This window comes from Eleutherodactylus coqui, chromosome 1 (assembly GCF_035609145.1).
Source record: "Eleutherodactylus coqui strain aEleCoq1 chromosome 1, aEleCoq1.hap1, whole genome shotgun sequence".
NCBI lineage: Eukaryota > Metazoa > Chordata > Amphibia > Anura > Eleutherodactylidae > Eleutherodactylus > Eleutherodactylus coqui.
This window is the reverse complement of record NC_089837.1, coordinates 66,682,559-66,738,140: the sequence shown is the minus strand read 5'-3', so window position 1 is coordinate 66,738,140 and position 55,582 is coordinate 66,682,559. Positions and strand designations below refer to the sequence as shown.

Genomic DNA, 55,582 nt, shown 5'->3' with positions numbered 1-55,582 from the left:
CTGAACCGTGCGCAAAAACACTCGTCTTCAGGAGCTCTTAGTGCGTGTAATTACGCAGCGTATTTAGGCACGCAGAGGGGCCCATTGTTTTGATGCGCAAATACACCGCTGCATCTTTGCGCTGGCCCATTCACTTCTATGGCCTATTTCGGTGTGTAATTCGCACAAAAATACAACGTGCCGCGTAAGGTTTCACGTAATGGAAAGTCACCTGAGAAATACACATATGTGAATTAACCTATTCAAATCAATGTGTTCTATTCACTGTGTAACACACGTGGTAAATACGGTGGTTTGAATGTGCGCTAATAGTGATGAGGGCGAGGAAACAGCTATCTCTTTGGATGACTAGTCTAGGATTCTCTCCTGCAGTTACTCATGGCCGCCTTTACTACGACCTGATCTGATAGGGCTCCTCCCAGCTAATGGCGGACAACTAAGAGGGAGGGAGACGTGGGGCCCTTCAAGTGCTGCCGCCTCAGCTGGGGCCTGTGGGGTGAGAAGAAGGACTCCGCCTCCAGGCTAGAGTGTAGTTGCTCCTGGCAGATGTGACATCACAGGATGGGCGGGGCTTCCCAGAGCGTAGTGGCTAAAGAGAGGCCTGTGAGGAGAAACTCCATTCTAGATAAAACTAAAGCTTCAGGGGCGGCGGGGGCTCAGCTGTCTGTGGGAGGGAAGAGCGGGTTATAATAGGGCCAGTATTGGTGGCCGTGGGCTGGAGCCGGGGGCCGTCACCGCTATTATAATCCGCCATTGCCTGCTCCCCCACCTCCTTAGTCATACAGTAGAACGCCATCCTCCGTCTGACTGACTTCTTCCCTCACGCTGCGCCCCTCAGCCCCGCTGTGTATAGACTCCTCCCCTCTCGCTGTGAGAACGTATACACAGCATATACACAATGAGGGGCCGCAGTCCCAGCGTGAGGGAAGAAGATGGAGGATCAGGGCCGGGATTATACAGCAGCCCACCGGCCCCAGCAGCCCACATACAATAGTATCCCCTCCATACTGAAGAATATTGTCCATGTGGGTCTCAGTAGCCAATCCTTGGTGACACAGGACCTCACCGGGGAGCAAGTACTGCCACACAGCGCCAAATATCACCATGTAGCAGCCATATTACCCCCAGCAGAGCCAAACAAATGTCACCATGCAGCGCACATACTGCTGGCCCCTGGCTGTATCACCGCCAGATACCACAAGGCAGCGCAAAATAACACCGCCAGATACCACAAGGCAACGAAAAAATAACACTGCCAGATACCAAAAGGCAGCGCAAAACACCAGCAGCAGATACCACAAGGCAGCGCAAAATAACGCTGCCGGATACCAAAAGGCAGCACAAAATACCAGCGGCAGATATTACAAGGCAGCGCAAAATAACACTGCCAGATATCACAAGGCAGCACAAAATACCAGAGTCAGATATTACAAGGCAGCACATAAAAACACTGCCAGATGCCACAAGGTAGCGCAAAATATGAGCGCCACATACCAGAAGGCAGCGCAAAATACCAGCACCAGATACGACAATGAAGCGCAGAATAACACTGCCACGTACCACAAGGCAGCGCAAAATAACACCGCCAGATACCAAAAGTCAGCGCAAAATAACTCTGCCATGTACCACAAGGAAGCGCAAAATAATACCGCCAGATAACACAAGGCAGCACAAAATACCAGCGGCAGATATCGCAATGCAGCGCAAAATAACACCGCCAGACATTAGAAGGCAGCACAAAATACCAGAGACAAATATTACGAGGCAGCGCAAAAAAACACCGCCAAATACCACAAGGCAGCGCAAAATACGAGCTCCAGATGCCAGAAGGCAGCACAAAATACCAGGACCAGATACGACAAGGCAATGCAAAATAAAACCGCCAGATACCACAAGTCAGCGCAAAATAACACCGCCAGATACCACAAGGCAGCGCAAATTAACACGCAAGATACCACAAAGCAATTCAAAATAACACTGCCAGATACCACAAGGCAACGCAAAATAACACGCCAGATACCACAAAGCAACGCAAAATAACACCGCCAGATACCACATGGCAGCGCAAAATACCAGCGCCAGATACAACAAGGCAACGCAAAATAAAACCGCCAGATACCACAAGTCAGCGCAAAACAGTGCAACAGTGCCACATTCCACTGTGCTACACGAGATAACACCGCAACAGCGCCAAATAGCACTGTGCAGCACCAAATATCACCCCGACAGTGGCAAATATGATGGCGCAGCACCAAATAACACCGAAACAGCATCAAATACCACGGTGCAGCACAAAATAACTGCCTAACCATCTTAGGCCTCATTCACACATGCGTATTTTCACCATGTATTACATACGCGTATGTTGCGTGCGTAATATGCAATAATAGACTCAATGAAAGTAGATGGATTTTCATTGATCCATTCACACTTGCATATAGTCATTGCGTATGTTACGCGCCTAAGAAAAATCGCAGCATGCTCTATTTTGTCGTGTATTACGCATTTTGCTGGAATGAATTTAAACATACAGAAAGAATATCACTCCAGGCCGTCTTTCCTGCTTGCATTTTTTTTTGCTCGTGTGACATACGCAGTACATATGCAGGTATAGGCATGCAAATAAACCGTATCCGCGATCATACGCAGTACATACGCAGGTATCGGCATGCAAATAAACCGTATCCGCGATCATACGCAGTACATATGCAGGTATAGGCATGCAAATAAACCGTATCCACGATCATACGCAGGGATAGTTGAACAATACGCAATTCAAACGCTGCGATGTTTACACGGTGTTTTACGCATACGCCCGTGTGAATGAGCCCTCGGGGCCGGGGAATTATCACTTTTATATCTTCGCTTTTTCGTCCCCATCTTCCAGGATTCGTACATTTTCAATTATGACGGTGGCATCTAAACATTTATCTGCCGCCATCAGAGCTAACTGTAATCGTGGCCGTTAAAAGCGGTTGTGTCTGATAGCTGCCGAGTATACAGCAGACGCGGCTTCCAAACCGTCTCCATACACACTTCAAGACCGTAGGATGTTTATAGTCGTCCGGATGTACTGAAGGGGTTAAACTGCGAGCTGTACTGAGATTCATTACCACAGATAACAGGGGGACAGATTAATCATCACTGTCTAACAGTAAAATCGTCTCCGTTGCCCATAGCAACCAATCACAGTGCAGCTTTATTTTACCTCAGCAGTATAAGAAATGAAAGCTGCGCAGTGATTGGTTGCTACGGGCAACGGAGAGAGGTTTACTGTTAGAGACTGCTTTAATAAATGAGGCGCAAGTCCTGTTTTTCTTGGAGACCAAGAAATGGTGTATACATCCCCAATGCTGGATGTATACACACATTTTAGCGTATACCCCCACCGCTGTGTGTATACACATATAATACCGGATATCCCCACCTCGACTGTGTATACACATAGTATACTGTATATCTCCACCGCTGGGTGTATGCACATATTATACTGTATATCCCCACCGCTGTGTGTATGCGCATATTATACCGGATATCCCCACCTCCGCTGTGTATACACATATAATACCGGATATCCCCACCTCCGCTGTGTATACACATATAATACCGGATATCCCCACCTCCGCTGTGTATACACATATAATACCGGATATCCCCACCTCCGCTGTGTATACACATAATATACTATATATCCCCACTGCTGGGTGTATGCACATATTATACCGTATATCCCCATTGCTGTGTATACACATATTATACTGTATATCCCCACTGCTGTGTATACACATAGTATACTATATATCCCCAGCGCTGGGTGTATGCACATATTATACTGTATATCCTCAGCACTGGGTGTATGCACACATTATACTGTATATCCCCACTGCTGTGTATACACATAGTATAATATATTCCCACCGCTGGGTGTATGCACGTATTATACTGTATATCCTCACCGCTGGGTGTATGCACACATTATACTGTATATCCCCACTGCTGTGTATACACATAGTATACTCTATATATCCCCACCGCTGGGTGTATGCACATAGTATACTGTATATCCCCAACACTGTGTATACACATATTATACTGTATATCCCCACCGCTGGGTGTATGCACATATTATACTGTATATCCCCAGCCCTGTGTGTATACACATGATAATTGTTACCACCTAGTGGCGGGGATATACATGATATATGTCCCCATGGCTACTTTCTCAACATGATTTTCTCTTCAGCGGTGGCTCTGTCTCAGGTTTCCATCTTTTATGCAGAAAAGCAGAGATGGAAACCAGGATGGAACTGCAGGGGGATTCATCGTACCTCTTTGTGTAAAAAAAAAATGTGAAAATTTGATGCTTGCGCAAAAATTTGGCATTTTATTTTTTTATTCTATTTTTTTGTTATCTACATTGTTATATGCCACTTTCCTGAAATGGGAGGGATAGCTTCTCTTACAGGGTGTGGCGGCCCCGGCCCAACCCATTTGTCTATAACTAGGAGATTAACCCGCATGCTGCAGAGCAATTTTATGGATAACAGTCCTGGAATATACAACTTAAGGCCTTAGTCAGACGGGCGTTTTTTGCCGCAATTTGCGCATGCGCATGCGTCCGGCGATTTTATTAAACCATTGCTTTGCAATGGTATCGGACACATGAGCGCTTTTTATGCGCTCGTCCGATAAATTATAGAACAGAAATCGCAGATCGCACCTATCTGCGATCTGTGATTCCTGTTCTCTTCTCTATATGCGCTCAATGGGGCCGGCGGTAGCAGCGCCGACCCCATTGAGAACATATAGAAGACAAATCCTTCTTCTCTGCCACAGCTGTAACAGCTGTGGCAGAGAAGAACGATGTTTGCCCATTGAATTAAATGGAGCCGGCAATACAGCTGACTCCATTGAAAGCAATGGGCTGCTGGCGTGCGCAGGATGAATTGTCGGGAAGGGCTTAAATATATAAGCCCTTCCCTGCAATTCATCCAGAAAAGTGTTAAAATAAAAAATATATATATACTCACCTGCTCCCGGCAGCCGGAGATCCGTGCGGCCGGCTTGCAGTGGGTGTGAAGGGGGTGTGATTCAGACCTGCCCCCTGATTGGCTCAGCGCTGAGCCAATCAGGGGGCAGGTCTGACTCACACCCCCTTCACACCCACTGCAGGCCGGCCGCGCGGAACTCCGGCTGCCGGGAGCAGGTGAGTATATATATATTTTTTATTTTAACACTTTTCTGGATGAATTGCAGGGAAGGGCTTATATATTTAAGCCCTTCCCGACAATTCATCCCACACTCGCCCGCAGCGCATTGCTTTCAATATAGCGGGCTGTATTGCCGGCTCCATTGAATGCAAAGCGCTGGACAGCTCCAGCTCGTTTCTAATGAAACGCGGCTAGGAGCAGATTTTCGGGCGATTTTCGGGCACCGGTCACGCGATTTGCGGATGTGCATCCGTCATGCGATCCGTAAATCGCGCGAAAAAACGCCCGTCTGACTAAGGTCTAAGCCACAAAAATGAGCCCAGCACCGCACTGTTATGGAAGCTGTCCAAAAGAAAGTTTGTGTTGCTCATAGCAGCCAATCACAGCGCAGCTTTCATTGTACCTCAGCAGTATTAGAAATGAAAGGTGAGCTGTGATTGGTTTCTGTTGGAAACAAAAATTACAGGGGAAGCCTGTCAGTTTTTCATTTTTAGCTACGCCAGTATTTGTCGCCTGGGGCTGAAGAACGCTCATGCAAAACTTTACTGAAATCAGATCAGAACTCTGGATTTGTACACGACGCAAACAAACAAATTTTGAGTTTTACATAAAATGTCATTAATTATACCAAAAATGTACACCATGAGCTGAGCCCACATTACACGCAGCAGTGGTCGGCTGTGACTTACAGATGGAGGCTCACTGCAATGCCGGTGTTAGCGCAAATGAGCGCTCCAAATATATTCCTTTGTTCCCAAATTAAGGCCTCCTGCAGACGGCCGGGTTGGATCCCGCTGCTCCCCGCTCTGCTATGTGCCGGCTGTCGGTGCATGCACGGAGCGAAGCCGGGGCGTCAGCCGTGCCGTTTCTGTGGGGGCCTCTGCCTTTTCACGCGGACAAATCGCAGCCGTCTGCATAGGATTGCTTTATCTAATGCAATCCTATGGCAGCGTGCACAGGCGGAAATTCTGCGCAAAATCCTGCTACGGAATTTCCGCCCATGTGCATTTGGCCTAACGCTGCTTGTCCACGGGCGATTGTTCATTGCAATAACCGGCCGCGGGTAACGCAATAAACACTTTCCATAGCGTTGCTATGGAAAGCGCAGCCGTGGCGTCCACGAGCGGAGAATCATAGCATTTCTCCACTCGCAGGATCTAAATCGTGGCATGCCAGATAGGCTCACCGCAGAGAAATGACGGGGCCCCCCCTGCTGATGTGCAGACATGTCACCACAGAGGGTTCAATGCTGGGGGGCTCTAGTGTAAATTGAGTGTATAACATGTCGGGGAGCTGTAGTGTAATGTTTTAGGTTCAGATCCATGCTGTAGGCATCTATCTCCTCACTAATGATTGGAATGCTTTCAGTATATTAGTACCACTGATACCAGTCAGTGACTAGTGCAGATATGACATGTTGGAGCTCCAGTGTGATGTTATAGCTTCAGATCCATTCTGCAGGCATCTATCACCTCATTAATGATTGGAATTAGAGATGAGCGAGCATACTCGCTAAGGCACATTACTCGAGCGAGCCTCTAAAGATTCGGGGGCCGGCGGGGATCGGCGGGGGAGAGCAGGGAGGAACGGAGGGGAGATCTCTCTCCAGCAGGAGGGAGCGGGGGGGGGGGGGGGGTGGAAAGGGAGAGAGATATCTCCCCTCTGTTCCGCCCCGCTCTCCCCCGCAGCTCCCTGCCCGCTGCCGGCACCCGAGCCTTCAGTCTCGAGTGGGGGGATAGTCGCTAAAGGCAATGCTCGCTCGAGCAATTGCCCTTAGTGAGTATACTCGCTCATCTATAGTTTTTACCATAAGAAAGACCCATTGACAATCATGTTAAAAAATGCAGCGATATCGCAGCATAAAAAAAACGCAAATGGGTCGGAGCCCTAAGAGATACAAGCTTACAGAAAGTGTTATGGTTATTATTGGTCATTATTGGTAACCTCGTTAAATAAACACTGCGGCCTTTTTATCCAATATTGGTGTCTGTTATTTATAAGAGTTTGGTAAGGTTTTAATAAAGCATAAGATTCCAAATACATACATGCACGGGGCAGTAAAGAATAATAAAGTCAAATATAACAGTTGTTAGTGGGACTAAAAACACATTTGTCAGCTACATTATACTGATACCGTGTTTCCCCAAAAATAAGACAGTGTCTTATATTAATTTTTGTTCAAAAAGGTTTTACTTTTTTACATGCATAGCTGCCTGGACACTATTTAAATTGACTTTTTAAATTAACTGTTAGCAGGGCCTAATTTTGGAGTAGGGCTTATATTTCAAGCATCCTCATAAAGCCTGAAAAATCATTTTGCATCCTCAAAAATTCTAGAAAGCCATGCAATGTCTTATTTTCAGGGTAAGTCTTATTTTCAGGGAAACAGGGTAGTAGCCCGGGTACCCGATACAGAACATGGACAATACAAAATGTAACATTCTAAGTAAGAAAAGATATCCGAACGTAGGCATAAACACATGGAAGGACACTGATGCTGATTAATGCTATGTTAATGTTTTGTCCGCCCGAATAACTACTTTAAATGCATCGTGGGGCATTCGCTGTAGCGCTGATTTAAAACTGCGAACATAGCTGTTATTCCGGTGCAGCGATAAGACAATATCTTCCCTGGTGGCTGGGACATTCTTGCAGCGTCGGTCGGCTGGCTGCTGTTCGCCCCCCATAAAGTAGATCTGCAGGGACTTGTGTTCCTCATATGATTCAGGTAGTGGTGAACCAACACAATGATAAATTTGCCCTTGGACTTTAAACGTCGACCAAAATCCGCTGTCGTTTGTTGGAAATAACTAGGATACTAAATCGAGTCAGAAGAATCCATGGGTGAGAGTAAATTTGGGGGTTGCTGTATTAAATTTCACGCAAAGACAAATAAGGCAAATAAGGCTGCCAAGACAACAACAGTTCAATTTTTTTAGCCTATAACCTTCTCCAGGTTGAGATTTTACTATGTGCAAAATGGCATGTCAATCGGTCATACAGTTTGTGCGTGATGAGCCAACAGACAAACATTGAGAAATATATAGAGAATATATATATAGCTGGTATAAATTATACATCTCCTGTATATTTTCAAGCAGGATACAGCTCAGCCTTACACAACAGGGGGGTCACAGGAAGCCGCCATTACATTACCAACGAGTCTGGACGATCTAGAGGCTCAGTTAAAAAAATGTGGCATGATATGCCGCAAGATACCAGACGGAGCCTGCATACCTCCATGCCTGCCTGTATCACATTTTATATCCAAGCTAGAGGTGGTACAACAGGGAACTAGAGCCTCAATGCCCACCCATATCACATCTTGTATCCAAGCTAGAGGCAGTACAACAGGATACAATAGCCTCCATGCCTGCCCATATCACATCTTGTATCCAAGTTAGAAGTGGTACCGCACATTACTAAAGCCTCCATGTCCACAGATAATAAAACAGGGAACTAGAGCTTCCATGCCGACCTGTAACACATCTTGCATCCAGGCCAGAGGTGGTATAACAGGGAACTAGAGCCTCAATGCTGCACATATTACATCTTGTATCCAAGCTAGAGGCGGTACAACAGGGTACTAAAGCCTTCATGCTGCCCGTATCAAATCTTGTATCCAAGCTAAAGTCGGTGTAACAGGGTACTGCAGCCTCAATGTCGACACGTATCACATCTTGTATTCAAGCTAGAGGCAGTACAACTGGCTCTAGAGCCTACATATCCACATGTATCACATCTTGTATCTAAGCTAGAGGTGGTATAACAGGCTACTAGAGCCTCCATGCCAGCACATATCATATCTTGTATCCAAGCGAGAGGCGGGACAATTGACTACGAGAGCCTCCATGTCCACATGTATCACATCTTGTATCCAACCTAGAGGAGGTACAACAGGGTATTAGAGCCTCAATGCCCGCATGTATCGTATATTCTATCCAATCTAGAGGCCATACAACTGGCTACAAGAGTCTCCATGTCCACACGTATCACATCTTCTATCCAATCTAGATGCAATATAACAAAGTACTTAAGCCTCCATGCCCTTCTGTATGATTTCTTCTATCAAAGCTAGAGGCGGTACAGCAGGTTACTAGAGCCTCCATGCCCACACGTATCATATCTTGTATCCAAGCTAGAGACGTTACAGCAGGATACTACAGCCTCCATGTTTCTCATCTTGTTTCCAAGCTAGATGCGATACAACAGGGTACTGGAGCCTCCATGCCCATGTGCATAACATATTGTATCCAAGTTAGAGGCGGTACAACAGAGTACTAGAGCCTCCATGCCCACCCGTATCACATCTTGTATCAGAGCTAGAGGCGGTACCACTGGCTACTAGAGCCTCCATATCCACACATCACTTCTTCTATCCAAGCTGGAAGTGTTACAACAGGGTACTAGAGCCTCCATGCCTAACTTTATCACATCTTGGCTGCAAGCTAAAGGTGGGACAACAGGGTACTGGAGCCTATATGCCTGCCCAAATAATATCTTGTATCCAAGCTACGGAAACGGACCAGCAGACAGCCCTGGTTTGAGGAGAGCAGGCAGCACAAACTCTGGAGCAGGAGCAGGATGATGATGTCATTACCTGGCTTTGCTCTGTACACAATGCCTGCCTCCCTCTGATCCCTTCTCCTCCACTTTCTTCTTTCCACAACAAGCGACCAGCAGTGTGACTGGCTGGTAAAACACCCAATGTGCAGTCTATATATAGCGGGGGGCCACTGTGCCCTCTCAGAGCAGGGGCCCGGGTTGCAGTTGCGACCCCTGATGGTACACATATGAACAAAGACACTTGTGCAAGATTTCTAGCCTAAAAAAGTTGCAACTTTTTACACAAGTGGAAGGGGTGGAATCATAAAGGATTCACCCGAAGCAGTTAAGGTTGTCATGGAGATCAAATGGAAGAATACACAGTATTGCACCAAAAGCGTCATGTAAGAAAATTTGTACAAAATTTTGGCACAATGGAACTGAGCATGCTCATTGTACTGGCTGTGATTAGTCGATACCTTCACATAAAAAAGCCAATTACTTCTGTGTAGTGAGCTGCAGAAGTGCCAACTGCTGCTAGAAAAGGGCTGGAGAACTGTCACCAGCGCTGCTGGAGGAGAGAGAAAGAGGGGTCCTAATTATCCAGGACAAACGGAGGACCCGACAAGAAGCCTGAGAAAGGAGTGGAGAGCAGCTTCGCTAACCTGTAGCATGCAAACATATTGTTTAGAGTCGGTTAAAGTGACAACGCCTGCACAACGAACCATAAGTGAGGCTAGCCTAATCCAAGAGTTTAGGTGTGCACACCATCAGGACCATGTGGAATCAGCAGGCCAGCTGCAGGAGAAATAGCCTGTCCTGAGGACATTGTACTAATGCCAAGGCTTCAGTGCTTGAGTCGCTTGTCACGGACTGTTGAGCTCATTGCTTGCGTAGATTTATCATAAGATGTGCCTCTTAATAAATTTCTAACCTCTTACTCCAGCAGGCACATTACTAAGGCTGCATATGAAATGATGCTCTTAATAAAAGTGCCTCTATGCCCCCCTGTGTAACCATTGTTATATTGTTCTAATTCATCCAAAATAAAGAATGAGGTGGCTTTGTAAAAAACCTTGCATTTCATATTTATGGCTAAAAAGTAAACTAAGGCCGTATTCACATCTGCATCAGTGTCTCCTCCAGTACAGATACAGCATGAGATGCCGGATGAAAAAGTTGTGCATGCAGGAGGCTGGACAAGAGCAGGAACCGAACGGACCCATTATAGTCAATGGGATCCATTCACCATTTGGTACCATTATGAGACGGATCTGTTCATCCTGGGGATCTCGTTTTCCTGCTTCTATAAGGCTGGGTTCACACTGGGCGGATTTGCCGCGAAAATTTCGTCCGGAATTTCTCGACGGCAGATCTGCCTGCGGCCGCTAATTCCGGGGTTAGCCAGCCATGAAGACGAGATTTCTCAGAAGTCGTTGCTGCAGCGCGGATTCCCCGGCCGCAGCATGTAAATTTCTTTACTTCTTCCGCTGTGGCCGCGCTCTCCTCTATGGGAATGCCGGCCGCAGTGGAAAAGCGAGCGGCCAGGCCGCATCAAAACCTACAGCTAAGTGCCGCGGGTTTTGAAGCAGCGCTTTTCCCAGCAGAAATGTTGCGGTTTTTCGCTGCGGCCAAACCGCGAGATTTCCGCCAGGAATCCGGCATGTGAGAACCCAGCCTAACGGAATCCTTAGCAGAGATGTGACCACCACTTTCAGAAGGAATATATACCGTATTGTACCATGTGACCTGTATATGGCTGTTATATTATCGCTTGCAGTGGGTAATATTCATAAATCTGGGTTAGTGCAGATAGTATTAGGGGGTTTCACACCAGCGGCGGGGGTTCTGTTCATGGAGCAGTAAAGGGGAATCCCCTGGCTGATCAGATCCATCGTATGACTGAACCGAACAGTGCCGGTTGGACTCCATTGATTATAATGGGATCCGTTCGGTTTCGGCTATAGATTGCGGTGCTGCCCTGCGGTCTCGCCCTCTCGCTGATCAATGGGGTCACAGTGCAACTCACCAGTTACCTTTAACCTTGGTGGATTTTTTAAAACCTGCGGGTTGCGACAACTTGCGAGTTGCACCGTGAAGCATCTATTTCAGTTACCGTGCGAGGACGCGCGGCTACAAATTTTTTTTTTTGGTCATGTGACCGCGGTTGTGGCCAAGAGCTGCCATGTAGCTTTAGCTCAATATCTCTGCTACCAGTGAAAATCATCCATCAAAAACCGCCCACAGATGATATACAGCTGGGTCCGTCGTAGTATAAAGATATATTAACTCTTTCCTGACGTGGCACATATCAGGTGTCTGTATGCAGCGGGCTCAGAAGCCGAGTGGGTCTCAGCCATATTTGTTAGCTGTCCTCCGCTGGCAACAGCAATGATCAACATTCATGCCAATTGTGGCTGTTAACCCTTCAATTGCCGCTGTCAATTCTGACAGCGGCATTTGAATGCTCCAATCAGGATTTAAATTTCCCAAACGGACGATGATCACTCAGCGAATGGAGGTAAAGTGCGCAGGAGATCGCTCCGGCCGCCCGCCTCCATTCACTGTAAGCAGGTCGTCGTTCATAGGTGACCCTGTTTACACCGGCCGATCATCACTGGATTGTTAAGTCTGCAGAAACGGAACGATGAAGGAATTATGGCGTGTTGTTTACACGGAAGGACAGAGTAACGTGTGTTTACGGAAGGATATAGGGGACTTTGACTAAGGGCTCGGTCACACGGCCGTATACGTATTTCCATTGTGTAATACTCAGCGTATTATCTGGGCAGAAAACGCTGATGAGTGTAGGCGTATATACGCTTGTGAGTGTGACGTGATTGCGCTGTGAAGGGAACACTATCACTAGCAGCTCTGTTTACTGTACTATTTTGCGCTGTGATTTGAAATTGCGCAGTTCAGTGGGCTATTTTGTGCGGACATGGGGCGCATCTGCACACCCCCTTAGACTCCTATGGTACCTTGGGTGCACAAATATAGAGCATGCAGGTATGTTTACACATGCGAAAATTGAGTGCAAAAAGGCAGTATGGGAGGCAGGCCATTAAAAACAATGGGTTCTGTTGTCTGCGGTTTGTGTCGGCCACTTTGCGCATGCTGAACCGTGCGCAAAAACACTCGTCTTCAGGAGCCCTTAGTGCGTGTAATTACGCAGAGTATTTAGGCACGCAGAGGGGCCTAAATGCACAAATACAGCGCTGCATTTTTGCGCTGGCCCATTCACTTCTATGGCCTATTTCGGTGTGTAATACGCACAAAAATAGAACGTGCCGCGTATGTTTTCACTCGATGGAAAGTCACGTGAGAAATACACATATGTGAAAGAACCCGTTGACATCAATGGGCTCTATTCACTGTGTAACACGGGGGGTAAATACGGTGGTGTGAATGTGCGCTAGTGATGAGGGTGAGGGAACAGCTATCTCTTCGAATGACGAGTCCAGGATCCTCTCCTGCAGTTACTCATGGCCGCCTTTACTATGACCTGATCTGATAGTGCTTCTCCCAGCTGATGGCAGACAACTAACGGGCAGGTGGAAGAGGGGCCCTTCAAGTGCTGCCGCCTCAGCTGGGGCCTGTGGGGTGAGAAGAAGGACTCCCCCCCCAGGGAGGAGGCTAGAGTGTAGTTGCTCCTGGCAGGTGTGACATCACAGGATAGGGCGGGGCTTCACAACCTCCAGCAGCTCCATTGTAGTCAGCTTATTAGTGACATGTCTAGAGTGAAGAAACTCCATTCTAGATGGAGCTGAAGCTTCAGGGGCGGCGGGGCTCAGCTGTCTGTGGGAGGGAAGAGCGGGTTATAATAGGGCCAGTATTGGTGGCCGTGGGCTGGAGCCGTGGGCCGTCACCCCTATTATAATCCGCCATTGCCTGCTCCCCCACCTCCTCAGCCATACAGTAGAACGCCATCCTCCGTCTGACTGACTTCTTCCCTCACGCTGCGCCCCTCAGCCCCGCTGCGTATATAGACTCCGCCCCTCTCGCTGTGAGAACGTATACACAGTATATACACTCTGAGGGGCCGCAGTCCCAGCGTGAGGGAAGAAGATGGAGGATCAGGGCCGGGATTATACAGCAGCCCACCGGCCCCAGCAGCCCACATACAATAGTATCCCCTCCATACTGCAGAATATTGTCCATGCGGGTCTCAGCAGCCAATCCTTGGTGACACAGGACCTCACCGGGGAGCAAGTACTGCCAGACAGCGCCAAATATCACCATATGGCAGCCATATTACCCCCAGCAGAGCCAAACAAATGTCACCATGCAGCGCACATACTGCTGGCCCCAGGCTGTATCATGTACCACAAGGCAGCGCAAAATACAGCTTATATTGCATGCGTAATGCGCGGTTATAGGCTCAATGAAAGTATGACTTGCATATAGTCATTGCGTATGTTACGTGCGTAAGAAAAATCGCAGCATGCTCTATTTTGTCGTGCATTACACATTTTGCTTGAATGAATTTAAACATACAGAAAGAATATCATTCCAGGCCGTCTTCCCTGCTTGCATCTTTTTTTTTGCACGTGTCACATACAAGTACATATGCAGGTATAGGCATGCAAATAAACCGTATCCGCGATCATACGCAGGGATAGTTGAACAATACGCAATTCAGACGCTGCGATGTTTACGCAGTGTTTTACGTATACGCCCGTGTGAATGACCCTCGGGGCAGGGAATTATCACTTTTATATTTTCGCTTTTTCGTCCCCTCCTTCCAGGATTCGTACATTTTCAATTATGACGGTGGCACCTAAACATTTATCTGCCGCCATCAGAGCTAACTGTAATCGCGGCTGTTACAAGCGGTTGTGTCTGCGGAGTATAGAGCGGATGCGGCTTCCAAACCGTCTCCATACACACTTCAAGACTACAGGATGTTTATAGTTGTCCGGCGGTCCTGAAGGGGTTAAACTGCGAGCCGTACTGAGACTCATTACCATAGATAACAGGGGAACAGATTAATCATGACTGTCTAACAGTAAAATTGTCTCCGTTGCCCATAGCAACCAATCACAGCGCAGCTCTATTTTACCTCAGCAGTATAAGAAATGAAAGCTGCACAGTGATTGGTTGCTACGGGCAACAGACAGAGGTTTACTGTTAGAGACGGTTTTGATAAATGAGGCGCAAGTGCTGTTTTTCATAGAGAGAGCTGAGCATAAACGTCTTAAGTGGCTCTTCCCTCTGATTGTCTGATTCGTCTGCGTATTGCAGAGCCATAGATAGACAAGTAGACAGAGAGAAGCGACATGTAATTAATCAGTCTGTCTATCTTGTCCCTTGCCCTGTGTGTATACACATATACCATATATCACCAATGCTGGATGTATACACATATTTTAGCGTATACCCCCACCACTGTGTGTATACGCATATAATACCGTATATCCCCAACTCCGTGTGTATGCACATTTTATACCGTATATCCCCACCGCTGGGTGTACACATAGTATACTGTATATCCCCACCGCTGGGTGTATGCGCATATTATACCGTATATCCCCATTGCTGTGTATACACATATTATACTGTATATCCCCACCGCTGGGTATATGCACATAGTATACTGTATATCCCCACCACTGGGTGTATGCGCATATTATACCGTATATCCCCATTGCTGTGTATACACATATTATACTGTATATCCCCACTGCTGTGTATACACACAGTATACTATATATCCCCACCGCTTGGTGTATACACATATTATACTGTATATCCCCACTGCTGTGTATGCACATAGTATACTGTATATCCCCACCGCTGGGTGTATGCACATAGTATACTGTATATCCCCACCGCTGGGTGTATGCACATATTATACTGTATATCCCCACTGCTGGGTGTATACACATATAATAACGTATATCCCCATTGCTGTGTATGCGCATATTATACCATATATCCCCATTGCTGTGTATACACATATTATACTGTATATCCCCATCACTGTGTATACACATAGTATACTATATATCCCCACCGCTGGGTGTATGCGCATATTATACTGTATATCCCCACCACTGTGTATGCACATATTATACTGTATATCCCCAGCCCTCTGTGTATACACATGATAATTGTTACCACCCAGTGGTGGGGATACATGGTATATGTCCCCATGGCTACTTTCTCAACCTGATTTTCATTTCAGCGGTGGCTCTGTCTCAGGTTTGCATCTTTTATGCAGAAACGCGCAGAGATGGAAACCAGGATGGAACTGCAGGGGGATTAATCGAACTTCTTTGTTGTAAAAAAAAAAAGTTGCAAAATTTGATGGAAGCGCCGCATTTTATTGTTATGTACACTGTTATATGCCACTTTCCTGAAAAGGGAGGGATAGCTTCTTAAACAGGGCATGCTGGGAGATGTATTTAGAGAATAGCTGAAGGGACTCCAGTTGGAGATCACTACCGCGTTTCCCCGAAAATAAGACAGTGTCTTATATTAATTTTTGTTAAAAAACGTTTAACTTTTTTATTTGTATAGCTGCCTGGACACTATTTAAATTGACTTTTTTAATTAACTGTTAGCAGGGCTTAATTTTGGAGTAGGGCTTATGTTTCAAGCATCCTCAAAAAGCCTGAAAAATCATTTTGCATCCACAAACATTCTGGAAAATCATGCTATGTCTTATTTTTAGGGAAACATGGTAGTACAAAGTATAAGTACAACCAACATGGGATGCAAAAACCAATTTAAAGCGCATGTAGCTGTAGTCGACCAACCAGTGAATATGTCATACCAGCGGGGACCTGATCCTCTTGTGTCTTAGTGGCTATTGTTAATAAGACATTTGATGTTATGGTTTGTTTTTCCACGTCAATCATAGAACTGTTTATGACTCCCAGATGCCTCTTCAGGTGCTCAGTGTCCTTTATTAAACAGACAACACGCGCTAGAGATATTGTTAGTATATTGGGTGCCAATATAGTGCTGTGGATTGTTCACCATCTGGCAAAAAGGCATATACCGTATATACCGGCGTATAAGGCGACGGGGCGTATAAGACGACCCCCCAACTGTCACCTTATACGCCGGTATACAGTGGAGAAAAAAAAATAAATTCATTACTCACCTCCCACGGCGTTCTGTCGCGCTCCGGCAGGATGTCGCTCGCTCCGGCAGGCTGTCGCTCGCTCCTCGTCCCCGGCGCAGCATAGCTTTCTGAATGCGGGGCTTGAAATCCCCGCTTCCAGAAAGCTAATACACACGCCGGCAGCCATGACATCATTGAATGGCTGTGATTGGCTAAAGCACACGTGGCTTCAGCCAATCACACTATTCAATTACATCATTGAATGGGTGTGATTGCTAACACGTGCGCCTTCAGCCAATCACAGCCATTCAATGCTGTCATGGCTGCCGGCGTGTGTATTAGCTTTCTGGAAGCGGGGATTTCAAGCCCCGCATTCAGAAAGCTATGCTGCGCCGGGGACGAGGAGCAAGCGACAGCCTGCCGGAGCGAGCGACATCCTGCCGGAGCGCGACAGAACGCCGTGGGAGGTGAGTAATAAATTTTTTTTTTTTACACTTTTTTTTTTTTGTATTACCGGCGCATAAGACGACCCCCGACTGCAGAGCAGATTTTTCGGGGTTCAAAAGTCGTCTTATACGCCGGTATATACGGTAATAATAATCGGTATAATTATTTGTATAGTGCTAATTTATTCCGCAGCGCTTTTGTGGCACATGGGGAAGACACACAATACGAACATTACAGAAATTACAAACGTTACATGTGGTATTCAACTATTTGGAAACAAAGGGGTTGGGGGTGATACAGAAGGTACAGAGGCAGGAGGTGGAACAAGGGGGATAAACCAATGCATTAAGGATACGTTCCAGAGGCAGCCTCTACATGGAAGGGTTAAATTATACATTTGTGCGGTTCTTTCTTGGTTAGTTACCATACAGATGTACTGTGGACCGATCTCTGTAAACGTAACAGAAGTAGGTGGCGATACTGTCCAGTCACACATGCTTACCGAGTGCTGTAATAGGCAAGGTTCGTATATTGCTGTACTCCCCCCACGCACCAAACCAGCCAAAGTCCTTCCACAATTTACATCATTGTGAGTGTGGTTATCGCTATCTATCAGTGTACCCTCAAACTTGGCAAGCAATATTGATAGTGATATAAAGGTGGGCCGAAAATGACAGGCAGTACCACAAACTGACACGTAAGATCAAACACCTTCACTGTAAAGAAGCTGAATTGTCCGGTGCACAATGTTTCTTGACATGGAACACTCTGGCTATCCAGACGTCAGCAGGTATTATGTTCCGAAAAATGTTTCTCCGTAATCGCTCATTATTTGTCATCAGACCTCAATGCATTTTATCCCTTTCATGAAGCATATATAGATATTGTAAACTACATTGAGTACATTTAATAAATTCATTAACATTTCAAAATATATCATATTATAATTATATCTTTATCATATCCCAACATCAGGTGTCGGGGCAAAAACAGGGATGGCATCCATTGTGCCTGTAGATGAATTAATTGTGACACATCCTCACCTGCATGAGCTACCTTGTTCTTCATTACTGTCAATGGAATGTAATACACCCATACCGGTGCCCACTCCTCCCAATAAAGTGTCAGACCATTGTCTTTTAATTCTGGTGGATTTATTCATCACTGGGATGGAAATATCATGTGATTTAAGGTACTGTATGCGAAAATCTGCCTTTGTGCTCGTTTAACAAGACTTACAGGGTTAGGGTGAAGTCACACGAACGTATATCGGCTCGGTTTTCATGCCGAGCCGATATACGTTGTTCTCCTCTGCAGGGGGGGGGGAGGATGGAAGAGCCAGGAGCAGGAACTGAGCTCCCGCCCCCCTCTCTGCCTCCTCTCCGCCTCTTTGCACTATTTGCAAAGGGGAGAGGTGGGGCGGGGCTAATTCTCGGAACTTAGCCCCGCCCCGCCTCTTCCCATTGCAAATAGTGCAGAGGGGCAGAGAGGAGGCGGAGAGGGGGACGGGAGCTCAGTTCCTTCTCCTGGCTCTTTCATCCCCCCCCCCCCTGCACATGAGGACAACGTATATCGGCTCGGCGTAAAAACCGAGCCGATATACGTTCGTGTGACTTCACCTTTACTGAGATTATTAGGATAACAAGATATTTATTTCTATTGCATCTATATATATTGTGCTAGACTGCAATTAAAATGCCTTAAGTAAAATATAGTCATGCAAATAAGGGATTAGAGGTATAGAACGTGTGTGCATCCTATATTTTACTTACTTAAGGCATTTTAATTGCAGTCTAGCACAATATATATAAATGCGATACAAATAAATATCTTGTTATCCTAATAATCCCAGTAGCCTTGTAAGTCTTGTTAAACGAGCACAAAGGAAGATTTATCTATATAGTACCATTACATAGCGTCCTTTCTATGCATGAAATGGGCATCACTGGCCATGCGCTCTCCTTGTTCTACCAACTTGGATCCTCTCAATATCCCGGGGCTACCTGATAATAGTTATCAACGCGAACCAGGACTTCAGGGTGCTAGTGGGTGGCGTCCTACAATAGGAACCCCACTACGCACCAGGTAAGTCCCTGTCCTGCTCTTACACAAAAGTGTGCATATTATATATCCAGGCACTGACCCGCTTACATTTTTGGGATTAAGGACACATTTTTACAAGTAACAGGAACCTTTATTAGATTCTCAGTGCTGACTGTTAGTCTACAGGAGCCAACTAGAGGGAGGGCCATCCTAGACTTATTAACTAACAAACCGGAATCACGGGGGTGCAGGTTGAGGAACACTTGGGAAATAGTGATCACAATATAATTTATTTCCAGTTGTCTTTCAATAGGAAGCCTTATCAGGGAACGACAAAAAAACTAAACTTTAGTAAAGCAAAACTTGATCAGCTCAGAACTACTATGAGCAACATTAATTGGGACAATTTACGTAAAAATAACTGTATAGAGGACAAAGGGGAGAAGCTTAAAACATCCTAATTAGTGCATGTGAGCAGATCATACCCTTTAAAAGTAAAAGAACTACAAGTAGAAGGAAACCAGTGTGAGTCAACAAGACTGTAAGAGGGGCAATAAGCAAAAAAAAGAAAGCGTTTAAATTATTAAAAGAGGAAGGCAGTGAAGAAGCACTAAAAACATAAAGGGAAAAAACAAGTTATGGAAGGAAAAGATCTAAACTGTCAAGGAGGAGGCAGAGAGAGTGATTGCCAAAGAGAGCAAAAATAAACCTAAACTATTCTTCAATTGTTTAAATGGTAAAATTATTTTCACTGAAAGCACTGGCCCTCTATCAAGTAATGCAGGAGAAATCATAGAAGATGATGGGGGAAAGACAAATCTATTAAATAGTTTTTTTCTGAAGCGTGTTCACGAAGGAAAAAGAAATCTCACTAGATGCCAAGGGATAGAATGACCCCCCGCTAAATATCACCTGCCTAACTCAGGAGGAAGTGTAGTCGGTAAAAGAAGATTAGGATCGAGAAATCGCCAGAATACACCCAAGGGTCCTGAGGGAACTAAGTGATAGACAGACTGCTATTTCTTATGTGTAGGGACACTATTAAGACCGGGGTTGTACCACTGGATTGGCGTATTGCCAATGTGGTTCCAATATACAAAAAGTGGTCAAGAAGAGAGCCTGGTAACTACAGACCAGTGAGTCTCACTTCAGTTGGAAACATATTTGAGGGGTTTCTGAGAGACACCATCCTAGAATACCTCAAGGAAAACCTTATCAGCATGGGTTCATGAGGGGTCGATCATGTCAGACCAATTTGATCAGCTTCTACAATGAAGTTAGTTCTAGGCTGGACCTGGGATCTGTTGATCATGTATATCGTTATTTCTCTAAAGCATTTGACACCGTGCCGCATAATAGGCTGATATATAAAATGAGAGAACTTGGACTGGAAGAAAACGTGTGTATCTGGGTAGAGAACTGGCTCAGAGATAGAAAACAGAGGGTGGTAATAAATGGATCGTACTGTGATTGGGCCACCGTCGCTAGTGGGGTGCCACATGGTTCAGTATTAAGCCCAATTCTGTCCAATCTCTTTATCAATGACCTGATAGAGGGGCTGCACAGTAAAATATCAATATTTGCAGATGATACAAAATTATGCAAGATAAATAATACAACGGAGGACAATGTACAGCTGCAAATGGACCTAGATAAGCTGGGAGCTTGGGTAGAAAATGGCAAATTAAGCTCAATATTTGATAAATGTTAAGGTTATACGCATGAGCATATACACTAAATAGGGTACTGCTAGGGAAAAGTGATATGGAAAAAGACCTGGGGGTACTAGTTGACTGTAGATGTAGCTAGAGCAATCAATGCCAGTCAGCTGCTGCAAAAGCAAATAAAGACTTGGGGTGCAATAAAAAAGGGAAAGGGGCGAGAACATTATCAAAACTTACTGGTGTGGTTGAAATTACTGCATGGAGTTTGGCTTGGGCCTTGAGATGAGGCCTCCTAGTGGCTGCTTTTGCTGCCACATCTGCTGTCTCACTACCTTTGGCTTCCACACTATCTGTTTTGATGTGCGCTTTAACTTTTATATCCCTAGTTTTGTGGACAGCATCAGGGCTTCCATTAACTGTATTACTGATTAAGCGTTCTTAATGGCTTCTCCATTCGGCATAAGGAAAGCTCTTGCTCTCCAGATGGGGCCATAATTATGTGCTATGCCAAGCACATACCTAGAATCAATACCATCTTACCCTCAGCTTCTCTACATGCTTCCGTTAGTGCCATCAACTTCGCCTCCTGTGCCGACAAGCGGGCAAAAATCTCAATGTCCGGGTTAGCAATTGGTTCATCTTTAACATGCTCAAATCCAACAGTTTCCTGTGCCATAAGGGAGATGCAATCATGTTGACAGGACATCTTATTGTTCTGTGGGTTCTAGTGACTTGAAATACAGAGTATTTTCAGGCTGCTGATCAGTTATTGTGTCCCTTTCCCCCCTGAGAATCCAACGGAAGCAATGTAGCAGGATTCAACGTGGTGTTCTGTTGCAGAGTAACATGTGGGGAAAGAAGTAGAGTGCGCTGAAGACGCGACTGCCGAGCCATAGAGAGATGACGTGTTGGACATGGTTCAATATACCGTGGACGTCAAGTGCCATGTATTTTGTAATTGCAAAATCTAGAACAATGTCAGATGCCTTTTCCAAGAGCAGTTGAACAGCTGCTATAACCCTAACACAGGAGGGGGCTCCTCTGGCTACTGGGTCAAGTCTAGCAGAATAATAGGCAACTGGACATTGTTGTGGACCATGGGGCTGTGTCAGAAGGGTAGTTGCGTGTCCCGCCATTTCTGTACAATACAGGTAAAAAAGGGCTTTCGTAGTTAGGGAGTTGAGGGAGTGGAAATTGTGCACTGCCTCCTATGTGAGTGAAAAAAGGCATTGAAGAAGTATGTCAGCCACCGTGTGCTTGCGGTCCTCTGTAAAGCGCCGTGCTCCATGTGAGATGCAGTGTCCCAAAAGGACATCCTTAGGCTGTACAAATTGTAACTTGGACTAAGAGGTAACTTGGCACCCATTTTCCACAAAAAAAACAAGGAGAGAAATGGATGCTTCAGTACAGCACAACTCTGAAGGAGAGCAGAGAAGTAGGTCATCTATGTGCTGCAGGAGCACCATGGGAGGATCTAGAGGGATCCAATTTTGGAGGATGGAGGCTAGAGTAGTTTAATACTGTGTGGGAGAATTTTGTGCACCCTGTGGGAGGACCAGACAGGTATATTGTTTGCCCTAAAGGTGATGGCAAACAAGTACTGACATGATTTCTGCAGGGCAATGCCAAAATAAGCAATAACCAGATCCACAACCATGAAATGAGTGGTAGTCGGGGGCTATCGATCCAGTAAGGTGTGAGGATTTGGAACAGTGGGTGCTATCAATTCTGTTACTTTGTTGAAGGTGTGAACGTCGTATATCATTCAGTAAGAAGGGAGATGGTCTTTTTCTCCCTTCTTTATTATTGGATACAGTGGAGTGTTGCAAGAAGTGGTTTCTTTTATGGCCCTAGCCTGTAATAAGATGTGAAGTGTTATTCCAATGGCTACCTATTGTGCAGGCCTCAAGTGGTACTAAGGTGTGAAGAAAGCACAGCCCTTCATTCACCTTGACTAAGATAGGATGGACCAGAAGCTTCCCAATATCTGTCCTGCTAGTTGCCCATAGTGTCTGTGGAACCTGACTAAGCTGGGCTATATCTGCAGAGAACGTGCACTTGTTTGCTGTTTCAAAGAAAAAAAAAACATGTAACAAGCAGATTAACTGTTCATCCACCTCAGAGCCAAGGGTGACAGTAACGTTGGGTGAGAAGTGGATAGTGGTTTGCAAGGCTTGTAGCACATCAGCCCCAAGCAGATTTACCGATGCAGTGTCACTGACTAGGAATCGTGTTAGAATCCTTTCTGTGGGGTAGACAGTTTTGTGACCCTAGTCAATATCTGCAGCTAGAGGCATGGTTACTGGAGTGCCATTGGGATTGCCATCCACTCCAGTTCAGGTGATAAAGTCATCTGTGATCTCATAGGGGAAAATGTTATCTGCCAGGATTTGAACCCAGGAGCTCATGTCCTCCAGGCAGCAGCTCTACCTGTTGAGCAATTCAGCCCTCTAGACAGCTCCTTTGCTGAACTGGTCCTTGGATCTTGTTTCTGCAAGTCTGGTTCCTGTTTCCCATTTAGCTTCAACCTTCACTAATTTGATTTTCTATATAAACCTGGCCCTGTTCCTCCCTCATTACGTGTTTATTGTGCTCTGAGCCTTTACCCAAGCTCTCTCTCTTCATATCTGTCTTTCTTATAAGTGGACCATCATTTTGGTGTGACAAACCCCGCCTGCATCCCTGTCTATGTTCTTGCTTAAACCTTCTGTGCTGCATCGTCATCTCTGACTTGACTACCCTTCATTGGGGGTTACAAACAGGTGACTCCGATCCTTCACTGGAATTGTGACACTAAGTGTATTACAGGCTTGGCGAATACACTCTTCTTATTTTCAGAACTGTCACAGGAGATGCTGGACCTGCTGGAACAGCACATTAATTGGCCGTAAGGGGTTATCTTTTGGGGTGACACACAGATAATTCTCATAGCGGCCATCAACACAGTATAAAACTGGGCAGTAGTGACGGGCTGTGTCTTATAGGGGAACTCTTCTATAGACGCATGTCAGTTAGATAAGGGAGGCAGTTATACCAGCACTAGAGTTTATATAGAGATATTATATAGGTTGCAGGATCTAAGTAGTTAAATGGCCATGATAGGCCACAATTGGAGCTGACTCCTATGTCAGCTTTAGGGTGACTACCCACTGGAGTTTTTTTTTCCCTGTGAAATTCGCAGCATTTTTTTTTCTGCAGGGGTCTATGGGACTTGTAATGTTAAAATCGCGATCGCGCAAAATCACAATTTACCACGAAATCGCAGTTGCCTGTAAGGCCCAAATCCTCTTGTGATCCCCAGGAAGTCACAGCTCACATTTGGGAACCCCTGCTGTTTTAACTTATAAATGTGAACTATTGCTTGTACAGGGTCAACAAGAGTGGTTCCAAAGTAACGCTGACCTAGGGCTTTGACAGACAAGCGTGTGCGCAAATATGTCCGCCGGGGTGTATTTACACATGAAGAAAGTTGTGAGATGGCAATACTCAGGCTGATACGTGCGTATCAGCGCATAGTAATTTAATTTTTGTCCTCGCAATGCCAGTTCACACGCGTGTGATACTATTTAAAGCCTAATAAGGACCAGCTGTCTTCTCCCTGCGTCGCCCGCCAGGCCGCACCCTTCCCCTTGGGTTTTTTAAACCTGCCATTGACTTCTATAGCAGCTTTCTGCATAATATGCACGAAGATAGGGCAGGTCGAGAGCACGAGAAATACGCTCAGGAGAACGAACCCATTGAAATGAATGGCTTCGCTTTGTCACATTTTACAGCCGCGATTTCATGCGCACAAAAACATGTGCAAACGCATTCATCTGTTTCAGCTCTAAGCCTGTATTTTCACGGACAAGAAAAAACACACGAATTCTGTGATTGCGGGACACACAGGATGTATGTGTTATAATAACCCATTACTTACAATGGGTTAATTCACATGAGCGATTTTTGTTGTGCAGCCATATCAAAAAATGGCAGCATGATTAGGGCGATAACCTCATAAATCAGGGCTGGGATAAGTGATCACGCTCTCCGTGATTCTGCCTCTTCTACAATGTTGACTTTACTGAACACAGTTGTTAATTATATTTTTGATTGCAGAGAAAAGTATGGCAGCAAACCAGGTGCAGATAAATGATGCAGAGCTTTATTACTCCTCAAGTCACAGATACATAACGTTTCGACACAAAGTCTTTTTCAAATGCAATGAAAGCAATGGTACAACAGGGTATATATGCAGTCAAACAGCCAATCAGTTGTTAATTGCAAATTAGTACCTCCACATGACTTTTAAGATTGGTATTTTACTCAGGATTGTCTTCATCCTATTTTAACAGATATTTGTTTTGTATAAATCTCATGTTAATTTACATGTACGGATGCTCATATTCTTTTATGTTTTTTGTCTCATATATATTTTATCACTGTTCAGATCGATGTTTTCATCATATATTTATTGTTCTTATTGACACATTTGTGAGACTTCATTATGTATATGAATTTTGTTCTTTTTTTCCCCCCTCTCCTCCCCTTTCTTTGTTAATCACTCCTCCATTATCTATTTGTACTTATCACACAGTCCTATCCTGCCGAACTGACGAAGGGGTTCTTCCCCGAAACGCGTATTCCATTGCTGGTTTTTAATTTCTGAAAAATAATAAAAAAGAAGTGCTTTCACCATCACACATTGGACTTTGATCTACATCTTCTAGTAGCTTAGAGTGTTGGGCCTCCATACCAGTTCTTTTCACATCCTTTTCGCTACACTTACGCCCACACTGGTGGAGCGTCATCTGGTTGGCAGCACCTCCACCATTCAAAATACTCAATCATTGAAAACTCTTTGTACTCCATAAATATTCCACTACCCTCACTGGGTCTTGCTCCACCCTCCTTTTTCATTCCTTTTTCATTTCTTTTACTCACAAGAGCTTAGACATGTCCTTGGGGGCCACGGTGAGCGGTCTTCGGTTACGTGATCACCAGTATCCAATGGATAATGGTGATCACGTAAAAGTTAAAAGACAGTTAAGGTTTGACGCTCCGTTCAGTTTGGGCCTTGTTGTACATCCAGACAGAAGATTAGGGCCACAATGGGTATGTTTCTGAACATGAGACAAATGGGGGTATACATTTTGGGATGAAAGTCTTTATTCCTATGTATGCTGTACAAAAAAAACTATTTTTAAAATGACATAATTGCCACAAAAACCGTAACTTTTTCCTTCTGCTTTGCTTCAATTCATTTAAAAATGGTGGGATCAAAATACGCAGTACACCCCTAGATAAATGCGTTAAGGGGTCTAGTTTTTAAAATGGGGTCATTTGTGGGTGTTCTCTATCGTTTTGGCCGCTCAAGGGCTCTACAAGTGGGCAATGGGGCCTAAATCACCTTCAAGCAAAATGTCTGTTCTGAAAACCACCCGCTGCTACTTTCGGTTAGGCCCCCGTTGTGCATACGGACAGAAGATTAGGGCCACAATGGGTATGTTTCTGAACACGGGACAAACGGGGGTATCCATTTTTGGGTGAAAGCCTCCATTCATATGTCTGCTGTCCAATAAAAACTGTTTTTGAAATCACATAATTGATAAAAAAAAAACTAAAATATAATTGTTTTATTTCTACCCATACAATTTTTTACTTCTGCTTTGCTTTGATTCATTCAAAAACTGTTGGGTCAAAATACGCAGTACACCCCTAGATTAATGCGCTAAGAGGTCTAGTTTCCAAAATGAGGTCATTTGTGGGGGTCCTCCGCGTTTTGGCCGCTCAAGGGGTCTACAAGTGGGCAATTGGGCCTAAAAGGCCTTCAAGCAAAATGTCTGATCTGAAAGCCACCAGCTGCTCCTTTCAGTTTTGGCCCCGTTGTACATACAGACAGAAGATTACGGCCACAATGGGTATGTTTCTGAACACAGGACAAACAGGGGTATGCATTTTGAGGTATAAATCCTCATTTTCATGTGCACTATAGAAAAAATCCTGTCCTTAAATTTATGTATTTGCAAAAATATGAAAGTTTATTTTTTTCTACTCTAAATTGCATTCATTCCTGAAAAGAAACTGTGCGGACAAAATACTCCTGACCCCCCTCAGTGAATACACTAAGGGGTGTAGTTTTTAAAATGGGGTCATTTGTGGGGGTATCTATAATTCTGAACCTATGAGCCTTTGCAATCTTGGCTTAGTGCTGGAAAACAAAGTGTTCCTTCAAATGTTGATAATTAATGTTAAATTTGTATGTCTCCTAAATGGTTAAAAGAAAAAACGAAAGTTTTTCAAGTGTGCGTCCAGAATAAAGTGAGCAGATGGAAATATATATCTTAGCAAAAATTTGTACAGTATGTTTGCAGATATTTGAGATATTACAGTTGAAAATGTGAAAAAATGACAATTTAAAATTTCCCCCCCCCCCAATATTGGTACTTTTAATAAATATACACAGGTTCTATCGGTCTATTTTTACCACCTAAATGAAGTACAGCATGTGGCGAAAAAACAATGGCAGAATAACTTGGATATGCAAAGCCTTTACGGAGTTATGATATGTTAAGTGACACACGTCAGATTTCCAAAATTTGGCTCCGTCACTAAGGCGCAAACAGGCTTGGTCACTAAGGGGTTAGGTTATCATCATAAAGCAGTTTGGGATAAGTGATCACGCTCTCCGTGATTCCGCCTCTTCTACAATGTTGACTTTACAGAGCACAGCTCTTATATTTCGGGTTGTACTTGTGTTTTTTTGGACACGGCGACTTCTCGGCCTTTACCTGGTAATGTTACTTACCTCATCCTCATATCACTTAGTTCTCATCTCTCTGTTCCATTCTGTCCAATCATATACATTTCTAGACATCTCTAGTAGCAGGAAGAATAATGTTCTCCTCTTTTTCTTTCTCTCTTGCTTGCTGAAGCAACAGCACCCAATGAGGATAACAGAGTACCCGAGACACCGCCTGGACCAGCGGATGCTGAAGGTAAAAACAGTCTCCTACTACCTAATATATATCTCAGTGAAATGAGGGGACTTGATGCTGTATGCTGGTCTCTGCCATTGTATTCCATAGGAGCTGCATCTGCATTTCCAACCTGGGTCACTGCGCCATGGTCGGCACATTTTGCTTAGTGTGCTGACCACATCGGAAATCATCTGATTGATTGGATTTTGAATGGCTGGTCCCAACGATCATCTATTGATGGCTTGTCAATTTAAAATACCCCTTTAAATACATGGCAGCCCTGAGAGTCTTTACTAGAGCCAGGGCTGCCATGGCAAACACTGACTCACCGCAATCGCATGGTGGCTTAGATGGTGAGTCGGAGGGAGAGCCCCCCCCAATGCTGACAGTTTACATGCCGCCGTCAGGTTAGACAGTGCATGTAAGATGTCAAATAGCTGCTATCAGAATTAGCTCCAACTGTGACCTTTAGCGGCGGATGTCAACTGTCAGAACAACAGTCACCCTCCGGGTATGCAGCGGGCTCGGCTCCCGATCCCGCTTTGTATCCTCCCCACACCTCTGAGACATATACGTATGCTACAGAGGTAGAAGGGGTTAATGTGATTAACATGATGATAATAACCTGTATATTTCTTTATGTTTACAGGATTGTCAGATAAGAACATAGTGACCCCTGGAGAGAACCTGACGGTCAAACCTGGAGAAATGAGAAGAACTTTGCTCTTTATCTACATATTCAAAAGTTGGCTACCCACTAGTGATGCGCCCTATGAATCTCGGGTTTGGATTGGAGCCCAAATGTAGATGATATATAAAACTAATGAATGCTATGTGACCTTGTAGTTCAGTTCAAATTAATTTGGACCAAACTGATTTTTCACAAGTTGTCTCCCCACTCGTGAGCGTCGCCGCAGTCCGCACCATTTACAGGAGATTAGTTAGTTAGGATCCGCTAGTCTTCCTGTAATAGGAAATACGCCCTATAAATTTCTGGTTCAGATTGGAGCCCAAACATAGATGATGTATGACACTAATGAATGCCATGTTCTCCCCATAGGAACATCTGGACCGGAGGTCAGAATTAGGACTGTTATTATTCTGACTGTTCCTGCTACAATGGAGATACTATGGAGCACAGCTCTTATGGTTTGGATTGTGTTTGTGGTTTTTTTGGACGCTGCAACTACTTGACCTTTCCGTAGTAAGTTACATTATTTCATGGCTGCCCTTAGACAATATTATACAGCAGTTTTAGGGGTTTTGGTGAACTTGTGGTTGAGTTCAAATTAATTTGGACGAAACCGATTTTTTTCACAAGTTGTCTCCCCACTAGTGAGCGCCCCCGCAGTCCGCGCCATTTACAGGAGATTTAGTTAGGATCCGCTAGTCTTCCTGTAATAGGAAATACATCCTATAAATCTCGGGTTCAGATTGGAGCCCAAACATAGATGATGCATGACACAAATGAGTGCCTTGTTCTCCCCATAGGAACATCTGGACCGGAGGTCAGAATTAGGACCGTTATTTTCCCGACTATTCCTGCTACAATGGAGATACTACGAAGCACAGCGTTTATTTTCTTGTTGATCGTTTTTTTGGACACGGCGACTTCTTGACCTTTACCTGGTAATGTTACATTATTTCATCGCTGCCCTTAGACTGTGTTATACAGCAGTTTTAGGCCCCTTGTCCACGGCCGTGACGGAATATCGCTAGCGATATTCCGTCACGGGAAGGAGGGGGAAGCACTGACAGGTCTCCGCGGTGAGCCTATATAATAGATAGGCTCACTGCGGAGAATCGCGGCAAATCACGGCATGCCGCGATTTGAATTTCGCCAGCGGAGAATCACTATGATACTCCGCTCCTGGATGTCGGGCTGTGCTTTCCATAGTAAGCCTATGGAAAGCGTGTCATCTCGCAATGCAAACTCGCCCGTGGACAGGCAGCCTCAGGGGTTTTGTTGAAGTTGTGGTTAAGTTCAATTTAATTTGGACCAAACTGATTTTTCACAAGTTGTCTCCCCACTAGTGAGCGACGCCGCAGTCCGCGCCATTAACAGGAAATTAGTTAGAATTGGCTAGTCTTCCTGTAATAAGAGAAGCATCCTATAAATCTTGGGTTATGATTGAAGCCCAAATGTAGATAATATATGAAACTAGTTAATGCCATGGTCTCCCTATAGGAACATCTGGACCTCAGGTCAGAATTAGGACTGTTATTATTCTGACTCTTCCCAGTATGAATGATAAGTGTATAATGACATTGTTACTACTACTATTTATTCCTCTATTTTATGTCATTACTTATAACTGTAGGAAACCATTCCCCAATTTATTAAAGATATAGACAAGCTCAATATGTTGACATAATGGGGTTAATAGGGTTGTTCAGGGTTATAAAAACATGTTTTTTTTTAAACACAGCGCCACCCTTCTTTGTGGGTTGTTTCTGAAATTGCAGCTCAGTTTCCATCACTTCAACAAAAGGTAATTAAACTGACTTTTATTTATTTATTTTTTTGTCCTAGCAGGGGACTTGAATTAGTGATCGTCTGATTGCATGTAGAATATACTGCAATACTTAGGTTACATGGTCTAGCGGGTTCCTCCCTTCCTCTACAGTTTGTGTCTAAAGTTGGATCATCATCCGCTAAACCATTTTCATTTTCTCTGGGTGTTTCCTTACTTTGAGACACCACTGTATATATTGGTTTGCTTTGTGATTGAAGTGATTATGTTCTTGTTTCTTAGGCTGTCTGTCCATGGGCGATTGTTCATTGTGTTACCCGCGGTGATAACCAGCCGCTGGTAACGCAGTGAGCGCTTTTTCATAGTTTTGCTATGGAAAGTGCAGCAGTGGCATCCACGAGTGGAGAATCATAGCGATTCTCCGCTCGCGGGATCTAAATCGCGGTGTGCCGCGATTCTCTGCAGTGAGCCTATCTATGTATCAGATAGACTCACCGCAAAGAACTGATAGTGGCCACCCTCCTCCCCCATGGCAGAATATCGCTGGCGATATTCCGCAACAGCCGTGGACAGGGGGCCTTACAGGAGATACAGCTACAGAAGACCTGCAGCAAACCACCCTGACTACAAATCCTGAAGGTAATATAGCATGTCTGACCATGGAGGATATAGACTTATATAACAGGATGCAGACATAATAGACTGTAAGGGGAGATGTGGGAATCTAACCTAATGTATATAATGTGACTTACTGACATAGATGCATTTGTGTACTAGGAAAGCGTGAGGACGTCTATGGGTTAGGGCTCATTCACATGGGCATATATGTATTTCAGCTCCGTAAATATGCAGTGTATTTATGTAACTAAATATGCATATTTTTTGCGTATTGCGCATGTAAAAATAAACCCTGAAAGAATATTCTGAGTGATTTCAGTTTAATATGGGTTATTTTGGTACATAATATATACTAAAATAAGAAATGCTTCGATGTTTCTTATGTGACAGAAATACGCACACGGGAAATAACTCATTGAAATCACTGTTTTATTCACTGTGTTACGCTGCATATTTATGTTTATGTGAAAGAGCCCTTACTGTATAACTGGGGACTGTGTGTGAGCGTGCGGATGGAAAAGAGTTTTGTTGTGGCCCCTGCAGACGCTTTAATGAGCTGCTGTAGATGCGGAGCCTTAACCTGTAGAGACACTGAGTGCTGATCGGTGTGATCTGTAGAGAGCGTGTACCAGCCCGGATGAGTAGGTAAAGAGACAGCAAACACAAAGAAATTAGGAATACAAAGTGTCTGTTCAATCCCGTATGGGCGGTAAATCTGAGAGTGTGTCGCTAGAACCATTGATGTTTCAGAAGGTTGTGTTAATCTGATCAGTTTAGAGAACGGATTTGATAATGAAAAGACTGGCAAGCCGATACAGCGTTCCCAGATTTCACAGTCCGTGTTACTGAGTGTTATGAAGCGTATTACCAAAGTATTCAGAATAGTTACAATGTGTTGAACTGTGAGTCTGGTTAAAGTGACTTACAGCTGGTTCCACTTAAACTGGTTCAAGCCAGGTATGAAGCAAGCATGGCTACCGAGCTTGTTCCATACTCACCCTACAGACGCACGTTTATGTGATTGGTCATTAAGGGGTTAACTTTAAGGGGATTCTCTGTGTGCTTAAAAATTATCCTAACTGTGAAAAAGGAGAGAGAATTTTAAAAAATAACGGATATTGCCCTGTAAATCCCCCGCGATCCAAGTGCGGATGCTGCAGCTGATTCTGTTGGAGATTTCTTTTGAAAACAAAGGCATTCGCAGCAACACCAACAATAGCAGCAGCAACAACACTAAGGTCAGCGGCAACAACACTAACAGTGGCAGCAACAACAGTGTCAGCCGTGAAAACAGTGACAGTAGTGGCAACAATACCGACAACAGCCGCAACAACAGCATCAGCCATGGAAACAACAGTGGCGCCAACAAAACTAACAGCGGCGCCAACAACAGTGTCAGCTGTGGAAACAACAGTGACAGTGCCTGCAACAACAGTGTCAGCCGTGGAAACAACAGCGGTGGTAACAACACCAAAAGCGGCAACAGCAGTGTCAGTCATGGAAACATAAACTTTTATTTTTCCATCCCCACTTTCAAAAACCATAACCTTATTGTTGTATTTTTCACCAGTACCATTTAATATTCAACACTGTATAAATTACCTCTCTTTTCCACATCTGTCAGCAGCACCGCCGGATGACCCGAGGAAAGGTATCCTTGGATGCGGAAAGCCAAAAGTAAAAGTAGCTAGTTATTTCATGGGTTGTGCTGCTGTCACTGCAGTGGGCCAGACGATCAGCTGATGGATGGGGTTTATGAGCAGCGGACCCCTGTCCATCAAATACTTATGGCCTATCGGAGTATAGGTCATCAGTGGAAAAACAGGGCAGGAAACTCTTTATAGAAGGTCCCTCTACTATAAGAAAGCATGTCTTAAAACTAAACTGTATACATCTCTTCTTATTTCCAGAAGTGTCACTGGAGATGCTGGACTTCCTTGAACAGCACCCTAATTGGCTGCCAGAAAATCCAATCAAAAGCCATAAGTAGTGATCTTATGGGGTGACACCTTGAGACTTCTCATAGTGGCCATAGTGGCCATTATCTACACAGTATAAAACAATGTAATCTCACCCTACAGATTAATGACACACCTTTATGTGATTGGTCATTTAAGGGTTAACTTTAAAGGGATTTTCTGTTTGCTTAAAAATTATCCTAACTGTGAAAAAGGAGAAAGAATTTTTAAAAATAACAGATATTGTCCTGTAAATCCCCTGCGATCCCAGTGTGGATGCTGCAACAGACCCTGCGGGAGATTTCTGTTGAAAAGAACAGCAGTGGCAACAACACCAACAGCAACAATAGCAGCAATAGTGGAAACAACAGCGGCGGCAACAAAAGTGTCAGCCGTGAAAACAACAGCGACAGTGGCGGCCACAATACCAACAACTGTGGCAACAACAGCGTCAGCCATAGAAACATCAGTGGCGACAACAAAACTAAAAGCGGCGCTAACAAGAGTGTCAGCTGTGGAAACAACAGTGGCGACAAAAACAGCGGCAGCAACAACAGTGTCAGCTGTGGAAACAACAGGGACAGTGGCTGCAACAACAACGTCAGCCGTGGAAACAACAGCGGTGGTAACAACACAAAAAGCAGCAACAATAGTGTCAGCCATGGAAACATAAACATTCATTTTTCCATCCCCACTTTCAAAAACCATAACCTTATTTTCTGACTACGTGAAGCTACATGGGGGCTGTTTTTGCAGTTGTATTTTTCACCAGTACTATTTATTATTCAACACTGTATAAATGACTTCTCTTTTCCAGAACTGTCAGCAGCGCCGCCGGATGACCCGAGGAAAGGTATCCTTGGATGCAGAAAGCCAAAAGTAAAAGTAGGTAGTTATTTCATGGGTTGTAAAGCCGGTGCTCCCACTTCCTCCAATGTCCGCTGATGCCGCTGTCACTGCAGTGGGCCAGACGATTAGCTGATGGATGGAGTTTCTTAGCAGCGGAACCCGTCCATCAAATACTGATGGCCTATCGGAGGATAGGTCATCAGAGGAAAAACAAGACAGGAAACTCTTTTTAGAAGGACCCTCTACCATAAGAAAGCAAGTCTTAAAACTAAACTGTATAAATCTCTTCTTATTTCCAGAGGTGTCGCGGGAGATGCTGGACCTCCTAGAACAGCTCATTAATTGGCTGACAGAAAATCCCAACATAGGCCGTTAGGGGTGATCTTGTGAGGTGACACATAGAGAATTCTCATAGCGGCCATCTACACAGTATAAAACTGGGCTATAGTGACGGGCTGTGTCTTATAGGGGAACACTTCTATAGACGCATGTTAGTTAGAGAAGGGACGCAGTTATACCAGCGCTAGAGTATATATAGAGAGATTATATAGGCTGCAGCATCTAAGTAGATAAATGGTCATGATGGGGGCCAGCTCTGATTGTGGCTATAGTCAGCAGATGTCAGCTATAGGAATTAGCTGGTAGCAGCCAGGTATAAAGCAAGCATGACTACCGAGCTTGTTCCATACTCGCCCTACAGCTCAATGACATACGTTTATGTGATTGGTCATTTAAGGGTTAACTTTAAAGGGATTTTCTGTGTGCTTAAAAATTATCCTAACTGTGAAAAAGGAGAGGGAATTTTAAAAAATAACGGATATTGCCCAGTAAATCCCCCGCGATCCCAGTGCGGATGCTGCGGCAGATCCTGCGGGAGATTTCTGTTGAAAACAACAGTAGTGGCAACAACACCAACAGCGGCTGCAACAGTAGCGGCAGCTCTGGAAACAATAGTGGCGGCAACAACACTAACAGTGGCGCCAACAACAGCATCAGCCGTGGAAACAACAGTGGTGACAAGAACACCAACAGCGGCGCCAACAACAGTGTCAGCTGTGGAAACAACAGTGACAATAGTGGTAACAACGTCAGCCATGGAAACAACAGCGGTGGTAGCAACACCAAAAGCGGCAACAACAGTGTCAGCTATGGAAGCATAAACTTTAATTTTTCCACCCACACTTTCAAAAACCATAACTTTATTTTCCAACTACTCTTTTCCAGAACTGTCAGCAGTGCTGCCGGATGACCCGAGGAGAGTTATCCTTGGATACAGAAAGCCAAAATAAAAGTAGGTAGTTATTTCATGGGTTGTGAAGCCGGCGCTCCCACTTCCTCCAATGTCCGCTGATGCTGCTGTCACTGCAGTGGGCCAGATGATCAGCTGATGGATGGGGTTTATGAGCAGCGAATCCCTGTCCATCAAATACTGATGGCCTATCGGAGGATAGGTCATCAGTGGAAAAACAGGACAGGAAACCCTTTTTAGAAGGACCTTCTAGCATAAGAAAGCAAGTCTTAAAACTAATCTTATTCCTCTCTTCTTATTTCCAGAAGTGTCACGGGAGATGCTGGACCTCCTAGAACAGCTCATTAATTGGCTGCCACAAAATCCCAACAAAGGCCGTAAGGGGTGATCTTGTGAGGTGACACATAGGGAATTCACAATTTTTCACCAATTGTTTATTTGTGGATATTGTCCATACCAGAAGCCCAGGATGACCAATTTCTCCTGCCACTGCTGCAGGCTATAAGTGGCGGACACCCTGTTCCACTTTTCAACGACTGCAAGTAATAAATTTATTTAGTTTGATAGTTTTTAGGTAAATTTAATAAATCTCCTTTCATATAAGTTACTTTTTCACTAATAAATATGATAAATAAAATATTAACGTTTAATTTTGTTAGTCTGTGAGACTAATATGTAGTGAAAGGGTAACTTGAAAATATGTTTAGTGATTTAGGGTTAATAATGTTTTCCTTGTTCAGTTGTGGGCACGTTGTCACGATGGGGGATGGCATCAGCTTTCCCTGCCCCCTGCTACGGTGGTGCTCACACCCATGATCTGTGTAACGGCCCGGTAGATGGACGCACGTGTCGCTTACCGGTGATGTGACAGAGACCTCCTGCCTCTCGCCACTACGGTGCACGCTCCTCCATCATCCTCTGTGCAATGATCTGAGAGGTCTTACTGTGCGCCGCGTCCCGGTGACACAAGGCCTCCCTCCCCTGCTCCACTCCCGTCTTCTGCCTGATATGGCGTCCCTTGCATCTCCAGCTGACTACGGAACGCAAACTAAGGTAGCCTTGGAGCTAAAACGCTCTTCCTCTCCCACCGTCTTACTTCCAGTTAATATTTTAGAACTTTTTATATATTCAGTGATATTGGTCTGTTAAGTCATGCTTGTAAAAGTTGCTATATGGGCACCGAAACGCGTTTCAACATTGTGAAGCTCTTTTGTTTACCTTTTTATCATTAAAAAACCTGCTTTCTATTAATATGCGTCTACATTGCATCTTGATGTACGACAAAAGGAGGGTTCTAATTCCCACATCAGACCCCTCTCTTCTCACTAATGAATATTACCATTTTTTTTCCTACATTAACTGATGAGTGCCTGTTGTTTTTTCTTTAAACTATAGTTGTCTTTGTCCTGATTCCCTGCCTTGGGTTTTGGAGTCTTCCTGTCCCATGGATGCATCTGGTGCAGAAGAAGTGTCCGGCTTACCAGGACTACAGGTGTGGTGGCCTCCCCTCCCCACAGGCTAGCTGTCCACGCCAGGTGAGCCCTTCTCTTTATTCTTTTTTTAGTCACTTCTTTTTGTTTCCTCACAAGACTCTATTCTTTTTTAGTAGTTTTTTTCTCTTATCCCATATCATTGTTATTCAAACTTTATCTCTTTAACACTTTACAACAACTTTAAGCTCTCATCATAATGCAGGGCTGGGATAAATGATCCCACTATCCATGATTCCGTCTCTTCTACAATGGAGATACTACGGAGCACACATCTGATTTTTAGGATGATAATTGCGTTTTTTTTAACATGACAACTTCTTGCCCGTTACCTGGTAATGTAACATTATTTTATCGCTGCCCTCAGATAGTGTTATACAGCAGTTTTAGGGGGTTTGGTGAACTTGTGGTTCAGTTCAAATTAATTTGGACCAAACCAAATTTTTCACAAGTTGGTTCTCCACTAGTGAGCGCCGCCGCAGTCCGCCTTGTATCCAACCCACACCTCAGTGACCTACATGTATGCCATGGAGATAGAAGGGGTTAATGCTATAAGCATGCTGATAACCTGTGTATTTCTATGTTATTTACAGGGCTGTCAGATGAGAACACCGTGACCCCCGGAGAGAAACTGACAGTCAAAACTGGAGAGATGAGAAGAACTTTCCTCTTTATCTACATATAATGTCCACCTTATATTTCTCTGATTTCTACCATTTACCTGTAAACCAGAGGGAGATTAACCCCTTAATGGTGACTACAGAGTCACGATATCTCAATACATATAATCATGATAATAAAAGTTCCTGTTAGTTTTTGTTCTAGTTTTCCTGTACTAAGAGATGCGCCCTACAAATCTAGGGTTAGGATTGGATCCCAGTTGTAGGTAATGTATAAAACTAATGTTATTCTCCCCATAGGAACATCTGGACCGGAGGTCCATCTGAGACCGGTTATTATTGTGACCCTTCCCGGTATAAATGGTAAGTCTATAATGACGTTGTACTATTGCTATTTATTCCTCTATAACAAATCCATGGCAGGCCGGAGGGGATGATGGGGGGGGGTCTCTTCTGTCAGGGTAATTATATGATAAAATGATTAAATGTCCGGTATCTCAGTTCTCTCTGATCCTGGACACTGCGGCCAGGTGTCAGCTATCAAAGACAGCCATGTATTTAGCAGACTCGATTTTATTTCACCATACGGTGACACACCGCCTCCACCTCACATGTATGGTGGCTGCCAGGAAGGGGTTAATTTATCCAAAGAATAGAAAAAAAATGTACCCCATAGAAGAAGCTACCAATGTCTATTGTGTTTCCGCTGACTGAAATCTGCTGTTGATAGAAAATCTCTGTTTTGCCTTTCAGTTAAATTATTATGAATTTTGCATATTGCAGAAAAGTCGGCCAGCGTGATAGGAAAAACATCGCCTACAATAACACTAACATACCCTGAAGGTATTTAAAGGTATGAACTCTAACATGGAGTAGTTGGCGTCAGCGGAGTCATGTTGATGACCCTCATCCCTTTAACATTGGACTGACCCACAAGAGGAAACGCCCATATAAAAGGAAAATGGTTTGGCGGATTATGATCCAATTTTAGATACAAGTTGTGGAGGAAAGAAGAAGCCTGTTAGGCCATGTCATCAGCATGAAGGCCATTATGAATACCACCATCTTGGCTTCAACTTCAGTTTTTCTAATAGGAAGGTAAGTGTGTGGTACATCAATCTGGTAGAGACTCTCACCAGAGAAACAATGTTGTACGTCATTTCCTATATTGTTATTCATCCTCTTGTTAAAGCAGTGATTTTTATTTTGTGCCAGCAATGTGAATGATGACGTTGTCCCAGCGCCGCAGGATGACCCCGAGGAAAGGTATCCTTGGATCCATGATATAATCAGTAAAAGTAAGTAGTTATTTGATTGGGTTACATATGGAGAAAACACTACTTAACCCCTTCCTGCCACAAACCTTTCTCACTTTTGTTTTCATATTTCCATCCTTACTTTCAAAAAATCATAACTTTTTCTATTTTCCGGCGACCGCTACATGAGGGCGGTCTTTGTGGGACGAGTTGTATTTTCAGTGGTGCCATTTAATATACAGTATTGTTTAATGTATCAGAAAACTTTTAAAATCTTATAAGTGGGATGAAATGAAAACTAGGAAATCTTATAACTTTTGGGAGGAGGGGTCGTTTTCATGGCCCTCAGCGTGCAGCAGGAATGATTTATTTTTTGTGCTGTGAATTTTTGGTCACTTTTTTATTTAATTGTTTGTAGAGATGGATTGACCAAAAAAAAAGCGCAATATTGGCATTGTGTGAATATATATATATAAATATATATATATATATATATATATATATATATATATATATATATATAAATATTTATATAATTTTTGGTGGCCTTCACGATGTGGGATAAATGTGTTTTTTTTTTTTCCTTTAAGTTAAATCGGACTTTTACAGATGCGGCAATACTTAGTTTTAATTTATTTAATTTTGATACATCAACAGGTAAAAGTAAACTTTTACTATTTTTTTTATTTGCTATTGATTACGTTTAATAAAGTTTTTTTTTTTAAAGTAGTATTTTGGTTGTGAATCTTCAAAAATTCCAGATGTTTATGCACAGCTGGTTGTGTGTATAAATTGGGCAACATTGCCATCTTATGCTATTCCTCATTTCTGATACTTCTCCACATCGCTATTTTTCAAGATGGCCACCGCATCCCTGCGGATATGCACCTTGAACCTACATTTATCACAATTCCCTGCTCCATACTTTCTTCTTGTGTATGTCCTGCTAAGCACTGCCCTGCTATTGGTCAGCAATCCAGTCCTGAGAGCTGAATACAAAAAAGCCTGTTCACAGTTGTTTTTACTCCGAACCCCCATTGACTTCTATGGGGACTAGAGATGAGCGAGCATACTGGTTAAGGCAAAATACTCGAGCGAGTATTGCCATTTTCGAGTACATGCCTGCTTGTCTTAAAAGATTCGGCGGCCGGTGTGGGTGAGCGGTGAGTTGCGGGAGTGAGCATGGGGGAGCGGGAAGGAGAGAGTGAGAGAGAGATCTTCCCCTCCCCCCCGTTCCTCCCTGCTCTCCCCCGCCCCCCGCCGGCCCCCGAATCTTTTAAGACATTTGGGCATGTACTCGAAAAGGGCAATACTCGCTCAAGTAATTTGCCTTAATTAGTACACTCGCTCATCTCTAATGGGGACACAGAAAGGTAGAGCATGTTCTAGCGTTTTTTTGTGCGACCAAAATACGCACACCAAAATTTGCGCATGTGAACAAACCCAATGAAATCAATGGGTTCTATTCTCTGTGCGTCCATGTGATGACGGCCTAACACTGACCAGTAGAGAGCTATGGCCAGCCAGGATATCCCCACTCTCATCACAGTCCACATCTGGCATATATAACATGTTAAATGAGTATAAAAACTAGAACGTAGTTCCAAAAGTTACACATTTAAGCCAAAGCCTCCAGAAGAATCAAGGAACGTGAGAATGTCAGGCCATTGTATCGGGCTCTAACAGCAAGCCGTAGTTGGCATACCTAAAGTAGCAGTTAGCTGGTATAGTAACATTAAACTGCATGAACTAAAAAGCTGCCCTCACTTACTATATCAGTAAGGATGGTTACTCCATAAAGCCCTCAGAATGAGGATTCAGTAAAGTGGTGCGGACGGGGCAAACGTGGATTACCCCACAGGGGAGTATTCAGGGGACATTTAGCCGCCTCCTCGGGACAGAATGCCACACTTTAAGGCTCACCATCATAGGGGTGGCAAAACAATCCCCATGGAAATACGGCCCCTCAGTACCAGCCCTCTGATCCAAGCCCACTGCTTGATTGTAATTAGATGAGGACAACCACGAGCCTGAATAAACCAGTTGGCTAGCTAAAGAAGGGCACCCCCCCCCCACCCCTCAATCAATCGGAAGGCAAAGGGCTTCTAATTTAAATCTTGGAAGGCAGCCTCTACATAACATGCTGCGTACTAGTACTATTAGGTGGAGAGTATCAGAACATTTGGGGGAAACCAGGGGAATTTTGGGGAGTTATAGCTGACATATGCAAATTTAGGCAATAGTTTAATTTTCAATAAATTTATGCAGCTTACTAAGGTAAAGGGGAGGAAGTCCCAGTGGTGGCCACCTCCTGGGCCCAGCCAAAAACTGTACGTCCTATAGCGGGAAGGGGTTATATTCCTGCACCCATGTAACATGGCTAAGCAAGCAGAGATTGTACGATAATATGTGTAAAAACTAACGCAAAAGTGTGTCGTTAATGATGTAACTGCGTGGCTCTTGACGAGCATCTTTTCACATACTAAAGTGTGAGGTAACACTTATAAGAGATGCGCCCTCTAAATCTCGGGTTCGGATTGCAGCCCAAATATAGATGATATATGAAGCTAATGAATGCCATGTTCTCCCCATAGGAACATCTGGACCGGTGGTCAGAATTAGGACCGCTATTATTCTGACTATTCCCGGTACAATGGAGATACTACGGAGCACAGCTCTTATGGTTTAGACTGTATTTGTGGCTTTTTTCAACATCATGACTTCTCGCCCGTTACCTGGTAAGTTACATTATTTCATCGCTGCCCTTAGACAGTGTTATACAGCAGTTTTAGGGGTTTTGGTGAATTTGTGGTTCAGTTCAAATTAATTTGGTCCAAACTGATTTTTCACAAGTTGTCTCCCCACTAGTGAGCGCCGCCGCAATCCGCGCCATTTACAGGAGATTATTTAGTTAGAATCTTCTAGTCTCCCTGTAATAGGAGATACGCCCTATAAATTTCGGGTTATGATTGGAGCCCAAACATAGATGATATATGAGGCTAATGAGTGACATGTTCTCCCCATAGGAACATCTGGACCGGAGGTCAGAATTAGGACCGCTATTATCCTGACTATTCCTGCTACAATGGAGATACTACGGAGCACAGCGTTTATTTTCTTGATTCTTTTTTTTTGGACACGGCAACTTCTCGCCTGTATAAAATAATGTAACTTACTAGGTAACAGGCGAGAAGTTGCCGTGTCCAAAAAAATACAGCAGTTTTAGGGGTTTTGGTGACCTTGTGGTTCAGTTCAAATTAATTTGCACCAAACTGATTTTTTACGAGTTGTCTCCCCACTCGTGAGCGTCGCCGCAGTCCGCGCCATTTACAGGATATTAGTTAGAATTCGTTAGTCTTCCTGTAATAGGAGATACGCCCTATAAATTTCGGGTTGGGATTGAAGCCCACATGTAGGTGATATATGAAACTAATGAATGCCATTTTCTCCTCATAGGGACATCTGGACTGGAGGTCAGAATTAGGACTGTTATTATACCGACTATTCCCAGTATAAACGGTAAGTGTATAATGACGTCACTACTATAACTAGAGGAAGGCTGTCAGGCCGAACCTTCACTGTCTGTTGTGATGGGAGAATAAATTATTCTTTTCTACTGCATCCCCATATGCTGCCAGTTCTACAATTTTTCTATATGGACTTTCTATGGAGTGTGTGGTTTGAAACACCTTGACTGGCTATTGCATACAACAGCCTGACCCAGTGTGGGAAGTTATTGGTGCTGCTGGTGCAAAACCTGCTTTATGTACTTTGGTCAATACTATTACTATTTATTCCTCTATTTTATGTCATTACTTATAACTGTAGGAAACCATTCCCCAATTTATAAAAGATACAGACAACCTCAATATATTGACATAATGGGGTTATTAGGGTTGTCCAGGGCTAGAAATACATGGTGGTTTTTTTTCCAAAAACAGCGCCACCCTTCTTTGTGGGCTGTTTTTGGAATTGCAGTTCATCTTCCATTCACTTCAACAAAAGGTTATTAAACTAATTTTGATTTCGTTTTTTTTCTTCAATTCAAGTCCTAAAAGGGAACTTGAATTAGTGATTGTTTGATTACATGTAGAATATACTGCAATACTTAGGTTACATGGCCTAGCGGGTTCCTCCCTTCCTCTACAGTTTGTGTCTAAAGTTGGATCATCATCCGCTAAACCATTTTCATTTTCTCTGGGTGTTTCCTTACTTTGAGACCCCACTGTATATATTGGTTTTCTTCGTGCTTTGTGATTGAAGTCAGTATGTTCTTGTTTCTTACAGGAGATACAGCCACAGAAGACCTGCTGCCTACCACAAGGATTATATATCCTGAAGGTAATATAGCATGTCTGTCCATAGAGGATATAGACTTATTTAACAGGATGCAGACATAAGAGACTGTAAGGGGAGATGTGGGAATCTACCCAGGTATATAACTGTATGTGACTTACTGACATAGATGCATTTGTGTACTAGGAAAGCGTGAGGATGTCTATGGGTTAGGGCTCATTCACTTGGGCATATATGTATTTCAGTTACGTAAATATGCAGCGTATTTATGTGACTGAAATGTGCATACTTTCTACTTATTGTGCTAAAAAAAAACCTGAAAGACTGTTGTCAGTGATTTCAGTTTAATATGGGTTATTTTGGTACATAATATACACTAAAATAAGAAATGCTTAGTTTTTTATTACATGACTGAAATACGCACACTGGAATTAACCCACTGAAATCACTGTTTTATTCACTGTGTAATACGCTGCATATTTATGTTCATGTGAAAGAGCCCTCACTGTATAACTGGGGACTGTGTGTGAGCGTGCGGATGGAAAAGGGTTTCTGTTGTGGCCCCTGCGGACACTTTAATGAGATGCTGTAGATGCAGAGCCTTAACCTGTAGAGACACTGAGTGCTGATTGATGTGATCTGTGGAGAGCGTGTACCAGCCCGGATGAGTAGGTAAAGAGACAGCAAACACAAAGAGATTAGGAATACAAAGTGTCTGTTGAATCCCGTATGGGCGGTAAATCTGAGAGTATGTCGCTAGAACCATTGCTGTTCTAGAAGGTTGTGTTAAGCGGAGCAGTTTAGAGAACAGTATTTGATAATGAAAAGACTGGCAAGCCGATACAGCGTTCCCAGATTTCACAGTCCGTGTTACTGAGTGTTATGAAGTGTATTACCAAAGTATTCAGAATAGTTACAATGTGTTGAACTGTGAGTCTGGTTAAAGTGACTTACAGCTGGTTCCACTTAAACTGGTAGCAGCCAGGTATGAAGCAAGCATGGCTACCGAGCTTGTTCCATACTCACCCTACAGTCGCACATTTATGTGATTGGTGATTAAAGGGTTAACTTTAAAGGGATTTTCTGTATGCTTAAAAATTATTCTAACAGTGAAAAAGGAAAGAGAATAAAAAAAAAAAACCACATTGTCCTGTAAATCACCCGTGATCCCAGTGCGGATGCTGCGGCGGATCCTGCGGTGAGTTTTGCTTTGATTTCTGTTTGCACTTCTAAAGAATATATCATTCTTGTTTTTCTCAGGTCATAACAGAATAACCATCTGGAAACCGTACTGTGAAGGTAAAATTTTCTCCCATCTAATAAATCCTGCATATTATGTGTATCATCTCTACACAGTATACACACAGATCACCTATAGATTATACACATATACTGACTGACTAAGAACCCCCACAGATAAAACATGTCTTACAGGTAACTGTATAAATGACTGCTCCTTTCCAGAACTGTCAGCAATACCAACAACAGCCGCAACAACAGCATCAGCCATGGAAACAACAGTGGCGAAAACAAAACTAACAGTGGCGCCAACAACAGTGTCAGCCGTGGAAACAACAGTGGTGGTAAGAACACCAAAAGCGGCAACAGCAATGTCAGCCATGGAAATATAAACTTTTATTTTTCCATCCCCACTTTCAAAACCCTATTGTTGTATTTTTCACCAGTACCATTTAATATTTAATACCGTATAAATGACTTCTTTCCAGAACTGTCAGCAGTGCTGCCGGATGACCCGAGGAGAGGTATCCTTGTATGCGGAAAGCCAAAAGTAAAAGAAAGTACTTATTTCATGGGTTGTAAAGCCGGCGCTTCCACTTCCTACAATGTCTGCTGATGCCGCTGTCACTGCAGTGGGCCAGACGATCAGCTGATGGATGGGGTTTCTGAGCAGCAGACCCCTGTCCATCAAATACTGATGGCCTATCCGAAGATAGGTCATCAGTGGAAAGACAGGACAGGAAACTCTTTTTAGAAGGACCGCTACCATAAGAAAGCAAGTCTTAAAACTAAACTGTATATATCTCTTCTTATTTCCAGAAGTGTCACGGGAGATGCTGGACCTTGTGGAACAGAACCCTAATTGGCTCCCTAAAAAATCCCAACAAAGGCCGTAAGTAGTGATTTTATGGGTGTGACACTTAGAGAATTCTCATAGCGACCATCTACAGACCCTCCTCCATAAGAAAGCAAGTCTTAAAACTAATCTGTATAAATCTCCTCTTCTTATTTCCAGAAGTGTCACGGGAGATGCTGGACTTCCTGGAACAGCACCCTAATTGGCTGCCAGAGAATCCCAACAAAGGCCGTAAGTAGTGATTTTATGGGGTGACACCTAGAGAATTCTCATAGCGGCCATCTACACAGTATAAACTGGGCAGTAGTGACGGGCTGTGTCTAATAGGGGAACTCTTCTATAGACGCATGTTAGTTAGAGAAGGAACGCAGTTATACCAGCGCTAGAGTATATATAGAGAGATTATATAGGTTGCAGCATCTAAGTAGATAAATGGCCATGATGGGAGCCAGCTCTGATTGTGGCTATAGTCAGCAGATGTCAGCTGTAGGAATTAGCTGGTAGCAGCCAAGTATGAAGCAAGCATGGCTACCAAGCTTGTTCCATACCCTACAGATCATTAATGAACGTTTATGTGATTGGTCACTAAAGAATTAACTTTAAAGGGATTTTCTTTGTGCTTAAAAATTATCCTAACTGTGAAAAAGGAGAGAGAATTTTTAAAAATGACAGACATTGTCCTGTAAATCCCCTGCGATCCCAATGCAGTTGCTGCGACGGATCCTGCGGGAGAGTTTTGCTTTGATTTCTGTTTGCACTTCTAAAGCATATATCATTCTTGTTTTTCTCAGGTCGTAACATGAAAACCATCTGAAAACCGTTCCGTGAAGGTCAAGTCTTCATCCATCTATTAGATCCTGTACATTATGTGTATCATCTCTACGCAGTATACACACAGATCATCGCTATAGATTATACAGTTTTGCTTTGATTTCTGTTGAAAACAACAGTGTCAGCCGTGGAAACAACAGCGACAGTGGTGGGAAAAATACCGACAACGGCGGCTTACAACAGCATCAGCCATGGAAAGAACCGTGGTGACAACAAAACTAACAGCGGTGCCAACAACAGTGTCAGCCATGGAATCAACAGCAGCGACAACAACAGTGTCAGCCGTGAAAACGACAGCGACGGCACAACACCAACTGCGGAAGAAACAACAGTGACAGCTGTGGAAACAACTGTGGCAGTGGCAGAAACAACAGTGTCAGACGTGGAAACAACAGCGGTGGCAACAACAGTGTCAGCTCTGGAAACGACAGCGACGGCACAAAACCAACAGTGGCGGCAACAACAGCGTCAGCCGTGGAAACAACAGTGGCGGTAACAACACCAAAAGGAATAGCAACAACAGTGTCAGCCATGGAAACAACAGTGGCGGCAACAACAGTGTCAGCTGTGGAAACAACAGCATCAGCAGTGGAAAGAACAGTGGCCACAACAACGCCAACAGCGGTGGCAAAAACAGTGTAAGCCATGGAAACAACAGCAGCGGCAACAACAGTGTCAGCTGTGGAAACAACAGCGACAGTAGTGGCAACAACAGCATGAGCAGTGGAAAGAACAGTTGCCACAACAACGCCAACAGCGGTGGCAAAAACAGTGTAAGCCATGGAAACAACAGCGGCGACCACCACAGTGTCAGTCGTGGAAACAACAGCGGTGGAAACAACACCAACAGTGTCGGTAACAACAGTGTGACCCCAGTAATGGGCCTTAAACCCGAACATACATGTTTACTTTTAAAGCTGGGGCTTGACTGAGTTGCCGGGCTCCTACTCTAACTAGGAATGGAGAAACCTCAGATCCAGGCAGTTTAACCCCTTACATGCCACAATCAAAAGCAACTGCAGCATGTAAGCAGATGAAAGGTGGAGGGGGCTCCTTCTGTCACCCATCGGCACCATGGAATAGGATTGCAAGATACCAATGTGTTCCCATGGCAGCCGGAAGCTTGACAAAGGCCTCCATGTTTACCGTGTAACTCGGCGTATTAAACCCTGCCTCCAGTAATACGCTGCTGTCATAGTAGAATGCATTACATAAGCTTGGTGAATGCCAAAAAAATAAAAAGCAATCCAAGTGACATGTACTTCAAAATAGTACCAATAAAAACTACAACTCTTCCTGCAAAATACAAGACCTCATATAGCTCGATTCCTGGAAAAATAAAGATGTCATGGGTCTTAGCGATGCAGAATCAATTATCTTTAAAAACGTGTTTTTATTGTGCAAAAGTTGTAAAAAATAAAAAAAAATGTACAAACATAAGAAAGCTATCATGTTATTTTTACCAAATGGTAAATGTTGTAAAACAAGTAGTGGGTTTTCTGGACCACTCAGCCGGACCAACAGGACAGGAAGAACAGGACCCCATAGAGCCGGGCGTCCTACACCCCTGAGGAGAGGGAGAGAATTACACAGCCATCGCTACTGCAGCTGAGGGGCAAGTTACCCAAATACCTAGGTTTTATTAAATTTGTCTAGGCAGACCCACCCAGATCCATGCAGCTCCGGTCGGCCCCTTAGGATGCTTCCAATTGAGTAAAATGAATTTTTGGCCTAAAAAAAAACACATAAAAGGTGGGGGTCGCCATAATCACCAAGATATCATCCACAAGCCCGAAAAGACAAACCTTGGGATGCATGATCCACAGTGGCCCTAAGTGAGACTCCATGAATTCGGGAACATCCCGTCAGTAGTCTTACTTGTTGTTATACTCCCAGAACACGGGCTGCATTAGTAACACATCATGAACAAGTCGCTGAAGCGGACAGACCCAGAGTATGTAATCTAGACGGGGATAGTAAACTCTAGGTATAAAATTAACCTTATCCTTAAAGCCGGCTTCACATGGGCGTATGCACAATTGCACACGCCTTTGGGCAACTTTTGTGCGCTATGAAGAAAGCGTTTTTCCCGTGCATGTTGGCACTCATTAGATGAATCACCTATTTCAACTAGTGTGTGTAAAATACACTGGTTGAAATAGGTGATTCATCTAATGAGTTCTAGATAGTTCTTCTTCCAGCGGAATTACGCAGTGTTTCATGCATCTCCCTGCATGTTGTGCAACCCCCATTGACTTCCATGGGGACCTTTGGTGCACAAATACACAGTATGATAGAGCATGTTCTATCTTTTTCTTTGTGTTACTGAAATGTGCACGCTAAAACTTGCGCATGTGAACAAACCCAATGAAATCAAAGGGTTCTATTCTCTGTGCATTGCGCATACAAAGATGTCCATGTGACAACGGCCTAACACTGACCAGTAGAGAGCCAGGGCCAGCCAGGATATCCCCACTCTCATCACAGTCCACATCTGGGATATCTAGCATGTTAAGTGAGTATAAAAACTAGAACGTAGTTAGAAAAGTTGTACATTTAAGCCAAAGCCTCCAGAAGAATTAAGGAAGATTGTCAGGGCATTGAACTAGGCTCTAACAGCAAGCTATAGTTGGTAATACTAAAGTAGCAGTTAGCTGGTATATTACAATTGCAGAGGACTTACGCACTTGGATTGTGAGAGGCTCAATAACTAGAACAAAAAGGGCCAGGGGTGGGGACCGCCCAGTCACATACCTCTGTTGGAGAGAACCACGCAGAAATATGAGTATTAGTTCTGCCACTAGCCACTGGGGAGCTATAGAACATCTGCAGCCATTTCATGAAAACTAACCCAAACCCAAAGCTCTGGCAAGATAAAATGTAGTCATTGCTCATCTTGTTACCACAGCCTATCATAGCATCTCTTGGAGCATAAAACAAACTACCCCTCTTTGGAGCGCATACACCGTACTCTGGATCAATACTGCAGAATAATAGGCTAAAATGGATGAATGTATGTCTTTTTCCAGCTTTGCAAACTACACTGTGTTGACAAAAGAATTGGGATACCAGACTTTGCTGTCAGACGAAAGAGGATAGGCAAATTGAAAGTGTGAGCATTAGGTATAAAGCTGAACATCACACAGGTGTATCCCAGTACAGAAGCCATAAGAATGTCACCAGGTGTAGAGTTGACTTTTTTTTCCAACCGGGTATGGTGATGGGCCTGAACAGCCAATCAGTACAGGACATTGCAGCATTTTTGGACCTTCCACTGTTGGCAATGTTATTTGGAAATACAAAACATCTGGTGTGTGTGCAGCCACATTCCGGGAGATGTAGTTAACTGAGATGTAGTTAACAAGTTGTGAAGGCATTCCACACAATGTCTACCTCCACTTCACTGAACCACAGGCTTTATCTTGGTCAATAAATGCAGGAATCCAATTCCCACTATTGGATGCAGATTTGTGAGATTGGTAAAAGAGATCCTAGGTTCCTATCTGCACTCTTTCCAGGCATAACGACTAATTAGTCAGCATGTATAATGTCTTTAAGGATGGAATTGATATGAATTACTAGTGTTATGGTAAGGAATTTAATGTTATTAAGAAGGGAAATGGAATGATAGGAACTACAGTCTTTCAGGTCCTTCCCAGGTTTTGGAATTGGGACTATCAGAGCCTCTTGCAGGGTGTCCGGCATGATGTCCTCCCCTAGAGTTGTAAAGTATAGGAAGCCTAGAGGCCAAGAATTTCACGGTGTTTTATACCACTCAATAGGCAATCCATCAGTGCTCGAAGACTTCTTGTTTGTGAAGGACTGAACTGCAGTCACTAGGTGCAGTAGGTTGGTGGTCCGCCATAATGGTCCACCATAACGGTAGGCCTTGCAAATCGCTGGAATTTAATGGTACACTTCGGCTGCTTGGTTGAGGTGAACACAAATGTGTGGAGATGGGGGAAAAAGACAATTGTAGGCCGAAGCTTATATAAGCGCTCATTCCACTGCCTCTAACACAATGGCTTGTGTACACTGAGCCATAGAAACCAATAAGACCATGTGCACTGGTGCATATATGACATGTTGGGGAGCTGTAGTGTAATGTTTTAGCTTAATATCTATGCTGTAAGCATCTATCTCCTCACTACTGATTGGGGTGCTTTCAGTATATTAGTACCACTGATACCAGGCAGTAACTAGGGTCATATATGAACTCCTTTCTCCTATATTACTTAGGAACATATTAAAAAGAATAGGACCCCAGACAGACCCCCACTAATCTCTAGAAAGGGGGAAGTCCAGCATTGATGATGAGATTATACAGATGTGGCCACACACGTGCTCCTGCTACACACAACTCTATTGGAGGCAGTTTATACCCAGATGTACTATAATGGTGTTAATAATAATGTATATACATAGAGAGGGCAGTAAAGAATAATAAAGTCAAATGTAACTGTTGCTGGTGGAACTAAAAAACACACATTTGTCAGCTACATTATATTGATAGTAGCCCGGGTACCCGATACAGAATGCGGACAATACAAGACGTGACATTTTAGGTAAAAAAAGATGATATCAGAACATACGCATAAATACGTGGAGGGACGAACATAGCTGTAATTCTGGTGCAGCATTGGCTGCAGTGATAAAGCAATATCTTCCCTAGTGGCTGAGATGTTCTTGCAGCATCGGTCGTCTCGCTGCTGTTCGCCCCCCATAACGTAGATCTGCAAGAACTTGTGTTCCTAATATGATTCAGGTAGTAGTGAACCAACACAATGATAAATTTGCCCTTGGACTTTAAATGTCGACCAAAATCCGCTGTTGCTCAATTCCTTTGTCGCACCCAATGATGTCCTTTGAAAACTCTGCTGAGGTAAAATGAAAGCTGCACCGTCATTGGTTGCTATACATTATACTGCGGAGGTAAAATAAAAGCTGCCCTGTAATCTTCTTAGTGCTGAGGTCAAATGAAACCTGTGCTATGATGGGTTGCTATGGGCAACAGTTTTCAATCCTCAGTGCTGAGGTAAAATGAAAGCTGCTCTGTGATTGGTTGCTATCGGCATCAAAAACAGGTTTTTACTGTTTGTTGATTGACTGTTGGACAGTTTTGATAAATGAAGGCCGGTGTTCATAAATGTGCTCCATGTATTCAACGCTCCGTCTAACTCTTCTAGTGGGAATTACTTGTTGGAAATAACCAGGAGTACTAAATTGTGTACATAGATTACATTGGAGTAAGCAAATTTGGGGGTTGCTGCATTAAAATTCAAGCAAAGACAAAAAATGCAAATAAGGTTGCCAAGGCAGCAAAGTTTCAGAATTTTTTTTAACCTTCTCTGGGTCGAGATTATACTATGTGAAACACAGCCATACAGTTTCTGCGTGATGCTCGAACAAACAAACGGACATTGACAAATATATAGAAGATATATAGCTGGTATAAGTTATACATCTCCGATATATTTTCAAGCAGAATAAAGCTCGGCCGCACACAACAGCGGGTCACAGGATTAATTAATGGGACCATCGGGTACATCAACTTCCACAGCCAACAAGTTTGGATGATCTAGAGGCTCATTAACAGCAAATGTGGAGCGATCTGCGGCAAGATACCAAATGAAGCCTGTATACCTCCATGCCCCCTGTATTACACCCTGCATAACAGGTTGCAACAGCCTGCCTACCCGCCCATATCACATCTAGTATCCAGGCTAGAGGCAGTACAGCAGGGTAATAGAGCCTCTATGCAAACTTTTTTTTTTTTAAGAATTGAGTTTTTATTAGAATTTTTTATAATAAACATAAACAACATTTTACCGTTTTGGAAAGACACCTTAAATAGGTGAACGGTATTCATAGCAAAATTGGAATTCAAAGATCAACATAAACAAAAACATATACAGATATACGAACATAAACAAAATTAGCGGAGGTACATTTCCTTATTTACGGGAATGGTTGTTGCTCTAGAGGGGGTTCTTGGTTGTGTAGTCCAGCCAAGTTGCCCAAAAAGATGGACGAGGGTGTTGAGAAACAAATCTACGTGAGTAGGCTTCCTCCAGGTGGAAGGTAAGTTCCACCGAGTTTCTAACCTCTGTTATGGATGGAGCTTCTTTTGATTTCCAGTGCTTAGCTATTGCTAGACGCGCCGCTAAGATAATATGGGAGGTGATGGCTGCATAGAAAGGGGATAATTTGTCTGTTTTCAGGAAACAAAGAGCGAGTTTAGGGTCCGGGGGGACGTGTTGGTTTGTGACAGAGTGTATTAGATTAAATACTAGGTTCCAAAAGGACCGTATGGAGGGGCATAGCCACCACATGTGGAAGTAGGTACCCTTTGCACCGCACTCTCTCCAGCTATTTTCTGAGATTGAGGGGTTCATTCTCGCTATCCTAGCTGGGGTAAGATACCAGCGGAGGAATATCTTCTGGGAAGATTCCCAGTGGGAGATACCATGTGAAATCTTTTTCGTCCATGAGAGCGCCCGGCCCCACTCCTCCAGACTGAAAGTTTGTTTGAAGTCAAGCTCCCATAGGGTCATGTGGTTAGATTTAGTTTGGGCATTTTGGGAGAATGAAGACTCGTAAAAGGTGGATATGCCTCCGGAGACCTCTGTTGATAGTGAATAAAAGATGGAGGCCACCTTAGGGAATATGGGCTTTTGAACATCTATAGATTGTAAAGCGTACCTTAGTCATAGATGCGAGAAGCCTAGTTTATTGGGGAGTTTATGTATCTCACTTATTGTGGGGAAGTCCATAATGGACCCCTCTCTATAGAGGTCTCCAATCTTTTTAACTCCAGATTTCTCCCAGATCCCATATTCAAAATCTGGGAGGATGGAATATAGGAATCTCAGTGGGAGGAGTGTGGCCGACACCTTTTCTGAGGACGAGGAGACTAGTTGGTTCCATATTTGTACAGACGCTTGGATGCTTGGTAAAGGATGGGGCGGGGGGGGGGGAGAAGCTCCTAAGAGGGAGATCAAGGGGGTTCCTAGGGTTGCTGCCTCTATGCTCACCCATTTCTTTTGGGATACCGGGGTCCACCAATGTTTAATTTGGTCCAGTGTAGCTGCGGCGAAGTATCTCTTAATGTCAGGGGCTTGCATACCCCCTAGCTCATATGGTTTTGCCAGAGTTGAGAATTTAATTCTGGCATGTGCTCCTCCCCAGATAAATTTGTTGATAAGAGCTTGGAGTTTTGATATAAAGTAGGTGGGGATTGGGATAGTGACCGTTCTAAAAACGTATAATATACGTGGGAGAATCATCATTTTGGCCGCTGCTATTCTGCCAGCCCAAGAGATAAAGGGTTTGTGGAATTTACTTAGAATGTTTGGGATGCGATGTAGGAGTGGCGTATAGTTTTGGGAAAAGGTTAGGGAGCTAGGATATGTTATATTGATACCTAAGTACGGCAGGGAACCCTTGCACCAGGAAAAGGGGAAGGATTCCGAGATAGACTGAGTGGTCTTAGCGTCTATGCCCAGATTTAACATTTGGGATTTGGTATCATTGATCTTGTAATATGAGACCTCACCAAATTTGGCTAGAGCAGTTTGGGCCTGTCTCAGGGAGGGCAACGGGTTTGTAATGGCAAGAATAACGTCATCTGCATATAATCCAATTTTATGTTCCTGCGAGGCTATTTTTATTCCCTGGATGTTTTGGTTACCTCTGACCATTTCCGCCAGCGGTTCCATGATAAGGGCAAATATTAGGGGCGACAGGGGGCACCCTTGCCTCGTGCCGTTGGATATAGCAAACGGGGAGGAGAGGCATCCTGAGGATAGGACCCTTGCAGTCGGTGCCGAGTACAGGGACAAGATAGCAGATTTGATGGGTCCTAAGAAACCGAATTTTTCCAGGGTGGCTTCCAGGAATCCCCAGTGTATGCGATCAAACGCTTTTTCGGCATCTAACGCCAAAAGCAGGGCCGGGGTTTTATTCCTTTCTGCCACCCTGACAAGATTCAAGAATCTTCGGGTTCCGTCGGGGGCCTGCCTTTGGGGGACAAATCCAACCTGGTCTGTTGCCACTAATAGGGGGAGGATCGAGAGTAGTCTTGTGCTAAGAAGTTTTGCGTATATCTTAACGTCTGTGTTCAGGAGAGAGATGGGGAGGAAATTAGCCGGGGATGTGTTGTCCTTCCCAGGCTTAGGGATGGTGACAATCAAGGCTTCCAGCATCTCAGGCGGGAAGGAACCACTCCTCATTGCTCCATTGAACACAGACGCCAGATGGGGGGCAAGAGTTGGGGCGAATTTTTTGTAGTAGCCGTTAGAGAAGCCGTCAGGGCCAGGGGTCTTATGTGGCTTTAATAACTTAATTGTATCCAATACTTCCTGTGTGGAGATTGGCGCAGAGAGGGAGTCTAAGTGCTCTGGTGAAAGACAGGGGAGATTTATGCTATGTAGGAAATTCTGTATGTCCACCCTATGGGGATGGTGAATATTTGGGTTGTCTTTTAGATTGTATAGGGAGGAGTAATATGCAGCGAACGCGTTGGTAATCTCTTGGGGGTGGAAATTTTTTCTGCCTTGGGAGTCAAATAGGTGTCTAATTCTGTCTTTTGCTCTTACTTCTTTTAGTTGTTTTGCTAGCAAGGCCCCAGTCCTGTTGTCATGAGCATAGAATTGCATTTTTAGTTTTAGAAATGAGATGTCATGCTTGGAGACTAATAGGTTTTGGAGCTTTGCTCTAAGGTTGAACAGGTCTGCTGTCTTTTGTATGGATGGTTCTTTTTTGTTTGAGGAGTCTAGGGACTTGATTTGCCCGATCAGCCGGTTGAATTCTTCGTCTCTTTTCCGTTTTGCTCTGGCTCCAACTTTAATAAACATGCCCCGCATGTAAGCTTTATGAGTGTTCCATACGGTAGCCATGTTCGGGACCGAACCTACATTGTTTGCGAAGAAGCTCTCTAGCTCTTCTTTAAGGGATGATTCGTGTTCAGGGAGGTTTAGGGTGTACTCATTCAATCTCCATGGAGATGATGGGGTGAAGTTGACTGACTCTCTAAGGGACAGGGATATGGGGGCGTGATCGGACCATGAGATTGTTCCGATTTCAGCCTGGAGGGTGTTTTCTAGGCCCCTCTGCGGCAGCAGGAATACATCAATCCTGGAATAGGATGCGTGAGGCGCCGAGAGGAAGGTATAATCCTTCTCCGACCCGTGAAGGCATCTCCACACGTCGTAAAGCCCCTCTGCATGGATAATTGGGGCAACAGGGGATATGCCCCTGTTGCTCGCCGTGGAGTCCAGCTCAGGGTCCAGCACTGAGTTCAGGTCTCCTCCGATAACTAGGTTTCCTTCCCGAATTTTGGCCATTTCTGTCATGACGTGTTTGAAGAATTTAACTTGTCTATTGGGAGGGAAGTAGACATTTACCAGGGTGTACGTGGTGTTGTTTATCTCGCATACCAATATTAGGAAACGACCTGCTGGGTCTGCAAATAGGTTTCTTTGGGAGAATGATACATTTTGGCTAACTGCTATCATTACTCCTCTTTTCTTTTTTTCCCCACTAGAGGCCAGGAAGATGTACGGAAATTTAGGGTGTTTACAGGGGGGATGCTTGTCCCTTAGAAAATGGGTCTCTTGGGCAAAGAAAACATCAGAGTGGGATTTGATGGCCTGCCTCCAGAGCATACTCCGTTTGAAAGGGCTGTTTAATCCTTTTACGTTTAGGGAAGAAATGTTAACTGGCATGTCTACTGGGGAGTTTGTGGGCTGGACTGTCGTGGCGTCTTAGTCTATCAGGGTTGGCGGAGTGTAAGGGGGGTAAAGACCTCCTAAACACAATTTTATAACTAAATAAAACATGAAAATAAACATCAATTTCAAACATAATAAAAACATTGTTCACCCAGCGCCGATGTGCACTGGATGA

The 55,582-nt window shown here is 44.0% G+C and overlaps 1 protein-coding gene across 1 annotated transcript; it reads left to right on the top strand.

Moving 5' to 3' along the window:
* The first annotated feature begins 34,692 nt into the window (after positions 1-34,692).
* Positions 34,693-46,608, top strand: LOC136619938 (putative uncharacterized protein DDB_G0286901). Its single transcript, XM_066594690.1, has 11 exons — positions 34,693-34,980; positions 35,064-35,130; positions 35,394-35,465; positions 37,499-37,561; positions 37,982-38,041; positions 38,190-38,296; positions 41,481-41,497; positions 44,215-44,333; positions 45,005-45,076; positions 45,796-46,007; positions 46,108-46,608. The coding sequence occupies exons 1-11, from the start codon at positions 34,693-34,695 to the stop codon at positions 46,606-46,608; spliced, it is 1,578 nt and encodes a 525-aa protein (XP_066450787.1).
* The last annotated feature ends 8,974 nt before the right edge of the window (positions 46,609-55,582 follow it).

Bases quoted from the DNA above. Each gene is read 5' to 3' on its own strand.
- LOC136619938 (XM_066594690.1), top strand. From the start codon at position 34,693: ATGCTGCGGCAGATCCTGCGGGAGATTTCTGTTGAAAACAACAGTAGT. The intron at 34,981-35,063 runs GTCAGCTATGGA...ACTCTTTTCCAG, and splicing joins CCAAAAGCGGCAACAACAGT to AACTGTCAGCAGTGCTGCCG. The intron at 35,131-35,393 runs GTAGGTAGTTAT...TCTTATTTCCAG, and splicing joins TACAGAAAGCCAAAATAAAA to AAGTGTCACGGGAGATGCTG.